Source organism: Triticum aestivum, chromosome 1A (assembly GCF_018294505.1).
Source record: "Triticum aestivum cultivar Chinese Spring chromosome 1A, IWGSC CS RefSeq v2.1, whole genome shotgun sequence".
Lineage (NCBI taxonomy): Eukaryota > Viridiplantae > Streptophyta > Magnoliopsida > Poales > Poaceae > Triticum > Triticum aestivum.
This window is the reverse complement of record NC_057794.1, coordinates 517,176,799-517,248,887: the sequence shown is the minus strand read 5'-3', so window position 1 is coordinate 517,248,887 and position 72,089 is coordinate 517,176,799. Positions and strand designations below refer to the sequence as shown.

General features: G+C 45.8%; 1 protein-coding gene across 1 annotated transcript; it reads right to left on the bottom strand.

Annotated features, from left to right (window-relative positions):
• Nucleotides 1-35,651: 35,651 nt before the first annotated feature.
• Nucleotides 35,652-47,776, bottom strand: LOC123061843 (protein RNA-directed DNA methylation 3). The gene is made up of 22 exons (XM_044485128.1): nt 47,471-47,776; nt 45,691-45,929; nt 45,454-45,609; nt 44,872-45,030; nt 44,716-44,799; nt 43,956-44,023; nt 43,453-43,848; nt 43,043-43,091; nt 42,813-42,965; nt 42,368-42,508; nt 42,231-42,291; nt 41,975-42,133; nt 41,866-41,902; nt 41,671-41,729; nt 41,334-41,379; nt 40,778-40,827; nt 38,029-39,297; nt 37,611-37,652; nt 37,399-37,524; nt 37,264-37,317; nt 36,262-37,146; nt 35,652-36,058 (listed from the first exon to the last, which is right to left on the bottom strand). Exons 1-22 carry the CDS (start codon nt 47,724-47,726, stop codon nt 35,904-35,906), a joined length of 4,644 nt encoding a protein of 1,547 aa, XP_044341063.1. The 5' UTR covers nt 47,727-47,776; the 3' UTR covers nt 35,652-35,903.
• Between the last annotated feature and the right edge of the window lie 24,313 nt (nt 47,777-72,089).

Below are 72,089 nucleotides of genomic sequence, written 5' to 3'. Positions count from 1 at the left end.
GCAGCGCTAATGTATCAGCCCTGCTGTTCCTTCATATTTTCAGTACTCCCTCCGATCCATATTAATTGTTGCAGATTTAGTACACTAAAATCAGTGACGATTAATATGGATCGGAGGGATGTACGAAATCAGCGACGATGGGTAGCATTTATTATGTCTATGGTTTACAGAATTTGCAAGCTTTGTAGTTCTTTCTCCTATTTGCTGGTTTCAGTTCCAACATGTTTTTTTCTACCTGCATGATGAACTGATAGCCTCTTCTTATTGCCCTCAGAGCCAGCTATGAAAAATTCAGACAAGTATATGCAAGAAATCAGAGAGTATTGGAAGAAGATCGATGAGCTAAATGCAACCCTTCCTGAGAAGGATCAGTTCTTCACTGTTTCTATTCAACCTCGATGTCCAGAACCAGCTTCCTTTTTCACGTACTACAGACTCTATGCATTGGACGACACCAATCCAAGTGAAATTTCTACCATTATCATCTTCAATTAACCATCTATATACACTGCTGTAATGCTGAATTTTATTTTCTGTACTTCTTTCAGCTCCCCTTACAAGCAAACGATTCACAGAGCCGAGAAAAGACTACCCGGTATTGACTATGCTCCAAATATTCTCATTCAGATATGTTGGCGACTTGAGGGCAGGCCTGGCGCAGTGGTGAAGTCCTCCCTACTTGTGCCAAGAGGTCCTGGGTTCGAACCAGCCTCTCTGCATTGCACTTTGCAGGGGTAAGACTAGGTTCCTATAATCCCTCCCCAGACCCCACCTTGTGTGGGAGCTTCTATGCACTGGGTCTGTCCTTTAGATATGTTGGCGACTTCCTAGATGGTCAGAGCATGCTAGTATATGGGTTCATTGCTATCCGGGACGAGTTGGATTGTCTGCGGAATTACATCTTCAACTGTCCTAGAGAGCAGGCGCACGAGATAACACCGGTCAGTTAATGTGATTTGAGTAAAATATGATCATCTGTTTAAGTTTTCTCTTCAAATGGCAACATGATTTTGTTAGTATATCTGGAACAGAGTGTCACTCTGTAAACTGTGCGAGTGCACACGCAGCCCAAACGTGTTCGAGTCTCAGACTCCGTGGGGCGCTCAGGTCATTTCTTCTATAAAAAGCCAAGGGCTAGTCCTAGTTGGTCTCATTTTTTTCTTCTATAATGCAGCTTAGAAGAGCCTGCCTAGAATTAAAACTGGTGTATGTAATAAAGAATTGTACAACCAATGCAGTCAGGGTATCTTGATTTGTTATGTGCATATTAAGAGCATTGGATGGTAATGAAACTAAGATGTGATATTATTAAATTATGTGCATATCGTTCAAGTTATTCTATAATTTCTTATCATGTGCATTACATACTTATATACTTCACATGATACTCTGCTATCCTGTAATCTACGAGGATGCATTATGTACTTATATACATCAGACTTTATATATGTGCAAGAAGCAGGAAATGTGTTGGCCGGCAACACCTCAACGCAACATGTCATTATAAAGTAATGAGTTGGGTGTAACAGTAGTGCTAGTTATACTTGAAATTTAAGATCCCTGATTCCTACTGGCATTCTCTTTCTGTCATTCAAAACATTACCGTTGATAGAGCATTTCTTTTGTACTTGAAATAGGATTCCCGGACGTTGCCGCTCATATCTCCTGTTCGTGGGAACTCTATTCTCGATGGTGTTCTTCTTGAGTACAGCCTGAAGGTCAAGTCTAATGGCAGTGACAACGCTGAGATGGATTATGTATTAGCTGATGGTTGCATTGAATATACAGATCACATGATTCTGCGTGGCACTACACTAAGTCGAGGCTTTTTGGCAAGCTTGGCCTAGTGGACTTCCATTATGCTTTCCTTAGGCAGGGCATCGAAGCAACAGTTGACATTGAGATTCCAATGGCTAGTCCAGCTTGGGGCCTGAAGGCAGTGACTGCATTTACAAGTGGACTTTCAGATGCAATTGTTCTGTATGATGGGTCTACTTCTTCTCCTGCACAATCAGTGTTCCCTATATCATCAGTTGTTACTGTTCAACTGGGTCATGAGCTAAAGCTTAAATTTGACATCACGTCTAAGGATACGGTGCACAAGGGGTGTGCGAGGAAAGCAGCGTCGGCGCAGTACCAAAGGCCGGATGTTGTGATCGATGGAGAGCCGGAACCAAAGACATATTCCCGTTTCCTCACTTTCATTTCAGAGAAATGTTCATTTGACAGTGGTAAAGTTTCGATCGGTGACGAGTTCAAAGCTGAGGTTACAGTGACCTGGTCCACCATGGGGCCGTATTAATCGGTGGTATGTTTTCTTCCTGCACCAGTGGTTATGTTGTCTTATGAAATTAGTTTTAACCTTCTGTGTCTTGATTTTCCTTCTTTCGTGTTAATTCAGTTGTCTGACTGAGGTGAAAACTCCAGCGCGAATCAATGAATGGATGATGTGTTGAGTGGAAACGGCAAATATCCTTGTTCCAGATCAAATTGTAGCATCGTTCTTCTTCTTGTTAGTCATCACTTGGCAGACGGATCACACTTTAATTGAATGTACCTTTCGCCGTTTGGAGTACTCTGATCCGGCTTTACCTTTGTGTGTATATGTTGTTCCGATGACTCCTGGTTTGTTACTCCGTACGTAGAATTGTCTCCTTGCTTTGATTGGTTCTCTCTTGTTGACGTTCAAATCAAATATCGAAGGGTTGATTTTCCTTTTTTGAGTTGGAGAATGTTTGAATTTAAGGGTGTTAGTGTCTGCTTTTAGGCGATGGAATTAGCAGCTTCATATAGAAGTTGACGACGATCCCTTTCGTATCTATTCTGGCTTGCCGCAAATAAGAGGTGTTGTCTGGAGATTGATAGATCATGGATCACTAGCAAGAATCATGTCCATGTCGCCCTTTCGCATGGAGGTTGAACTGTGATATAGTTGATCTTGATTTGGATGGACTAGAGAGGCCAATACCGCCTCCGGGACCATTGCTCTTCTCAATTTTTCCCTTCATTTTTCTTTAGAAAAGAGACGCTTTGCTTGGCTTTAATTAACTGAAGCCCTTAAGGTTTACAGGTTCAGCAGTAATAGAAAATGTAAGTGCTACTACAAACCCTCAAAATGGCAGGTGGTTCAACAGCTCACACACCGATACAAACCCAAAGGGCCCTATGCTCAACGGCGAAACAAAATGGAGGTGATGATCGATCAGTGGACATGACCACGGTCCCCTTCCTGAGAGCCGAAGAATGCATGCGAAGACGGCGAGTGAAGGCTTCAATGATCGACAAGTCCTGGGTCCTGCCAAACTGCTTCCATAGCTGTAGAAAGATAATCATTTTGTAAAGGCCCTCAGCATGGTGTTTGGTGAACATCCTTTCAATACGAGCTTTGTTACGGATTCGCTATGCAACCCAAGCTATAGCCGCGAAACCAAGCCACGTAACACTATGAGCGGAGCCAGACAGTCTACTACTGAGGGTGTTGATATGCACAAACTAAGCCAGAGTCCAACTACACCTCTCTAATGCATCCCCATAGGAATTGGGCCATGATGCAAGAGAAAAAGATATGATTACTATGCTCCATTGTACCACATAAAGTGCAAAGGACGTCCTCGGAGCCATTCTGGGCTTCAACTCCACTAGGAAGCCGATCACACACATATTACCATAGAAATACTTTGATCTTGGTGGGGAGCTTGACCTTCCATATATCCATGACCTAGAATATGGCTGCCCCATCATGCAACGCTCTATACAGGGAGCTAGTCGAGAACTGGCCTGAAAGCTCTAACGTCCAGTGAAATGCATGTTCGATGGTGATACAACATTTAACAAGGTTACTAATCGCCTTTTTCATCCCTCTCATCAGGTCGCAAGGATCGGTGGAACAGAGGCTCCAAATGTCACTAACCAAGGCGTTTGGGGTCGCGGGCGATGGAGAACAGTCCATGGAACTCGCTTGCGAGAGGGATGTGACAAATTTGCTTAAAGCTCACCTTGAAACTTGATACAAATGATAAGAGAAAATCGTAAGTTTCAGATGCAAAGTCTTCATTTTCAAATATTAAAACTTAAAATTTACTGTGCACTTGTGCTGAATCGCAAGGAAAACAAGCGGCCAGGCAGGGCTAGGCAGGTGCATGCTCCCTCACCTGCTTACCCCTGCGAATTTCCGGTCAATTTCCCAACTGCTAGCCAGTCATCGTATTTGATATGTTAACTGCTTTTATTTTCCTTTGTGATTATTTTTCTAATAGAAGACATTTTTATTGATTCATAATATAGTACCGAGGGCTACGATAGTAATGAACCACACCGGGCTCTACATAACTAGGATACACACAACCAACAACACAAACACACATACCCATAAGATACGCCAACAAAGAGCTAAGTCATGCAAGACCAAATCTATACACCTCCAAACAGTTTCGCTCGTGCTGCCTCCAGGGGACAGCTCAGCCGAACCCTAGCCGTCGCTGCCTCCGATCTCCCTTCCTCTTTCTTTCCTTGTCGCCGCCGGAGGAAGCCGGCGAGCGAAGCTCGTCCGGGGGATGGCGGACGGCGATGGCGGGCACGTGTCCTTCCTCCACGAGGAGGCCTCCAGCTGATGCGTGACGATGCCCCTAGGCACCATGCATGGAGGAAGAGTCTGGGTGTTGGGGCGGTGGCCACGCCACCACGGCTATGAGGGTGGGGAGACCATGGCGACTGGTGGCGGTGCATCAGGGGTTCCACTGCCAAGATTCGATATGTTGCTGGTGGTATCAGCTCGAGCACTGGCCGGCGGCCCGGGGCGGTGGCTTCACGTCTGGGGTGGCTATCTCCGCCGGCGAAGTTGGGGACCGAAGGTGCGTTGGGCGTGGAGGGTTTGGGCAAGGCCCGGATGTGATGCTGATGGTGTCTGGGGTCAACTCAATCCGGCAATCGGCGTGCACGGTGTTGGGAACCTGGTAGGTTTATCCTGGATCACGGAGCGGCGGCTCTGGGCGGCGGTCCAATGGGTCTTTGCTTCGGTGTGGCGAGGACGGTCGGACGTAGTCGTTGTTGGTGGTGAAGAGGTCTACGGCGTTCGGTGTCACCTTTTCATCGTCGATGAACGTGGCTCTCCTTCCTGCAGTGGTGGACTCAGGCGACAACCTGCTCCCCCATCTCGGCTCCGGTGGTTTGGAACCCGGTCACGAGCCAGAGCGAAATCTCCGCTCGGCTTGACGATGCTGGCAGCAACGACGCCTGCGGGTGTCATATCCTGCTTGGGGGCGTCGTCATGGTCCTGATCATGTGCCCCCTCGAGCATTTGGGGAAACCCTTGTTCCGGTTCACTGGAACAAATGGGGACAACATCACGATGCCATTCCCTTCATGAAGGCGCTTTGGTTGTTCACAGAGTCCTCGGTGCTGGATATTGGGGCGCCTCGGTTCTTGATTGGGTTTCCTCTCAAGACATGGACTCCGGGGCGCAATGTATGCCATCGTCGGCGCCTCATGTGCATCTTCTTCTTTAGGCCCGGCAAGGTCCTACAACCTACTTGTTGATCCTCTAGGCACTATGTGTGGGGAGGTACCTTGATCCTCGTGGCCTTGTTGATCCTCTAGTCGTTGCTGTGATTGGGATGTGGCTTGCAACAGTAGTGATGCGGCCTGTTTGCTTTATACCATGTTTTCCTTGCCTTCTTGGCTGGAGATATGGCCAGGCGAGTTCTCTTACTCTCGATTGTAGTAGGTATGTGGGTTTTTTTTTTTGTGATGTTGTTAGACATAGTAGTGTTCATGTATACCGGTGATATCCACATGAGTGGGTTGTTGTGATTTTGTTACATGTAGTAATGTTCATGTATACTGATGATGTTCACATGAGTTCTACACAAACACCATGATTACCTGCAAGTAGGTCCATAACCTCTCAAGCAATGAAGCACACTCTTACAAAGGGGCCCCGCAAACTACCCCCGAGGCCACCACAATTCCTAGGGAGCTTATTAACTTAGTAGATTACTGCTAGTATGAGGGAACATTTTGCCCATCCAGGCCATGTTCTAAAGGTTCATGTAACATGACAAACGGAACAAACCAACAGAAAGTGTTTAGCCGCTTAGATGTGCATAGCGCCAACCCTCATGTACACGCCAAAATCAGGCACAGCTGACTCTGGGACAATGCTGAAAACCCATACATCAAGTAACTTAAATTCAAATCCTCGATGCATCTCATTTTCAGGAGATCTCGCCATGCAAAAATCCATGGCCAGTCTACTTCTCTGACTAGAAGCGGCATGTCAAGTGACAGGCTTACATTTCCTAGACTAAATACAATACTGCTAGGTCAATTTGGAATTGCTTGCCAGATATTTATAAACAAGCAGTAGGCACATGAGGTGACTCGGTATCTAGGTATTCGGCATATTTTATATGTACAATATTAAAAGGAAATCGTTGGGATTCTGGCATTCCGTATTTATGAAGCCAATGCTCTCACGTGCATTGTCAATCTCTTGTCATCACAACTGCAACTTTTTTTTATTAAATGTTGGTTGTACTCACAACCTAACTAACAATTCACATGCAAAGGCCGGGGGTGATCTTTCTTTTCCAAACTAAAAAGGACCTAAATAACAATACATGTGGCTACTGAGGCGTTAGTAAAGTTCGTGCCCCTCCATCCATGTACACCCAATACATAAATACATTGCATGCTTCCATGCTCGATGGCTCACAAGAAAACTTCAGCTGAGAGGATAACAATGGGAAAGGATCTAGTCGTCGGTCAGGAGGTAGAAGAACAGAACCAGCGCCCAACAAGATCATTAGGGAATAGGAAGCGTCGAGAATTTGAGTGGTACAGTACCCCCAAGGAGTGCTGATGTGCGGTACCAGCATACACATCTATCTGTCTTACTCATCTACTGACTCAAAGTGCTGTTCCACCAAGTCATGTTGGTGATACATGAATAGCTTGGGAGAGTTCAACGGTATGCATGCTGGTTACGATGCCTTTCCACCAAGTCGTGTTGCCGATGTAGCTACTCCGGCTTGCCGCAGATATTGATAGGTCACCGACCTGCTCTAAGTGCAATCCGAACCACACCGCCTGGGCGCCCTGCTGCGTTTTCTAGGAGATTTTGCCGTGGTTTAACCTCGTCGGCTCAAACTCAGACTCAAAAGGCTTTGCTCCAACACCTTGTAAACTTCTTGGTTAACTCCTCCAAGACTATTTTTCCAATTTGTACAGTACAAGTCCAGCTTATACACCTAAAAAAAGTCCACACTACACAGGTCCCGCAAAAATGAACAATCACAACTGAAGACTTCATTTAGCTGGGAATTATTTATGCCCAATTTCAGCAGAGTGCAAATAATTTTCTGGTCTCGCTCTCTCACAATCCAGTTTCAGATATGTATTACGAAATTCAAGTAATACAGTTTTGCATGTTTTGCAAATAGAGGTCATTTTTTTTAAATGGCATGGTTGATTGGATTTTATTGAGGGGGATGCCTTGCGGTGCACTTTATTCATTTGAGGTAATGGTTACATCCTGAACAAAAAGGATAATGGGATCTCCATCCCAAAATAAAACAGAGTTTGTATCATAAGCATTGCCTAGCTAATCTATATTGAATTGGATTTAGTGTTCTACAAATATGTGTTATATATTAACCATCTTCAACCCGCCCAAAATAAAACAAAATAAGCCCATAGAACAGAGTTTGGGCGTTTAGTTCGGAGATTCCATGGAGGAGTTTTTATAAAAATAACAAAGAAATTACAAAGCTAGAAGCCCAAAAAAAATGAAAAAAAATCCATCATGTGTTTAGATGCCCTATTTATATCCACAAAATTTGACCAAAATAATTCTCATTTGTAGGCTACACAAAAGAGACGCACATGTGAGAAAGAAAACAGAGCAGGATTTTAATTTTTGCAATGTGTTTTCAAATGGGCCTATTTTTGAAAACCTTAAAAGTCATCATAAACAGTAGAGCACGCACCCAAATCTAACTAAGCCAATGGAAATGATAACACTCATAAAAAACTAAGAGCTACTTGCGAAAAATACACTTGCATCCAGCCTAGGGCGTCGCCATCACATAGCAATAGCAACCAGGCAAAGACCACATGGAAATCTCAGACACGATAGGATTTAAGGTACTTATAAGTTACTGCAGGTACCACGAAACGTTCTGCTGGCACTACTAGTATATTACTGCCAGCATGAGGGGACGTTTTGCCCAGCTAGGCCATGTTCTTCTAAAGGTTCAGGTCGCACGGCCAATGGAACCAACCAGCACAAAGTGCTAGAGCGCTGAGACCTGCATAGCGCTAACCCTTATGTACACGCCAAAATCAGGCACAGCTGATTTTGGAACAAGCTTACCACCCACTGCCACCACCATTGCCGGCATCCCCGCCCTTGTTGCTGTCCCATCCGCCACTGGCCACCTTGTCCCAAGAACTGCCGCCACCTCCGCCTTGGCTCCCGCTCCCTTCAGCCTTGTCCCAGGATCCTTCCTTCTTCGAACCACCTTCTGAAATGGCACGGGAGAGAGATTTAGCGCTTCGAATTGGATTGTAAGATTAGCATAAGAAATGTCAATAGACAGGGGCATTGAACAGACTGAGGTGGGAGAAAATTGATGGAGGCTAGGGCCAGGGGGGGAAATGGTGAAACCACTTAGAAGCTAAAACAAATTTGAGTGTTTTCTCACTCTTTGCAGTGAAGGATCCTCGGTGGTCATACCTGAGCCCTGGTTCCTTTTGGCGAATTCCAGCTATCTTCATTGCTCTTTCCCCATGACCCTCCTCCGATACCAGCGGTAGTGTGGGCAGGAGGAGCACCCCTCTGACCCGGGATAGAGGATTTATTGCCGTAAGCTGCTCTATCAGTTGTAATACCGCCAGCAGGAGGACCCCACTAAGGCTAGTCATAGTGAAAGTAACTTAGATAGTAACATAGCGCATTTCAAAAAAAAAATTGCTTATATGGCTTATACTTAATGAGGAAAAAGGTGTTTACAGTAACATAATATGTTACTGTAACATAGCGTTTCCCGAGAAAGGATGAGTCTACAAGCTAATTAATGAAGCTATATATAACACTAATACTATGTTAATTTGCACTATGGAGATAGTAACTTAAACTAGTGTCATATGCATGACATTAGTCTAAGTTACTGCTAGCCTAACCCCGGATAAAGGATCCATCGCCAAAAGTGGCTCGTTTTGACAAACATCAGGCCCCATCACCAAGGCACGGGGCAGCACACACGAGGCGAGGGAAGCAGCGGCAAACGTGGTTGCCCTGGTGGGGTGGCCTCGGTACACGTGTCAGGGACGGCCGAGTGGCCAGCTCCACGGCTTACTCAGTTGTTTGGCCAACTCCACCGCGCGACCCTATCCCGTCCGCCCCCGTCCATTTGGGGTAAAAGGGACAAACGAGACGGCCCAGCGCGCGGGCGCAAACGGACAAATGTCCGGATTCCATCCGCTTTCGACCCATCCCTAGCCCAAACTTGCGCTCGGTTTGGGGTGAAACGGACGCGCGCGGACGGCCTCGACGCACGCCCTTGTCCCCCCCATGGCCCGCCTGTCGGGGACACTAGCAGTCCCTCCACTCCCAACGCTTCATCCTCTCTCCCCGCCCCGCCCCGCCGCCGGCGCCGCCGCTATTCTCCGGCCGCCTCCTCACCGCGCAGCCCCCCCGCCGTCCGTACCAAACCACGTCTCGACATGGCCGCCACCACGCCCGCGCTTCCGCTGTAGTTTTGGTCGTCGACCGGAGGAAGTTTGTCCCTCGCCGTCCTTGCCGGTGGCAGAGGGGACACGACTGCCGGCGACGTACCACGGCGGCCGAGGCAGATTCCCACGAGAGCTCCAGAGCGGCCTGTAGCCGGCCGGCAACCACCCTGCTGCGTCGAGGTGATCATCGCGGCCTCTTCGCCACCACAAGCGCAAGGTGTTCGACCTTTTGCCAACAGAGGTATGGACAGTGGAGATGAGTTTTTCTACCATCACTTCCTTTGTTCATCGGACGATTCGTCGTCGGATGATGACGATCTTGTGGTGGCTGCACTGGTCGTTCACGACCATATTCAACGGCAGCTTCCTCGGTATAGGGGGTCAGTCCCTGGCCGTGCTCCCAACCTGAATCGCAACAGGGAGAGAGGCCACGCCCTGCTCTATGCAGATTACTTTGCCAACACCCCGCTCTTCAGGCCGGATAAATTTCGTCGCCGTTTTCGTATGGCCAGGCATGTGTTCAATCGTATCCGAGAGGGAGTGGTTGCTCATGACCCATACTTCAAGTGCAAGACGGATGCCCTTGGCAAGCTTGGATTCTCCTCCTACTAGAAATGCACCGTGGCCATCCGCATGCTTGCATATGGAATTCCAGGCGATCTAGTGGATGAGTATGTGCGTATGAGTGAGACAACATGTCTGATGTCAATGTACAAGTTTTGCCAGGCTGTGATCGAGGTCTTTGGCCCAGAGTACTTGAGGCAGCCAACTGCCGCTGATACAGAGAGATTGTTGGTGACCAACGCAGCTAGAGGCTTTCCAGGTATGCTTGGCAGCATAGATTGTATGCACTGGGAGTGGAAGAACTGTCCATTTGCTTGGCAGGGCCAGTACAAGGGGCATGTTAATGGGTGCACTGTCATATTAGAAGCGGTGGCATCACAAGATTTTTGGATATGGCATTCTTTCTTCGGCATGGCAGGTTCTCACAATGATATCAACGTGCTGCAGCGTTCTCCAGTCTTCGCGAGGCTTGCAGAAGGCCACTCCCCACCTGTCAACTTTGAGATCAATAGCCACCATTACAACAAGGGATACTATCTAGCAGATGGTATATATCCTCAGTGGTCAACTTTTGTGAAGACAATCTCGAAACCTCAAGGTGAGAAGAGAAAGAGATTTGCCCAAATGCAAGAGAGTGTTAGAAAGGATGTGGAACGTGCTTTTGGTGTGATTCAATCCCGGTGGGGTATCGTCCGAAACCCTGCACTGTCATGGGATGAAAGGAAGCTTTGGGAGGTGATGACTGCTTGTGTGATCATGCACAACATGATCGTCGAGGACGAGCGTGATGAGAGTATCTTCGACCAAGGATTTGATTATCAAGGTGAAAATATTGAGCCCCTGCACCAAGACCCGGCCACATTTGAACAGTTTGCCCAATTCCACCGTGAGATGCGTGATTGGCACACTCATGTGAATCTTCAAAATGACTTGGTTGAGCACGTGTGGGATCACGTTGGCAACCAATAGATGTATTTGTCCATTTTATGTTCAGTCAAGACAATTTCGATTTGGTTGTAAAACTATTTTATTAAAGACAATTTCAATTGGGTTGTAAAACTATTTTAATTTTTAGACAAATATTTGGGTTCGAAACTAGTTTTAATGCAAATTTGGGCAATTCTTGGCCCTGACGGACAGGATGGGGCAAAAGGATGCGGCCGTGCGCTGGGCGCACGGCCACCGCATCCCAGGACAGGCTCGGACACGACCCCAAATCCCTACCCAAAGGGACAAAAACAAGACAAAACGGACGTCCGTTTGGAGTCGCGCGGTGGAGTTGGCCTTAGCGTGCGCCAGGTTGCCTTACGTCGAACACCTCTCCTGCTCTGTTGCTGGGCCAGTGGACGGTCCTTGCTTTACAGTTCCGACCACTTTTGGTGTGTTGTTTTTTTTTTTTTTTGAGTGGTAGCCTGCTAGCAGGTCGTTGGGGAGTCTACTTCTCAGTTTGTTCGGGTTTGAGTCAGTACTACTCGGTTTGTCCGATTGGGTTACCTTGATCGGTATGCATTCATTTGATGCTCCTTAATGTGCTACGACAACAAAGGATGAATGTAAAATAACACAACATGAAGATAGTCATTGACATCATAGTTAGCAGATAATTATAGGGAAAAATCCTTCAAATAGTTCAAGTGGCCTTTTGGTTGCATTCTTGTCTGCAATTAGACTTTGCGCCAAGAAGACGACGGGTCATCTAGTTTTATAAATAGCGATGGAATTTTAAAAGGAAATAACATATTGGGTTGGATTTAATGCTCTCCAAATATGTACTATTACATATTAACCGGGGTATCCCATCTTCAACCCATCCATCCTTGCCACGGATTCCATGGAGCCCAACTAAAAAACGAATTTAGAAGCTTTAAAGTGGAAAAAAATTATGACTAAAAATATTTCATTTGTTGGCTACAAAAAAAGAGACAAATACATCCCCATAAATATGTGCATTTTCAATCTCTTGGCATACAACTGCGAGCTTTTATAAATGTCTGTTGTACTCACGGACGTGAACACTCAAGTCCTGGATAACAAATTAACAACGCGTGTGGCTACTGAGGTAGTACAACCTGTATCCATCCGGCCATCTACACCCATTACATAAATACATGGGCGCTCCCATGCTCAATGGCTTACACAGCAACTTTGGTTTTGAGGATAACAATGGGAAAGGATCTAGATGTTGAGGAGGTACAACAGAACCGGTGATCTAATGCCCAATAAGATCATTAGAGAATATGATGCATCGAGGATTTGAGTGGTACAAGTGTACAACATCTCTGTAAGATCTCTGTGGGATGCATTTGACGCCCCTGACGTGTGTAATGTTTGCTCGGCCGAAGCTTGGTCGCTAGAGAAGGGACTGTGTTTAGCTGAATCTATTGGTTACCACTGAGTTCTGCACTTCTGATCATCTTTCATCTCAGATAATGTGGAGGTGGTCTATATCATGAAAGAGGAAGTGCAGGCTGCAGGATTTATTTATTTTTGAGGAAACAGCAGGTATTCTGCCGACGCATTATAGAAGCGATTTTAAACGGTTGTTATTACCTCGCCCGGGAGTTATCAAAGGTGGTATATGAGCATGAAAACTGGGAGGCCAACTCGTCGCTCATGAGTCTACTGTACTCATCTAGTGAACCGTGTAATCTGGATAACAAATGAATAAAAAGGTGTTTTACGAGTTTAAAATATACTATCTGCATATTGCAAGTTAATAAAAAAATATGCTCCCTTGTGCATTCTGTGGGTTAAAATAATTAATAAAAAATAAGTGTGTAAAATGGTACCAGTACATTGACCCTGAAGAAATTTGAGGAATACATTTGATTGCTTCAGTTTTGGTAAATCCATGGCTTGCGTTTTTTGAACGTTTTTTATTTTCTCCATTTCCACATTTTTCAGTTTTTCACATACGTATATCAAATGTTATAGAACAACTTACACATTCTTTTTGTTTTTCACACTAATGTATGGTGGTGGAATCTTGAAAGAAATTAACATGTTGGATCGGATTTTTTTTCGCGAATACGCAAAGCTTGCATATCACTTCATTGATAGAAGGAAGCAGAATGAGTACAGAGAATGATACAACACATGACACGAAAGCAAGAAGACGTGAACATGACACCCAGAGCAGAGGCAAGGGATGCTCGGCCTAAAGAGAGAGAAAAACACTGCCTAACCCATGAAGCCCGGAAGAGGCAAGCCAAACCAGTACGCATCAAACATCTCAAAAGCCAAACATTGAGGACGCCTCGAGCAAACATGATGGCTCCTTCAAGAAGGGGAGCGACGTCGTGACGTCATCACCATCCGATCCGAAGAACCGGACCTGAGGTTTCCCTCATTGCTCGAATAGGGGCTCAGATAAAGGCCATGGCAGTGCCTCCAAAAAGGGACACGACATCCACGAGTGCCACCACTGCCAGCATCGGCAAATCGAGCAGAGATTTCACCCTGGCCTAAGTCCGAGCAACCTCATGCGTCACCAGAGTAGGATCCGGAGATGATGAATTCAGGCCACTAGTCAAGGCCTCTAACCCAGAGAAGTGGGGATGCATCTGCCGTCGAAGTGTGGCGCAGGTAATTGACAAAAACGCGAGCTTTGGATCTGACTCAAGGACGAGGCGCCAAAGTGAACGGGGTCGGGGGCTCGGGGCGCCGGAGCGGAGAGCCGATGTGGAGGAGGGGCGGCTACCGGCGACGCCGACAAGCTGGGAACCGAAGAATGCAACTCCGAGCTGACGGGGACGGAGGCGCCTACAAACAACCACTTTACAAGTTAACCATCAACTCGCAACTAGGAGGGACATATGTTATTAGGGACCGAATTGCAAGTCAACCATCGACTCGCAACTAGGATGTGTCATAATTTTTTGTAATTGCCCCAATTGAAAGTCAAAATCCACTCAGAACTAGGGGTGTATGTTTCTACCAGCCCCAGTTGCAAGTCAGCCATCGACTCGCAACTAGGATGCGTCGTACTTTTCTGTAGTTGCCCCAGTTGCAAGTCAACCATCGACTCGCAACTAGGGGAAAGTATGTTTGTAGGGGCCCAGTTGCGATTCAACCATCGACTCGCAACAAGGGGGCACATGTTTGTAGGGGACAGTTGCAAGTCAACCATTGACTTGCAACAAGGACGCGACGTACTTTTTTATAGTCGCCCTAGTTGCATGCCAACCATCGACTTGCAACTAGGGGGCGTATGTTTGTAGGGGGGCAGTTGCAAGTCAACCATCATCTCGCAACTATGGGGCATATGTTTGAAGGGCCCCCAATTGCATGTCAACCATCGGCTGGCAACTAGGGGGGACATATGTTTGTAGAAGCCCAATTGCAAGTCAACCATCAACTCGCAATTAGGAGGGACATATGTTTGTAGGGGCCCAATTGCAAGTCAACCATCGACTCGCAATTAGGATGCGTCATACTTTTTTGTACTTGCCCCAGTTGCAAATCAAACGTCCACTCATAACTAGGAAGTGTATGTTTGTGCCGACCCCAATTGCAAGTCAGCCATCGACTCACAAATAGGACGCGTCGTACTTTTTTGTAGTTACCCAATTGCAAGTCAACCATCGACTCGCAACTAGGGGGAAGTATATTTTTAGGGGCCGAGTTGCAAGTCAACCATCGACTCGCAACAAGGGGGCGTATGTTTGTAGGGGGCTAGTTACAAGTGAACCAAGTCTCAACTAGCATGTGTTGTAATTTTTTGTAGTGGCCCCAGTTGCATGTCAACCATCGACTTGCAACTAGAGGGCGTATGTTTGTAGGGGGGCAGTTGCAAGTCAACCATCGACTCGCAACTAGGAGGCTTATGTTTGTAAGGGCCCAATTGCAAGTCAATCATCGACTCGCAACTAGGACTCATCGTACATTTTTTTAGTTGCCGCAGTTGCAAGTGAACCATCGGCTCGCAACTAGGGGAAACATATGTTGTAGCGGCCCCAGTTACAAGCTAGCCATCACCTTGCATGAGTTTTAGCAATGTCTCATTTAAGTTTCAGTCCGTTTGATCCATCCCTATAAATTCCGTGCAATCTTTGATCAGGGTTGTTTTGTCCCGCGCGTTTGATGTCACTCGTTTGTTGTCCATTCTGCAACCCATCGCACAGTGCGTCTTTGTTTGTTAGGCATTTTTGTCCTTTTTCTGTGTCATAATTGAAGAGATGAGTTGCTTGTATAAGTCGAAAAGATGAGTTGACCGCTGGCTCATCAGTTTCGTTCTTCGCTCTCTCTCTCTCTCTATCTCTCTCTCTCTCCCTCCCTCCCTCCCTCTCTATCTCTCTATCACATTCCTCTTTGTCTTTGGAGCAGAGGCGGCATGAGGATGGATCTCCTTCTAAATACTACAATGCCACGCAACGACCCATTTTTTTTATTTGCAAGTCTAAGCCTTTTTTTCTCTTGTCCTAGTTGCAAGTTGATCACCGACATGCAACTGGGTCCAACCCATTTTGGTCTCTGGTGCAAGTGTACTCCCAATATTGAACTGGGTCGCCTCTTTATTTTCTTTTCCTAGTTGCAAGTCGACCATCGACATGCAAACCGGAGCTCGTCTCTTCTATTTTTCTTGTCGCAGTTGCAAGTCAATCACCGACATGTAACTGGGCCTGACACATTTTTATATTATTGCAAGTGCACTCTTGTCATGCAACTGGGCACGCCTCTTTTATTTTTCTTGTCCCAGTTGCAAGTCAACTGCCGACATGCAACTAGGGTCCAACCAATTTTTGTCCTATAGTTGCACATTGACAACCGACATGCAACTGGATATCCGACCTTTTTTTTGTCATGGTTGCAAATTCACCCTCAACATGCAACTAGGTGGCCCAACCAATTTTCCCTAGCTGCAAGTCCACCATTGATATGTAAATGGGTATCACCCTTTTTTGCCCCTGTTGAAAGTCCACCCTCGACATGCAATTGGGTTTGACCCATTTTTGTCTCAATTGCAAGTACACCCTCGACACGTTACTGGAGGACCTCACGCTTGACTCGCAACTAGGGATTTTTTTTGTAGTTTTAATTTGCAAGTACACCACCGACTCACAACTAGGGGGCTTGCAGTAGTTGTAGTTGCCTCAGTTGCAAGATCACCATCAACTCGTAATTGGGCTTCTAGTAGTGTAGTTTCCCCAGTTGCAAGTCCATCCTCGCTCACAACTGGGGGCCTGTGGTAGTTGTAGTTGTCCTAGTTGCCATTCCATCATGGACTCGCAACTAGGTGCTTTTTTGTAGTTGTAGTTGACCAGTTGCAAGTCCACCATCGACTTGTAACTAGGGGCTTTTTGTAGTTTTAGTTGTCCCGGTTGCAAGTGTACCATCGACTTGCAAGTTGGGGCTTGTAGTTGTGTGGTTGCCCCAATTGCAAGTCCAACTCGACTTGCAATTACAGGCTTTATATTAGTGCAGTTGCCCTAGTTGCAAGTCCAACCTCGACTCGTAACTAGGGACTTTGTATGTAGTAGTGTAGTTGCCCAGTTGCAAGTGGACGCGGATTCCCTGACATGCCGTTGGCACACTGGCATGTAGACCTGGGCCCACTCGTCAGTGGCCCCACGTTAGGGGGCAGTATGTCAAATGCTCCCGCTCCATTGCAAGTACAACCTCGACTCACAACTAGGGGCTTTTGTAGTCGTGTTTTTTCTCTAGTTGCAAGTCCACTTGCAACTAGGGATTTTTGTAGTTGTAATTTCCTTAGTTGCAAGTCCACCATCAACTCGCAATTGGGGGGGCTTTGTAGTTGTGTAGTTGCCTAAGTTGCAAGTCCATCCCCGACTCGCAACTGGGACTTGTAATTGTAGTTGCCCCTGTTGCAAGTTCACCCTTGTGTGTTTGTCATCCCAGTTACAACTCCAACCTCGCCACGCAAGCAGGCCATCATTTTTTCTCATCCCAGTTACAAGCCTACCCATGACTTGCAACTAGGACTATAGTTGTTGTTGCCTCAGTTGCAAGCCTACCCTTGACTCGCAATATGGCCCGACCTTTTTTACTTTGTGCCTAGTCACATGTTCATCCTCGATTCGCAACATGGCCCGACCTTATTTTTGTTCACACCCAGCCGCAAGTACCCCTACTTGCAAGTAAGCTGAAATTTGGTTGTTGCCCAAGTTGCAAGTCCATGGACTTGCAACTAGACTTTAATGTTTTTTGTTGCCACCTGAAGTACAAGTCCACCTCAATTGCAAGTCGATCATACGTGACTCGCAACTGGGCTCTAAGTTTTCGTTGTCGTGATTACAAATTCACATCAACTTGCAACCCGAGGAGCGACCAATTTTGTATCCCAGTTACATTTTCTATCTTCAATAGACAAATGTGAGCGACCCCAACCCTAGCAGTTACTAGTCCACCTTTCTTTTTTGCCTTTAGATGCTCAACATTGTTTGTTATGTATTTTTTGGGCCCAACCAATTTTTTTTCCAAATGTCCCATGTGCAAGCCCCATCTTCTACCCATTTTTTATACTTTTTGAAAAAATGCAACAGAGTCGCAGGGTCCCATTTTTTCATATGTTATGTTTTCCTTTCAAGCAATCCACCATTTATATGTTTTTTAGTCCCGGCCGATTGATTTAATTCTTGACCTTTTTTGGAAATGTCATTGTTGTATACAAAACGAGAAACACCGTTTCATTCATATCCTTTTGTGTAATCGTTATTTTCAAAACAACTTAACATTTTTTAGGAACATATAAGGCCAATTTGTATTAATTCAACTGCCCACCTTTTTTACTTTCAGGTTTTTTGTTGCAATATTTGCTAAACAGTATTGAACCCTTTCAGTTTCTCCACTTTTACCACCTCTTTATCCCTTCAAAATTTGTGTGTTTTATTTTTTCAAATCCTCAAACTTTTCTCAAATTCATGAATGTTTTTTTCAAAACCAATGAATTTTTTAAACTCATCAACTTTTTTCCAATTTTGTGCTTATTTTTTAAATTCATGAACTTATTTTGAATTTTGTAAAAAAATCAAATCCATGAACTTTTTTGAATTTACAAACTTTTTCCTTTTTTGCAATTTATTTGCTTTTCTGGAATTTTTGCATTTTTTTAAAAGTCAATAGTTGACATGTCAGGTGGTCAACCATTGACAAAAAGCAAACGATGTCACGTCTGCCAAGCGATCGTGTCGGCCGCTGATTGGCTGGCCCATATGTGCACTTGTGTGGGCGCCCGAAACCCTAATCAGCGCAGAAGGCGCCGATTAAGAGGTCTCATTTTTTGTTGCCTCAGCTGCAAGTACAACCTCGACTCAACTAGGTCCGAAATTTATTTCGTCTCAATTGAAAAGTCCACCATCGACTCTCAATTGGGCTTGATCCTTTGTTTTTTCCTTAGTTGCATAGTCACTCTTAATTTGCAACTCACATGTATGTGGAAGGTGAACAAGGGCAGCAAGCAGAACAAGCCTACCATATGTTTGTACTTCTATATATGTTATCCATAGATGACCCAAATAATTCTATATGAGTTGTCAAACACGAAACTACTTGCATGGGTATTTTATCCTGAGTTTTTAGTTTAATTTGTGCCTTATAAATGACCAAGAAAAAGGTGTTGCAAAAAAGAATGATGAAACGTCTGAGTGGCATCCATTTAGAGCTAGCTACTGTAGCTTGAGATGAAGTGGACCCACACAATGGCTCCCGGTGCACCATGATTGCTTTAGCACGTCGAGCTATTTAGTGATCCGCTGTAGTGATTGGTGTATGTACTCGGTATGCTCTAGTTTGTGTATATAACTGACGGAGTACTGTGCTTCTGCTGTTCTGCATGTTGCGACTCGTATCACAGGAAACAGACACCGGAAGAGTAAGACGATCAGTCGAACAGGCAGGCCGGAAGAAACGAAGAAAAAAAGACAATCAAACAACCATGAGGTGGGATGTGCTAATTTCTAGGATGAGGATGATGTCATATTTAGATGTGAGATAATTATGTCACATCTAGATGTGTCCTAGACACATCCTTGTTGATAACTGCAAATTCCGTGTGTCCGAGTTTCATATTTTTCTTTCTATCCCTGTCAACGTACTAATCCGTTGTTCTTTGATGTGCAGTTGGTACTGCCGGCGGATGCATCCATGTGCTAATCTCCTGGCACCGCGTAGACGGAGCCAAACGAGTTGGGGCCTCCAGCCGGCTGGTAGTGGACAACAACACCGGGTTTGTTGATTAATCAACAAGTCACAGATTGTCCTCTTTTTTGATTGGTCTGGTGTGGATTATCAGGCCTGCCGCGCAATCATAGATTTATCTTTTGATTTATGTGGGTGGACAGAAACACCCTTTCTAAAGTTTTCTAGGGATTGTAATGAAGCACAGTAACACACTCCAGCATTCATTCTTTGCTTGATATTAGCAAACAATGTAAAATAACCAAGCTCACAACATTCTAAAGCGGTCTATTAGCTACTTCAGCAGACAACAGACAGAAAGAAGTAAGTAGTATTTGATTTGCTCATACACGTGGAGGGATGGAATTCTGCCCAAAGTTTGTCGCAGCACTTGTGGTCAGCGGCGAGGATGAGCACCCACACCCGCTCCTTGTTGCTGGCCTCTGCATCCTCCTCCCTTGAAGCGGGTCTATGCGGGGAGTTGATCTAGAATATCCTATTGTTAGATATAACAAATAGGTGACAAGAAATAAACAAGAACTATGTAGTACAATATATGTGTCACACAGTATACTTTGAAAATGTGTAATTTGAGATTCTGATATAGATGTAGGCCTGTAACACACCTTGAACATGCACTGAAAATTGTTGTTTACAGTCTGATTTCTAAACCTGATGAAAACCCCTATTTAAAAAAGATTTAATAGAATTTGTAGTGATTCTTTTGTCAGATTGATAATATATTGCAAATTATGCTTGATGGTTAATTTCTTGGCATAAAAGGTGCTTATTTGAAATTTGGTTACTACTGAAATTTTGTCAAGATACTTGGACTTGTTCATTGTTCAGTCAGGTTCCAATCAAGAGTTAACCTGAGACAATAGAAAGTACTGTCTCTGTAATTATTGATGGTTATGGAATAAGGATTAAACCAAATCAACGAAACAAATCCTCGAGGATGCCTTTTTTGGTAGCTAGCCAGGTTAAACTTTTCAATCCGTGCTCAGCCCTGTACTCATAGGTCCATTGTTTCAATATTTATGAAGCACCACATTTCCAAATACATTTATTAAGCACCCTACCAATGTCAAGTTTTCACATCTTGCGTACTTTCTTGTGGTACATGCCTACAAATTTTTGTACAGTCTATAAAAAACGACGACTGTCCGGTCTGGTCATAAACGTAGCCTAATCATAAAAAATGAAGTACACAAAAAACTTCATAAACATAGTTGTCACAATTTTTTATTAACCTTGTTTTTACAATCTTTTAGATTATTCAGAAAACGAGTTACACAATTTTTTATTTAGAGAAAGAGTTACCACCATTTTTTTTAGAAACAACTTTCATGTTTTTCTTTAGAAACATTTTTTACCACTATTATGAAAATATGTTCACATTAAAGATTACAGCTGCAAAAAATATAACAGCTGCATGATGGTTAATCAAATCAAGGATGGTCGAGAACTTGCAGATGCTACGTTTTTTATTTTGAAGTTAAGACTCAACTTGGAGCATTGGAGCATTTGAGAAATCTCACCACCAAGTCGACATCCAGCAATGGCATCTAGAGCACAAAGGTCTAAAATTGAAAAGTACACAATCTGTCAAAATGCTCTCACCATCTCATGAAATTGATGTGCTCGGTGAGGCAGAGGACGATGGTGTAGTGCTGCCGAAGCTCGGTACTTCCTTCGCTGCACTGTGCTTGCTCTTCTAGGTGTCATCCAACGTTGCCCTTGCGCGCATCCGCATCAGTTTCCAACCTTGTTACAATTAATATATTAACGCCCATTGCTTCAAAGGGATATATATGAAAAGACAACAGAATAGAAAACCATAGAAACATGGTGGACATGACTAAACAGAGTTACTATATGCACATCTTTGTAGAGAAGGTAAGAACAAAAGAAATTTCTTCCTCTGCTCCAAGTGTGACACCTCTGAATCTTTCAGTTGTAGAAGAAGACAGAATGGAGATTAGACTAATCTGCCTTCTCGTTTTGAAGATCACAACAACATTTACTACATCACAATGCACAAGAACCTAACGGTTACGTCAAACGGAGTTTGGAAATCAACAATCATGAGTTGTGAGATAACAAAATAATCACATCTGACTTGGTCACTCAAAAGAACTTATGCAGGTGAGAACCCTTACTGTGCTACTGCTAACGCCATAATTTATTTGATTCAAGTGGAGAGCTTTTTTATTCCTCCAAAGCCCAAGATATATGGCATTTTTCAGAGAAAGGTAACAGCCTCAACAGATTCTAGATAAGAAAAGGTCACGGAAGTGCATGAAGCTGGATTTGAGAGTGAGACTGAGAAGAAAAGACTACGGGGTAATCAAAGTAGAATAGGTGATTCAAATAGAATGTTTAGGATACATATGTTTACAGTTGATTTTCAGTTCGTAGAAATATAATGTTTGGTACATCTGGACTGAAACAAAACTCAAAAAAATTGTACCTTCGCTGTGTGATTTCCCTGTCAAATACCGAGCATACTATCAGTAGGCTGTGTAGCAGGCCAACAGGCAGCAAGCCAGCAACTCAGCCTGGGTTGGCCAGATCGACGGCGCGGCTCAGCTTGAGGTAGAAATCTTCAAGTCGCCCTCGGCTCCGGAAATCGCCCTGGGATGACTAGATCCATGGCGCGGCTCGCCGACGGCCGGATCCGGCTGCTCACCGCGACACCTGGTCTCACCACTGCTCACTGGACCCGGCCGAAACAGATAACTGTGGCGGGGACCGAGGAGTGGAGGGGATGGGAGGAGGCAGGGACGCGCCAAGGTGGGGAGTTGTGGCGGCTGGGACGGCGTGGCGGAGAGGGTTGGCGGCGGCGACGATGTGGCGGAGAGAACGAGCAAGAGGGGTGAGAGAGTATGGTCTTGCAGAGGGGTGCCATGGGGTGAGAGAGTGAGAGGGTGGCTGCCGTGAGGATAAGTCAGGATAGGTGGAAAAACTAATTTGGTTTGTCTCTTTTGTTTTACATGTTTACGTGATTAGCAACTTGGTTCTTTCTTAGACCACATTACACAGTACACGTGGAGCCTGGCACTACATCCAGCACCCAACATGTAACAAAGCAGGATCTAGATAGTGAGTTCAGTTTAAATTAGCATAAATTAACAAGCAAGCATGACATTATTTATACGACAGATCCACAGCAATGTTAAACTCCTAGGAGTTTGTAGTTTTAGAGAAAAACAGTACTAGCAGTTTTCACATGAGACAATGATGGATTTGGGATAGGAGGAGAAGCTTGAGGGGAAGCTAGACTATGCTCGGCGCGGCTTGGCGGGGAGAGGAGGATGTGGGTGGCGTGAGAGGTTGTCGGGAAGAGGAGGAGGTCAGCAACGACGTGGCGGAGAGAGGATGATGTACGTGACACCATCGAGGGATTAGAGGGAAAGGAGACATGACAGCTGGCATGGAGAGGAGGTGTCGAACGATGCCATGGAAGGAAGAGGATGATGTGCGGCAATGACAAAAGCGGATGGGCTTCGACAGTGGCGTGAAGAGGAGGACCATCGAAGTTGTGGAGGAAGGAGGAGGGGGCGACTGACATCGTGGAAGGGATAGGAGAGGTCGGGAGACAGCATGGAGCGAAGAAGAGGCGCCACTCCTGCAAAAAGCTGACGACCACATTCCTGATATTGTGCATGAATATCATAAGCGCATCAAGCTAATCTTAATTTGTAATAGGTGTTGGGAAACGTTGCAGAAAACAAAAAATTTCCTACGGTTTCACCAAGATCCATCTATGAGTTCATCTAGCAATGAGTGATTGGATTGCATCTACATACCTTTGTAGATCACGCGCGGAAGCGTTCAAAGAACGGGGATGAGGAAGACGTACTCGACGTGATCCAAATCACCGGAGATCCTAGCGCCGAACGGACGGCACCTCCGTGTTCAACACACGTACGGTCAGCGCGACGTCTCCTCCTTCTTGATCCAGCAAGGGGGGAGGATAGGTTGATGAAGATCCAGCAGCACGACGGCGTGGTGGTGGATGCAGGGCGTCACAGTAGCAGGGCTTCGCCGTATACTGCGAGAGAGAGAGAGAGGTGTAGCAGGGGAGAGGGAGGCGCCAAGACTCAAGGTGTGTCTGCCCCCTCCCTCCCCTCCCCCCCTTTATATAGGCTCCCCTAGGGGGGGCGGCCCTAGGGGATGGGATCTCCTAGGGGGGCGGCGGCCAAGGGTGGAGTAGCCACCAAGGCAAGTTGGGGCGCCCCCCCACCCCTAAGGTTTCAACCCTAGGCGCATGGGGTGGGCCTAGGGGGCGCACCAGCCCACTATGGGCTGGTTCCCCTCCCCACTTTGGCCCATGGGGCCCTCCGGGATGGGTGGCCCCACCCGGTGGACCCCCGGGACCCTTCCGGTGGTCCCGGTACAATACCGGTGACCCCGAAACTCTCCCGATGGCCGAAACTGCACTTCCTATATATAATTCTTTACCTCTGGACCATTCCGGAACTCCTCGTGACGTCCAGGATCTCATCCGGGACTCTGAACAACTTTCGGGTTACTGCATATTCATATCTCTACAACCCTAGCGTCACCGAATCTTAAGTGTGTAGACCCTATGGGTTCGGGAGACATGTAGACATGACCGAGACGGCTCTCCGGTCAATAACCAACAGCGGGATCTGAATACCCATGTTGGCTCCCACATGCTCCTCGATGATCTCATCAGATGAACCACGATGTCGAGGATTCAAGCAACCCCGTATACAATTCCCTTCGTCAATCGGTACGTTACTTGCCCGAGATTCAATCGTCGGTATCCCAATACCTCGTTCAATCTCGTTACCGGCAAGTCACTTTACTCGTACCATAATGCATGATCCCGTGACCAGATACTTGGTCACTTTGAGCTCATTATGATGATGCATTACCGAGTGGGCCCAGAGATACCTCTCCGTCATACGGAGTGACAAATCCCAGTCTTGATCCGTGTCAACCCAACAGACACTTTCGGAGATACCCGTAGTATACCTTTATAGTCACCCAGTTACGTTGTGACGTTTGGTATGCCCAGAGCACTCCTACGGTATCCGGAAGTTATACGATCTCATGGTCTAAGGAAAAGATACTTGACATTGGAAAAACTCTAGCAAACAAACTATACGATCTTGTGCTATGTTTAGGATTGGGTCTTGTCCATCACATCATTCTCCTAATGATGTGATCCCGTTATCAATGACATCCCCATGTCCATAGTCAGGAAACCATGACTATCTGTTGATCAACGAGCTAGTCAACTAGAGGCTTACTAGGGACATGTTGGTGTCTGTGTATTCACACATGTATTACGATTTCCGGATAACACAATTATAGCATGAATAAAAGACAATTATCATGAACAAGGAAATATAATAATAATCCTTTTATTATTGCCTCTAGGGCATATTTCCAACAGTCTCCCACTTGCACTAGAGTCAATAATCTAGTTATATTGTGATGAATCGAACACCCATGGAATGCTGGTGTTGATCATGTTTTGCTCTAGGGAGAGGTTTAGTCAATGGATCTGCTACATTCAGGTCCGTATGCACTTTACAAATATCTATGTCTCCATCTTGAACATTTTCACAAATGGAGTTGAAGCGACGCTTGATGTGCCTGGTCTTCTTGTGAAACCTGGGCTCCTTGGCAAGTGCAATAGCTCCAATGTTGTCACAGAAGAGTTTGATCGGCCCCGACGCATTGGGTATGACTCCTAGGTCGGTGATGAACTCCTTCACCCAAATTTCTTCATGCGCTGCCTCCGAGGCTACCATGTACTCCGCTTCACATGTAGATCCCGCCATGACGCTCTGCTTGCAACTGCACCAGCTTACTGCCCCACCATTCAAAATATACACGTATCCGGTTTGTGACTTAGAGTCATCCAGATCTGTGTCGAAGCTAGCGTCGACGTAACCCTTTACGACAAGCTCTTCGTCACCTCCATAAACGAGAAACATTTCCTTAGTCCTTTTCAGGTACTTCAGGATATTCTTGACCGTTGTCCAGTGTTCCTTGCCGGGATTACTTTGGTACCTTCCTACCAAACTTACGGCAAGGTTTACATCAGGTCTAGTACACAGCATGGCATACATAATAGAACCTATGGATGAGGCATAGGGGATGACACTCATCTCTTCTATATCTTCTGCCGTGGTCGGACATTGAGCTGAGCTCAATTTCACACCTTGCAACACAGGCAAGAACCCCTTCTTAGACTGATCCATATTGAACTTCTTCAATATCTTATCAAGGTATGTGCTTTGTGAAAGACCTATGAGGCGTCTTGATCTATCTCTATAGATCTTGATGCCTGATATATAAGCAGCTTCTCCAAGGTCCTTCATTGAAAAACTCTTATTCAAGTAGGCCTTAATGCTGTCCAAAAGCTCTATATCATTTCCCATCAAAAGTATGTCATCTACATATAATATGAGAAATGCTACAGAGCTCCCACTCACTTTGTTGTAAACGCAGGCTTCTCCATAAGTCTGCATAAACCCAAACGCTTTGATCATCTCATCAAAGCGAATGTTCCAACTCCGAGATGCTTGCACCAGCCCATAAATCGAGCGTTGGAGCTTGCACACCTTGTCAGCATTCTTAGGATCGACAAAACCTTCCAGCTGCATCATATACAGTTCTTCCTTAAGATAACCGTTAAGGAATGCCGTTTTGACGTCCATTTGCCATATCTCATAATCATAGTATGCGGCAATTGCTAACATGATTCGAACGGACTTCAACTTTGCTATGGGAGAGAATGTCTCATCGTAGTCAACCCCTTGAACTTATCGATAACCCTTAGCGACAAGCCTAGCTTTATAGATGGTCACATTACCATCCGCGTCCGTCTTCTTCTTAAAGATCCAGTTATTTTCTATGGCTCGCCGATCATCGGGCAAGTCAGTCAAAGTCCATACTTCGTTTTCATACATGGATCCTATCTCGGATTTCATGGCTTCCAGCCATTTGTCGAAATCCGGGCCCGCCATCGCTTCTTCATAGTTCGAAGGTTCACTGTTGTCTAACAACATGATTTCCAAGACAGGGTTGCCGTACCACTCTGGTGCAGAACGTGTCCTTGTGGACCTTCGAAGTTCAGTAGGAGCTTGATCGGAGGTATCTTGATCATCATCATTAACTTCCTCTCTAATTGGTGCAGGCACCACTGGAACATTTTCCTGAGTTGCACCACTTTCCGGTTCAAGAGGCAATGCTTCATCAAGTTCTACTTTCCTCCCACTTACTTCTTTCGAGAGAAACTCCTTCTCTAGAAAGGATCCATTCTTGGCAACAAAGATCTTGCCTTCGGATCTAAGGTAGAAGGTATACCCAATAGTTTTTTTAGGGTATCCTATGAAGACGCATTTTTCCGACTTGGGTTCGAGCTTTTCAGGTTGAAGTTTCTTGACATAAGCATCGCATCCCCAAACTTTTAGAAACGACAGCTTAGGCTTCTTCCCAAACCATAATTCATACGGTGTCGTCTCAACGGATTTCGACGGAGCCCTATTTAAAGTGAATGCGGCAGTCTCTAAAGCATAGCCCCAAAATGACAGTGGTAAATCAGTAAGAGACATCATAGATCGCACCATATCTAATAGAGTGCGATTACGACGTTCGGACACACCATTGCGCTGAGGTGTTCCAGGCGGCGTGAGTTGTGAAACTATTCCACATTTTCTTAAGTGTGTACCAAATTCGTGACTCAAGTATTCTCCTCCACGATCTGATCGCAAAAACTTGATTTTTCTGTCACGTTGATTCTCAACCTCACTCTGAAATTCCTTGAACTTTTCAAAGGTTTCAGACTTGTGTTTCATTAAGTAGATATACCCATATCTACTCAAGTCATCAGTGAGGGTGAGAACATAACGATAGCCACCACGAGCCTCAACACTCATTGGACCGCACACATCAGTATGTATGATTTCCAATAGGTTGGTTGCTCGCTTCATTGTTCCTGAGAACGGAGTCTTGGTCATCTTACCCATGAGGCATGGTTCGCACGTGTCAAATGATTCGTAATCAAGAGACTCTAAAAGTCCATCTGTATGGAGCTTCTTCATGCGTTTGACACCTATGTGACCAAGGCGGCAGTGCAACAAGTATGCGGGACTATCATTATCAACCTTACATCTTTTGGCATTCACACTATGAATATGTGTAGCATTACGCTTGAGATTCATTAAGAATAAACCATTCACCATAGGAGCATGACCATAAAACATATCTCTCATATAAATAGAACAACCATTATTCTCGGATTTAAATGAGTAGCCATCTCGTATTAAACGAGATCCTGATACAATGTGCGTGCTCAAACTTGGCACTAAATAACAATTATTGAGGTTCAAAACTAATCCCGTAGGTAAATGTAGAGGTAGCGTGCCGACGGCGATCACATCGACCTTGGAACCATTCCCGGCGCGCATCGTCACCTCGTCCTTCGCCAATCTCCGCTTATTCCGCAGCTCCTGCTTTGAGTTACAAATGTGAGCAACTGCACCGGTATCAAATACCCAGGAGCTACTACGAGTATTGGTAAGGTACACATCAATTACATGTATATCACATATACCTTTCATTTTGCCGGCCTTCTTGTCCGCTAAGTATTTGGGGCAGTTCCGCTTCCAGTGACCACTTCCCTTGCAATAAAAACACTCAGTCTCGGGCTTGGGTCCATTCTTTGGTTTCTTCCCGGCAGCTTGCTTACCGGGCGCGGCAACTCCCTTGCCGTCCTTCTTGAAGTTCTTCTTACCCTTGCCTTTCTTGAACTTAGTGGTTTTATTCACCATCAACACTTGATGGTCCTTTTTGACTTCTACCTCCGCTGATTTCAGCATTGCAAATACTTCAGGAATGGTCGTTTCCATCCCCTGCATATTGAAGTTTATCACGAAGCTCTTGTAGCTTGGTGGAAGCGACTGGAGGATTCTGTCAATGACCGCATCATCCGGGAGATTAACTCCTAGCTGAGTCAAGCGGTTATGTAACCCAGACATAGTGAGTATGTGCTCACTGACAGAACTATTTTCCTCCATCTTACAGCTGAAGAACTTATCGGAGACTTCATATCTCTCGACCCGGGCATGAGCTTGGAAAACCATTTTCAGCTCTTCGAACATCTCATATGCTCCGTGTCGCTCAAAACACTTTTGGAGCCCCGGTTCTAAGTTGTAAAGCATGCAGCACTGAACAAGGGAGTAATCATCAGCACGTGTCTGCCAAGCATTCATAACGTCTTGGTTCTGTGGGACGGGTGCGTCACCTAGCGATGCTTCTAGGACATAATCTTTCTTGGCAGCTATGAGGATGATCCTCAGGTTCCGGACCCAGTCCGTATAGTTGCTGCCATCGTCTTTCAGCTTGGTTTTCTTTAGGAACGCGTTGAAGTTGAGGACAACATTGGCCATTTGATCTACAAGACATATTGTAAAGATTTTAGACTAAGTTCATGATAATTAAGTTCATCTAATCAAATTATACAATGAACTTCCACTTAGATAGACATCCCTCCAGTCATCTAAGTATAACATGATCCGAGTTGACTAGGCCGTGTCCGATCATCACGTGAGACGGACTAGTCAACATCGGTGAACATCTTCATGTTGATCGTATCTTCTATACGACTCATGCTCGACCTTTCGGTCTTCTGTGTTCCGAGGCCATGTCTGTACATGCTAGGCTCGTTAAGTCAACCTAAGTGTATTGCGTGTGTAAATATGTCTTACACCCGTTGTATGTGAACGTTGGAATCTACCACACCCGATCATCACGTGGTGCTTCGAAACAACGAACTATCGCAACGGTGCACAGTTAGGGGGAACACTTTCTTGAAATTATTATGAGGGATCATCTTATTTACTACCGCCATTCTAAGTAAACAAGATGCAAAAACATGATAAATATCACATGCAATCAAATAATAATAGTGACATGATATGGCCAATATCACATAGCTCCTTTGATCTCCATCTTGGGGTCCATGATCATCTTGTCACCGGCATGACACCATGATCTCCATCATCGTGTCTCCATGAAGTTGCTCGCCAACTATTACTTCTACTATTATGGCTAACACGTTTAGCAATAAAGTAAAGTAATTTACATGGAATTTCTCAATGACACGCAGGTCATACAAAAATAAAGACAACTCCTATGGCTCCTGCCGGTTGTCATACTCATCGACATGCAAGTCGTGATTCCTATTATAAGAACATGATCTCATACATCACATATATATCATTCATCATTCATCACAACTTTGGCCATATCACATCACAAATCACTTGCTGCAAAAACAAGTTAGACGTCCTCTAATTGTTGTTGCAAGTTTTACGTGGCTGCAAAAGGTTTCTAGCAAGAACGTTTCTTACCTATGTAATAGCCACAACGTGATTTGTCAACTTCTATTTACCCTTCATAAGGACCCTTTTCATCGAATCCACTCCAACTAAAGTGGGAGAGACAGACACCCGCTAGCCACCTTATGCATCTAGTGCATGTCAGTCGGTGGAACCAGTCTCACGTAAGCGTACGTGTAAGGTCGGTCCGGGCCGCTTCATCCCACAATACCGCTGAAGCAAGATAAGACTAGTAGCGGCAAGAAAGTTGACAACATCTACGCCCACAACAAATTGTGTTCTACTCGTGCAAGGAGAACTACGCATAGACCTAGCTCATGATGCCACTGATGGGGAACGTTGCAGAAAACAAAAAAAATTCCTACGGTTTCACCAAGATCCATCTATGAGTTCATCTAGCAACGAGTGATTGGATTGCATCTACATACCTTTGTAGATCACGCGCGGAAGCGTTCAAAGAACGGGGATGAGGAAGACGTACTCGACGTGATCCAAATCACCGGAGATCCTAGCGCCAAACGGACGGCACCTCCGTGTTCAACACACGTACGGTCAGCGTGACGTCTCCTTCTTCTTGATCCAGCAAGGGGGGAGGAGAGGTTGATGAAGATCCAGCGGCACTACGGCGTGGTGGTGGATGCAGGGCGTCACAGTAGCAGGGCTTCGCCGTATACTGCAAGAGAGAGAGGTGTAGCAGGGGAGAGGGAGGCGCCAAGACTCAAGGTGTGTCTGCCCCCTCCCTCCCCCCCCCTTTATATAGGCTCCCCTAGGGGGGGCGCCGGCCCTAGGAGATGGGATCTCCTAGGGGGGCGGCGGCCAAGGGTGGAGTAGCCACCAAGGCAAGGTGGGGCGCCCCCCCACCCCTAGGATTTCAACCCTAGGCGCATGGGGTGGGCCTAGGGGGGCGCACCAGCCCACTATGGGCTGGTTCCCCTCCCCACTTTGGCCCATGGGGCCCTCTGGGATGGGTGGCCCCACCCGATGGACCCCCAGGACCCTTCCGGTGGTCCCGGTACAATACCGGTGACCCCAAAACTCTCCCGTTGGTCGAAACTGCACTTCATATATATAATTCTTTACCTTCAGACCATTCCGGAACTCCTCGTGACGTCCAGGATCTCATCCGGGACTCCGAACAACTTTCAGGTTACTGCATATTCATATCTCTACAACCCTAGCGTCACTGAACCTTAAGTGTGTAGACCCTACGGGTTCGGGAGACATGTAGACATGACCGAGACGGCTCTCCGGTCAATAACCAACAGCGGGATCTGGATACCCATGTTGGCTCCCACATGCTCCTCGATGATCTCATCGGATGAACCACGATGTCGAGGATTCAAGCAACCCCGTATACAATTCCCTTTGTCAATCGGTACGTTACTTACCCGAGATTCGATCGTCGGTATCCCAATACCTCGTTCAATCTCGTTACCGGCAAGTCACTTTACTCGTACCGTAATGCATGATCCCGTGACCAGACACTTGGTCACTTTGAGCTCATTATGATGATGCATTACCGAGTGGGCCCAGAGATACCTCTCCATCATACGGAGTGACAAATCCCAGTCTTGATCCGTGTCAACCCAACAGACACTTTCGGAGATACCCGTAGTATACCTTTATAGTCACCCAGTTACGTTGTGATGTTTGGTATGCCCAGAGCAATCCTACGGTATCCGGGAGTTACACGATCTCATGGTCTAAGGAAAAGATACTTGACATTGGAAAAACTCTAGCGAACAAACTATACGATCTTGTGCTATGTTTAGGATTGGGTCTTGTTCATCACATCATTCTCCTAATGATGTGATCCCGTTATCAATGACATCCCCATGTCCATAGTCAGGAAACCATGACTATCTGTTGATCAACGAGCTAGTCGACTAGAGGCTTACTAGGGACATATTGGTGTCTGTGTATTCACACATGTATTACGATTTCCGGATAACACAATTATAGCATGAATAAAAGACAATTATCATGAACAAGAAAATATAATAATAATCCTTTTATTATTGCCTCTAGGGCATATTTCCAACAATAGGTTATTAGTGGAATCATCGCGCTCTATGTATACATCGTCAAATTACCTTTTTTACCATCTTACATTGCAAGTGAAGTGGATTTTAATTATTACTCGATTGCACTCGTGCTATCTTTTCTATACATGTGAAATTTAACATGCATTATGTTTATATATAACTTTAACAAAATATTCCAAAAGTCTGTGGCAACGCACAGCCATTCTACCTCTCTTATGATAAAAATAAAAATAAATGGCAATAAAATTCTAACAATAAATGTTATCAAGGTTTGATATATCTACCTATCACAAGAGAGGTAGGAGTAGTATGTTCTAGAAGATGTGTTTTTCTGTAGTGTTTCTAAATGATAAATTGTATGGTTTCAAGCACCTAAGAAAAACGTCCTACACTGATTTGATCTGTTCGCTCGCTCGCCCCTCCCCCCTCGTGGGCGACATGCGAATCCCCGACCCCCCCCCCTCTCCTCCAACCCCTCCCCGTCTTTCCCCCCTGCCGCCGCCGGCGTTGTCCGCCAGGTCATTCCCACGCGGTGCTGGCAGAGGCAGGCCGTTCTTTCCCCGCTCGCGCATTGGGGGTGGGGTGGGGGGCTGATGGTGGTGGCGCTCCTCGGGCGAAGGCAGGCCGTTCTTTCCCCGCTTGCGCGTTGCGGGCCGTGGGTGCCCCTGATGCGGCGGCGCGGCCGTTGGCTGCAAGGCGCGTGGTGGTGCGGCTGGCTGGCGGCGTCCACTCCGCCCAGATCTAGGCCATTTTGGGCCCCATCTGGGTTGGGGCGGGCCGGCGGTCCGATGTGCGGCGGTGTGGCTCCTTGGTGGTGGTGGCGAGGCATTGGGGGGTGCGGGTGGTGGCGGCTTTGTCCGCCGACGTGTTGCAGTGTGGCACCAGGGGCTGCCCTAACCCATTTGGGCCTGGTCGGGCCAGTAGGGGCCTGGTAGGCCCCTGTCATCACGTCTGGTCGGCTTCGCGGCAGCGGCGAAGGTTGTCCCCTCTCGTCGGCTGAGTTGTGGATGCCCCCGAGCCCCTTGGCTCCTCTTCCCTCCTCCAGATCTCGTGTCGGTGGCCTCAGGAGACGACGAAGTTGGTTCAGTGAACGTGGTGGGAAAGGCTGGTGGGCGGCAGGTTGGTTGGTACACTTCAGATCGTCGGGGGTGGTGGTGGTTGTGTTTGGGTTCGTGAAATCCCTGGCGGCTCGTCCGGCATCGACGTGGTGCCGCCTGCAGGCGCCGCCGGACCTCCCTAAAGGTCCTCGGGTATACGCCTTCCCCACTGTCCTCTGCGTACCGAGGGAAACCCTAGGACTTGTCCGGGCAGCAGTGGCGTCGTCGTCGCATTCCTTCTTGAAGGTGGTTCTCTGTACGCGACGGTTCGGGTGCTAGGAGCGCGGTGGTACTTCACCGGACGGTGCAGCGGTTACTGGTCATCTTTGTTTCATTGATCTACCGATGTCGACATTTGTTGCCAATTATTATCTTTCGTTTGACATGTAACAAATACAAATTTTTAAAATCCCGTTGCAACGCACGGGCAGTCTACTAGTCTGAGATAGTATGGAGGTGGTCAGCACTATGAAAGAGGAAATGCAGGTTGTTGGATTTATTTATTTATTACTACCTTTGTAATCTTTTGTAAGACCTTTTAGGTCACTACTTTAGTGATCTAGAAGGTAGGTAGTGACCTAAAGGTCTTTAAAAGGTTTACAAAGGGAGTAGAAGCAACAGGTATTCTTCCGATCCATTATAGAAGCGGATTTTAACGGTTCGCATTACCTCGCCAGGAGTTTGCAAAGGTGGTATATGAGCATGAATACTGGACAGCCAACTCTGTTGCTCATGATCTCAATTGTACTCATTTATTGAACGGTGTAACGTTGATAACAAATGAATAAAAAGGTGTTTTACGAGTTTAAAAAATACTATATGCATTTTGCAAGTTGATAAAAAGAATTATGCTCCCTCTTGTGCATTTTGCAGGTTAATATAACTAAGATAAATAAATGAATGTTTAAAATGGTACCAATACATTGACCCTCAAGAAATTTGAGGAATACATTCTTGCTTCAGTTTGGGTAAATGTCATGGCTTGCGAATTTTTTACGTTTATCATTTTCTCCATTTCCACACATATCAAAAGTTATAGGACAACTTAAAATGATTTTTTAGAGGTGTATGGGTTGATGACTAATGTATTGTGGAATACATTCAATTAATATAGCAATGCATGTGTTGTAAATAGATGTGGAATCTTGAAAGAAATTAACATGCCGGATCAGATTTAATGCTCTACAAATATGTATTATATATTTACCGGGGTTCACATCCCTGTCGCGCCATCGAGGTCCCCGCAGTCGCCACATGCCGCCGTCGCAACTCCTCGCAGCGCCCCTTCCTCTGTCCTCGCTCGCTTTTGCAGGAGAACGGCACGAATAGGGAAGACGCCCGTGCGAAGGAAGAATTGGCTCGAGGGGGGGTCAGCCATCTCCGGCGAGATGCTGTCGGGCCTGGTCAAGGAGGTTGCACCGAGAAAAAAGATGCAGCGCAGCACGAGGTGGTCTCGGGCAAGATGAGGGAGAAAACAGGACAAGGGGTGGGACCCCGCACCTTATGTGTCGCGCTTCAATTTGTTGGGGGATGCGCGGGTGGGACGCGACCGGCGGACGCACCGTCCCCAAATGTTTTTCAAGAGATTTTGTGATTCACCCCGTCAGCTCAAACTCAAAGGTTTGCTCCAACCCTTTGTAAAAGTGCTTTTTTAACTTTTCCAAGACTATTTTTTCGAATTTGCACAGTATCATGTCCAGCTTAAACAACTCAAAAATAAGAAGTCGAAAGTACATAGGTACCGCAAAAATGGATAATCACAACCGAAGACATCATTTAGCTAGGAATTATTTAAGCCCAACTTCAACAGAGTGCAAGTAAATTTCTGGTCTCGCTCTCTCACAATCTAGTCTCAGATATGTATTGCATAATTCAAGAAATACAGATTTGCATGTTTTGCAAATAGTAGTCAAATTTTAAAAGAAAGTGGCATTGTTAATTGGATTTTATTGAGGGAAATGCCTTGTGGTGCACTTTATTCATTTGAGATAATGGTTACATCCCGAACAAGAAAGGTAATGGGATCTCCATCCCAAAATAAAACAGAGTTTGAATCATAAGCATTGCCTAGCTAATCTAGCTTGGATTGGATTTAGTGTTCTACAAATATGTGTTATACATTAACCGAGTTATCTCATCTTCAACCCGCCCAAAATAGAATAAAATAGCCCATATAACAGAGTTTGGACGTTTAGTTCGCAGGTCCCACAGAGCGAGTTTTTAAAATAACAATAGAATTACATAGTAAGAAGCCTCCAAAAATATTGAAAAAATGATAATCCATCATGCACTTAGATGCCCTCTTTATATCCACAAATTTTGACCAAAGTAATTTTCATTTGTAGGATACACTAAAGAGATGAACATGTAGGGGGAAAACAGATCAGGATTCTAGTTTTCAAATGTGTTTTTCATATGAATTTATTTTTAAAAACCACATAGTCACCGTAGACAGTAGAGAATCTAACTAAGCCAATGGAAATGATAACACTCACAAAAAGCTCAGAGCTACTCCCTCCGTTCCGAATTACTCGTCGCAGAAATGGACGTATTTAGATGTAGTTTAGTTTAGATACATCCATTGCTGCAACAGTAATTTGGAACGGAGGGAGTACTTGCGAAAAATACACTTGCATCCAGCCTAGGGCGTCGCCATCACATAGCAATAGCAACCAGGCAAAGACCACATGGAAATCTCAGACACGATAGGATTTAAGGTACTTATAAGTTACTGCAGGTACCACGAAACGTTCTGCTGGCACTACTAGTATATTACTGCCAGCATGAGGGGACGTTTTGCCCAGCTAGGCCATGTTCTTCTAAAGGTTCAGGTCGCACGGCCAATGGAACCAACCAGCACAAAGTGCTAGAGCGCTGAGACCTGCATAGCGCTAACCCTTATGTACACGCCAAAATCAGGCACAGCTGATTTTGGAACAAGCTTACCACCCACTGCCACCACCATTGCCGGCATCCCCGCCCTTGTTGCTGTCCCATCCGCCACTGGCCACCTTGTCCCAAGAACTGCCGCCACCTCCGCCTTGGCTCCCGCTCCCTTCAGCCTTGTCCCAGGATCCTTCCTTCTTCAAACCACCTTCTGAAATGGCACGGGAGAGAGATTTAGCGCTTCGAATTGGATTGTAAGATTAGCATAAGAAATGTCAATAGACAGGGGCATTGAACAGACTGAGGTGGGAGAAAATTGATGAACTCCAGGGGGCAAAAAAAGGCAAAAGCACTTAAGCTAAAACAAAATTGATTCTTTCACTCTTTGCGGTGAAGGATCCTTAGTGGTCATACCTGAGCCTCCAGTTCCTTTTGAAGAATTCCAGCTATCTTCATTGCTCTTTCCCCATGATCCTCCTCCGCCTGCAGATCCTGCAGTACCAGCGGTGGCGCCGCCAGCAGGAGCCCACTGGCCCAGGATAGAGGATCCATCGCCAGAAAATGGCTTGTTTTGACTCCAGGTGTTGTTTCCATCCTTCTTTCCTGCCTGATCATCACCACCAGATGGTTTTGGAGCTCCCCAGCTACCGTTGTTGTCACTCCCCCAGCTGGACTTGCCCTTTGAGAAAGATTGATCGTCTTCAGCGCTTCCCTTTTTATCAGCATTCCAAGCAGAAGAGTGAGACCAGCCACCACCGCGGTCTTGACTGGAGGCCCTTCCCTCATTGTTGTCATTTCCATTGTTTCTGTAACCACCACCACGGCCTCTGTTTCCCCTGCCAGAGCCCCAACTGCCACCATCCCCGTCTCCTGACCCAAAGTTGTTACCTTGATAGCGATCACCTCGACCAAAGCGACCTCTGCCCCTTCCTCTGCCACCATCGGAATCCCTACTGTTCCACTGATCTTCAGACCTTCCTCCACCTGATCCATCATTTGTGTTGCCTCCTCCATTCCATGAAGATCCACTGTCCCCAAACCTTCCCCTGCCTCTGCCACGATTCCCACGTCCAAATCCACCCCTACCATATCCAGCATTATCATCACCATATTTTGGCTCGTTCCAAGCAGGTTCTTGATCTCCACTTGAGGAACTTGGTTTGCCCCAAGAAGACGAGCCAGCATTGTTCCAACCCCCATCATTCCCATTGCCCCCTTTAGTACTCCAGGGGTCAGCTTTTTCCTCTGCTGCAGTAGAAGACACCTTGCTTGCCCACGGATCAGTTTCTTGCTCTTTGCCTACCGAGAGGATCAAATACAAGCACCGCAAGGTGCCACAAGGAAAATATAATCAGGAGTTTAGCCCAAATGTCAAGCAGGGTATCAAATATGATCAATTGAATTAGTCCTAAGCACCTTTAGTAGTAGAACTGATCTTGTTTGACCACGGATCATCTTGTTGTTTTTCACCTAAACATGAGAACAAAAGATAAGCTTGTGGTACATACATCAAATATAGAGCAAAAAAGAATAACTTTGCTTCAGAACTACCTGATGCAGCATCCTCCCATTTTGCCCCAGTGTTACAGGAAGACTCTTTCGCCTTCGTATTCCAGCAATCATTGTTCTCAGCACCTGCAGCCTTGCTTGACCAAGCATCAGTTTGTTGTTCTTGGCCTACAAGATACAGAAGTCAGCACATAACTATAGCTCAAAGCATCAAACCAAATACAAAATGGTTATTCCAATTATATCTTCATCACCTTTAGCAGTCACCTTGCTCGCCCAAGGATCACCTTGCTCGCCTACACAAGAGCATATAAGAGTGAGACTTGCAGCATATCGAGTACTTGTGCCACGATTTTAAATACCATCAATACTCAGCACATGCAATAGAAGCCATCTTGCTAAAGCCAAGGATCAATGTGTGCTTTACCAACACTCACAGTCAACTAGTCAATCAAGAGTAATAAAAGAGGCACAATTCTAAGCAGCATGAGATATTTACTAGTGTATTCCTGTTGAATATCATTAAAGTAGCACGAGATTAATATATGTATGGCATTGACGGAATTTTTGATGGAAAATATCAGATTTGATATATGTGATCCAGAACATAGAAGTACACATTTACCAACAATGATCATTAATAAAGCTACAACTCTGAATGAGGCTGCTCACCTCCAGACAGTTTTTTATCCTCTGAGGAATTCCAAGCGGGAGTCTGATTTTCATCACATGGCTTGGTGCCTTCATTGGCACTCCAAGGCTGACTGTTTCCCCAGTTTGGTGTATCACTACTGCTCCTTTCCTTTCCAAACTCAGAACTACCTCGATCTCCATTTCTCCAACCATTGTCTCTTCCTCCCCCTCGTCCTCCATATTGGCCCCTCCCTCTTCCCCTCCCCCGGTATCCACCAGAATCTCCACCTTCATTACCTACCTGTGTATCAGACCCCCAAGAGGGCTTTGCAGAACTGTCATTACGCCATGAGCCCTTCCAGCTTTCTTGGTCATTTCTGTCACCAGAATCCCAAGATTCCCGGCCCCGGCCTCTCCCACGTCCTCGCCCGAACCCACGGCCACCTTCAAAGTTTCCAGCAGGTCTGCTCCAGGTGCTATTCTGATTATCCCCCTCAGCTGCCTCTCCCTTGTTCCAGCTTGATGAACCAGCACCGCCAGAAATTTTCGGTTTACCCCAATCACTGCCACCAACTTGGTCTGATGAGCCAGCTTTGTTCCAGTTCCCACTTCCATTATTTGTTTCTTCAGACTTGGCACCTGAATCTTTTGGATTGCCCCATGCTTCATCTTGTCCTTGGCCCACAGCAACAGTATCCCAGCCTCCAGAGCCGCTGTTTTGGCCTGACTCTTTTGACTTCCCCCAGGCATCATCTTGAGCAACAGGCAAAGTAGCAGATTTAGCCCAGGCATCATTATCATCTGAACCGACACAAATAGCAACAGTGGTATCCCAAGACCCACCCTTGTCTGCGTCCTTCGGAACTGTGCCTTTTTCTTGATCTTGGTTTGACTTGCCAAAAGGTTGGCCCCATCCTTGATCATCACCCTCCAACTTCTTCTCTGGTGACCATGATGACTTCTCCCAGCTATCTGCTTCTTTCATAACTACTTCTTTGACCTTACTGCCCCAAGGATCTGTATCACCACCAGTTGCCGTGTCCACCTGCTTGCATGCCTCACCCCAGTTGCCACTCTTTTCACTATCCTTGTTGACTGCTCCTCCACCCCAAGAGCTGCCACCAGCATCAAATCCACCACCTCCGGCTTCTTTACCCCAGGCATTGTCGGTGGAGCTTTCCTTTTGTGCAGTGCTGTTGTTCCATATATCAACAGCTGCAGATGTTGTTTTGTTACCCCATGGATCAGAATCACCATCAGCAGAAGATGTTGGTTTCTTAGACCAGGGATCAGCTTCTGTTTCTCCATCTGAAAAAGATGTAGAAATTACTGAATCAGCAAAATTATAAAAACCTCAAGATAAAAAAGGGCAGCCCGGTGCATGTAGCTCCCGCTTGCGCAGGGTCCGGGGAAGGGTCCGACCACTTTGGGTCTATAGTACGCAGCCTTTCCCTACATTTCTGTAAGAGGCTGTTTCCAGGACTTGAACCCGTGACCTCATGGTCACAAGGCAGCAGCTTTACCACTGCGCCAAGGCTCCGTGCATGTAGCTCCCGCTTGCGCAGGGTCCGGGGAAGGGTCCGACCACTTTGGGTCTATAGTACGCAGCCTTTCCCTACATTTCTGTAAGAGGCTGTTTCCAGGACTTGAACCCGTGACCTCATGGTCACAAGGCAGCAGCTTTACCACTGCGCCAAGGCTCCCCTTCTATAAAAACCTCAAGATGCAAAAAAAAAAAAGTTACCAGTTACACCCATTAGAAACCAATATGCAAGACATTATTTGCTACACTACAGGCACAGTATTAATGTATCACAGATTTTACGACATATATATCTACCCTCAGTCCACAGTTATCTGGACTCTACTGATAACACAACCAACACACAGAGGAGGGGTGATACCAACTGCTTTTTTATAAACAGAAACTGAACCACCCACCCTAGCTGAGCAAATCAGACAATGGAAATAACCTTGATATTCTGGACTAAACTTATTTCTATAGCTAATATCATGACTTGGAATTTGAAGCCATACTTGCGTTGCTGGTTTTGTTTTATACCACATGATGCAGCTCAACAGTGACATAAAGAGAGGGCAAAATTGTCTGTTAACTGTGTGGGCATGTGCACAGCAAAATCACGTAGTTATGCACAAAGCAAAGATTGAGAAGGCTAGTTGGTAACAAATAGGATGTCAGGCATCCAAATCTAGAAAAATCCAGTGCCAACCAGTTTTAAAGCCCGAGTTTTCCTTTCCTCGGAAGCAAGTCCCCTATGGCCTAACCCATGCAGTTTTTTATCCACTTGCAGCTTTACCATAAATGATACTACTACACCGTTTGAGCGACAAATAATTCCAGACGGAGGGAGTACTCTGTAGCCTTATGATCAGATGAATCAGGGGACAAACAAGCTCTTGACATGAGTAGAGCATGGTGTTACACGTGCAACATCCAGTAAACCCTAGTAGATAGCATAGCTGATGGAGTGTGGTTGACAGAAGATAAGAGGTGTAAAGATTAATCTAGAGGGTATAAGAACATCAAATAAGAACTTGCCTTTGAATATTGGACAATTATTGTATGCATTACTACTTTATACATGTATCAACTACACATAATATATCCCCAACCCCCTAGTGCAAAGGCGTAAAATGTAGGTTCCCAACCATCATTGTGATCAAACAACACAAAAATCAATGAAGCTCCAAATTATACGAAAAAGGGAGGCTCCCAACCATGCTACCAAATAGGATGGCGAAGGGCAGGCCTAAAACTAGATATTACCTGCATTCTGGGCTGGTAACGCAGAACTTGAAAAAGGTTGCCAAGAATCACTGCAGCAGATAATAAAACTATTATGTGACTGGTAATTAGTACTGATGCAAATAATAGGTACACAGGCCATTTATTCCTCCAAGCGATATTGTACAGATTCTGTAAGTTGACTAGGTTTATAGAAAAAATATCAACATTCAGCAATAAATAAATATGAAATATATTTCATAATGAACATAATGATCTGAATTGGCATTGTAGATATCGATATTTTTCTCTATAAACTTGCTCAAAACATAGAGAAGATTGACTTCTCAAAAAAAAATATACACCTTATATTTTGGAACGTAACTACATGAAAATATAATTGCATATAAATGATAGCATTACACAAAAACGACAAAGTAAGTTCAACGAAAGGTTAAGGTTGCTACCCTTAGCAACCTTTTTCTCATGGTTGGTAACAATTACATTAGCAAGTCAACCTCACAACACCATTAGCAAGTCAACCCAGTTTGGCTTGTTTAAAAGAAACCAGCAAGGAACTGAAAAATATGAAACAAACCTGCCAAGAGATGCAAATCCATTGTCCCATGAGGTTTTAGCAGCTTCTGAACATAAATTTAGAATCAATGTAAGTAACAAAAAGAATGTATTACAAGACCAAACTTATGAGGTGCTATAATTAAAAAAAGTCTTCTACACCTTATAAACAATTCTACATTCAGTTTTCAATTCTCACATCTTAAAAACTCAATCAGACTGGGCAGATGGTCTCATTATAGGCAGTAGGTCCGCCGCAAATAGTTTTGGAGAAGATCGGCAACACTTTCCCTTGTACACGCAATAGAAACTAATCTAGCAAGTAGAAATAACTGGTATACATATGAACAAAAACTTACCGGTGAATGGTGTATCCTGAGTTCCAAAATTACCAGATGGAGCACTGGACGAGTTATCCCTGGTGTGACATATAACACAATGAGAAGCAAATGTGGAAATGAAATTATACATCAATGACTACTCATGCAGTCACAATGTCACTAAAACAAGCAACAATAAGTAAGAGAAGCTTGAAACACGATTTGTCTGCTTACCCTCTTTTAGTTGGGACTGAGAGAAACTCTGCTTGCACTGCAACATAATACAAAAGAGTAAGGCATTGTCCATAGAATGGCTCCAGTACAAGCATACTTACGAACTAACCTGTAACAATCTTCAGTAGAGAATCTAGCTTAACAGTTACATCATTTCTAAATATCCGAACTACACGGCAGAGATAACCCTTCAAAGGACCCCTTCGAAAACGCAGCACCTCTCCGACTTGGAAGAGTTGTTCTCTGGGTGCCCTGTAAGGCCTTTCATCTGTATGATCAAGGAAATCAGAACAGAACTTAACTTCTGCTGACAAACATCAAACTTCAAATGACAATACATAGAAAAAAAATCATGGAACACTTACTATTTCGTTGTTCATTTTGCTCAGATGATATGAAAGCTGACTCCGAGAACATAGGGTTGTCCTGATACATCAAAAACAAAGTGACCAAAAGAACCTTTCTGATTCATTGACAAGTGGACATAGTGCATCAAACATACCGAATTTGTCACGTCCCTCCTTTTCTTTACATTTTCACATGACCCACACTGAGCACAGAAAAATCCACTGTTCTCACTTTCGCTTTCATCATATATAAAAAGTATTCCCATATACAAGTGTTTAACAACTCCTTGCTTGCCCTGCAAGATAACATCAAACAGATCAAAAAGGTGCCAGACGGAAGGAATTGGTTTACTAAATAATTATAGGAACTGCAAAATCATAATTTGCAGCTATGGAGCATGTTAGTAGAACAAAAACTCATCTTACAAACTGCAAGGTTGGAACAATTAGCAGATACTTGACAAAAGTACATTCAATACACCAATTATTTTAGTCAAATGTTATCAATAGAAGAAGAACATGCATAGTTCCACATACTGCCCAGAAAATAAGACACTTCATCATAGCAAACTCCTGATTGAATGGAAATAAAAATTTCACCTGAACTGGTCCTTCCAGAACTTTAACAGTGTCATTCATGGATATTGACTTGTTCTGATGGTCAACAGCTGTAAACATTTTGTCTACAATTCCTTTCTTAATATCTTGCTTTCTAACTGTCACAGCAGATCCTTCAGGGCCACCTTTTAAAATCTACGACACAACCAATCATTCTTAGAATGGTACTACCCAAAAATGCGGAACTCGAGAGTGCATGAGAAGAATACTACCTTAAAACCATCTTTCTCAACAGCAATAATCACTCCAAAATCTTTTCGGCTGCTCATTAAGAAATAGAAATAATTATTGCATCCTGTAGCAAGTACTTACTCCTTCCGTTCAAAATTATTTGAAGTTCAAGCTTTGTCCCAAGTCAAAACTTAAAAGAAATTTGACCAAGTCTATAGGAAAATGTGCTAATAACTACAACATCAAATATATATATATATATATATATATTACGAAAGTACATTTTTATGGTGAAGCTGATTTTGCGCTGTGGCTGTTGATACATTATTCTCTAGACTTGGCCAAACTTAAAGAAGTTTGACTTAGGACAAAGCCAGAACTTCAAATAATTTGGAACAGAGGGAATAGTTGATAGTGACTAGTGAATAAAGACCAGAAAACAGAGACTCACCCAAAGGTTACAAGATCGTGGAGGTTGAATTGAGCATCATCATCATCATCATCACAGTTTTCAGTAGAAGTGGAACCTTTAAGATTTGATGCCTTGGAGCTTTTGTCTTTAGAAGATGCTGATTTCTTCATATCCGGTTCTCTGGGCACATTTCTTTTCTTATTATGACCATAGATGCCGGAGACCCAATCCATGTCATCGGCAGAACTTTTAATGCTTGGACTAGAAGAGAACTTGAGAATCTCGGTATCCGTTGGTTGTATCCCCCAGTAAATCAAAGAACTAAGTGCAACTCGCTTATACAGGAAACCATCTTTGAACATCAGACCATCAAGCACTTCAAAAACATCACCAGTCTGACGATCACGCTTACTTTCGATATGAGGTCCAAAGAACCTAGAATCAACAAGATCATGGAAACAATGGCAGAGCCTGATTAGAAACAAATGGTAGCAGAAGGCTACTGGGTGTGGGACAAAGAAACATTGGACAGAAGCACTTACTCTAGCTCCTGCGAGCTGATTAGTCGCGGCGCAGGAACTGCCGCACCTTTTAGGGGAATAGCACCACCCTGCAAAAGCCAACGCAGATAACATGAGTCCCGTAGTGGTAATTCCAACTGTCAACCATACAAGATGCAAAGGGGAAGTGAAAAGAAATACTCCTTCCGTTCATAAATATAAGATGTTTTGGGTATTTCAATATGGACTACATACGGACTGAAATGAGTGAACAAACACACTAAAAATGTGTCTACAGAAATCCGATTCAGAAAAAAGTTATAACACCTTATATTCGTGATTGGAGGAAGTAGTTGTTAACAAGCACATGAATAGAATTAAACATTCAGGTCACATGGTATCACAGACAATACACATCACAAGGGCTCACGTGTCATAATTTCTCCTGTGCTATAAAATAATATGAAAATCAAGTTTCTAGGACAAAGGTCTGAGCTTGATGCTAAAGCCCCCGATAAATACAAACTTAAATGCAGTACATAGCTCATCACTGCTGGCAAATGGCGACGCAAGAGTTACAGGAAGTAGAGACCAATACATAGTAAAAATCTGCAGACATAATCTCATGATTGACAGGCAACACATTCAACAAAACAAGTTTGCAGCTACAGGAAGTATTATCAAACTACAAAATCAGATGGCATAAGCAGGCATAAATTGAACTCAAGCCAATAAAAAAGTTCCAGAGCTTTTACTGCAATAATGAAAATATAGGATGCAGACACAGGTGTAAGAGCATTACGAATTTTTTTGAAATAGCATGGAGATCAACTCTTGGTATAAGCTTTATCAACACTTTTTTCCGCCCATCATCCGCACTGACAACCTAAAAGAAATGGCATTGATGAACAAAGAATTTGAGAATATATTAAGATATCCCACACCCCTATTATGATACCTGTGCTAGATCTCCTTTATAGTTTCCACTTTTCATGCGCACCCATGTACCTGGAGAAACTTCAAATGGTTTTGCACGAGTTGATAGCAAGCTACGAACTTCAGCTACTGGGACAGTACTAGTTCGGTTTACATAAACATCGCAAAATCCTTTGCATGCCTGTAGCAAGAGGTGCACATATGGTCAGTGGGTCATTTTGCAACCAAAAAATTCTGTACAGCATATAAATGGGCAAATCTTACAGGGGAAGAAAACTTTATCGACTGTCAAAGACAAATTTTGTTTTTCGAATATCCAATGAGAAGCATTTATTCTCCATTCTGACCTTCCAATTTTATTAATTTATATGAAAGAGAAAATTGAATTGGAGTGTGTGAGAAGTAGAAGGAAAAATGAATTGCAATGCACAGAGAAAACAAGACATTTTAAACCTTTAACAAATCTGATGTTGAAGTATCACCCAATATCATCTGATACCACATAGTGTAATGCATAGCTGGATATACATCATCTCATGTTGTTTAAATTGTTCTTAGGAGCATGGATATGTTTATTCTTTAATGGAAGGATCAAACTACGTACCTCAGTAACGTCACAAGCCTTCTCAGCTTCAACAAAAACAGATCCTCTCACATGATCAAGTGAGAATGCTGAGATAATTGGCACTTTGGTACCGAACTTTTGCAGATGAAGAAACTTCTGCATGAAGCAGAAAGCCATTTGGCGCTCCCGCCCAACCTGAAATGCAGCTACATAAATAAGTGTCCGGCTATTAAATGCTAGGACATCATAAAGTCAAAACATCTAGCAATCACAAACCATGCATTTGACCCTCCAGATGATAGGATCTTTTACACCATCCATGGTAGACTCATCATCATCATATTGTTCGGTAGAGCCACCATAACCGGCATATCTCACACGATTAGAGTAACGGTCATTGATAAATTGCTCAAGTTCATCACCGCTCAGCTCCTCTTCCTTTACATTTCCAAGAAATGGAAGAGGGTGTGACCTTTCAACTCTTACACCTTTTGTCCTCCCCGCAGTAAAGAAACCTGCAATGTTCATCAGTGGGATGACATCAGCAGAAGTTGCAAAAGAATTGTTTGGATGGTGAAGGTAAACTGATGGTTGGTGCCTAGAAAGGACAAGAACCTACAACTCCCTGGTAATTGTTCAAAAGAAAACGTCAACTTTATAACCGGTCTATGGACCCTGTACATCAAAACCAGTTATTTACAATCACCCCACATGCCCCCCGCCTCCTCTCCTCTTTTTCACCCTCTCCCTTCGCCTCCCACCATCTATCCCTCTCTCTTCCCTTGCCATTTTATTTTTCCCACTCTCCCCTTTTTATCTTTACTACAGCGAGCAAGGCGGGGCAGCAACCCGGGCACCTTGATACCTGATCGACCACAAGGTGACAACTTATAAAGTTATAAACAGAGTCCTCACTATGCACCACAAAAGCCAGCAGATGAAACTAACTATAAATATTATTCACTCCTTGGTTACTGAAAAAAGTATGAACGAAAAACATGTCACCCTTATAATCTGATATTATTTCATATTTTTATGAAAAAATCACCTTACAGACAAACAAGGGCAAGTGCCCAAACATGAATTTAATAATTTTGCCCCTTGTGTGCTTGTAAAAAGTTGCAAATCTGCAGAATTTGATATGAGCCCCTAAATGTGTGCCATCATTGTAAAAGGAAAAGGCCCCGATGACCTCTAACATGTCCGACTTAGTAACTCACAACAAACTTCATGCATGAAAACAACTCAATTAGGACCCACTTCCAATGAAGTGCAAAAGCTAACATAGTTATGTATCTTAAAACCATTATTACAATGGTTCATGTAAAATCCAAACTGCTGTGGCAACCATCAACGACGCATAATACAATATATACAAGACATGCTCTATCCCTGATGGCTAATGCAACGGTTACCAACTCAATGCCACGTACTCCCTCCGTCCCATAATGTAAGACATTTTTTGACACTACACCAGTACATTATGGTACGCAAGCAAACTTGTGTATCATTAAACTGTATTGTAAGTGAGCTTTCCTAACAGGTGGTTCAGGCAAAAGGAGAAGCAACAAATCGTAACCCCCCCCCCCCTTTGTAGTCATGCCGCGCCAGTAAACATATCATCACTTCACTTCCCAAAATTGCTAGAAACCTTCCACTCCCAGAAGAAAAAGAAAATTCGATACCGCGAATCAATTGGCCCTGCATCATAACACCTTAAAAACGAAAACTTCTGGACATCTATTGGTTGGGATCCCATGACCGGACTCTACGGCTTCTAAAATGCAACCCTGGGGGTAGGATGAATTTTGACGCGGTTATCTAGAGATTGCCGCTGTTAAAGGATGGGGAAACAAAAAAACCCCAACCAACGAAATCCCAACCAAAGACAAACTAAAAAACCCCAATCAGCAGATAGACCTAACAAGGACATCGAAGCACAACGAAGAATGCATTGCTCCGAACCCTAGACCCCAGCCGAACCAACTAATCGATGCCACCGAACCAACGCGGGCAGGGTTCGCCGCCTCGGGAAAGCCGATCCGTGGTCCCGTACCGTCGTCGAGGTCGTCCTGCAGCTCCTCCGCCTCCTCCTCCTCCTCTTCCTCCTCCTCGTCCTCCTCGTACTCGTCGTCGACGCCGGCGGCGTCGTCGACGAACTGGAGGACGCCGGAGCGGCCGCGGCGGCGCTTGGCGGAGGAGGACGAGGGGCCCGCGCCGCCGCGGCCGGCGCCGGCGCCGCGCCGCTTGGAGCCGGAGGAGGAGCCCGGGTCGTCGGTGGCGATCTGCTTGCCCTTCCCCTTCACCGCCATTGTGGGGCGGAGCGGAGGGGAGCAGAGCGAGTGTGGGGGTGGGCCCGGTGGGGGGAGGGGAGGGAGTGGGGAATGGGGGTGGGGTGGGGAGGAGGAACGGCAGGTGTCGCGGTGCGGTGGAGGAGGGCAGGGTTTTAACCAGGAGACCCCCCCGGCGCCATCTCCGAGGTGTGGCCTCTTTCAGATGCCCCCCTCGCTTTGTTTGTAATTGTGCTTTATGGGGAGGGAACAAGCGATGGTGGTAGGTGGTGCGGGCCCCGGGGTTCTCTCGCAATCCCAAAAGTTAAGAGGCGGGTAAAAGCAAACCCTAAAAATCACCGCACCTCCTGAGCCGTCAGATCCGGTTTACAACATGATCCTCGTAGGCTCGATGCACCTCTGTCGTCGGATTTTTACCCGTGTGTTATGAGCTGTCGATTGGAAATGGTGTGCCCTGATATCCGAGCCCCTGTCGGGGCATTTTCAGCATTTCACCAGGAGGTATATAAAAGGCCCGAACGTTCGCAATGGAAAACCTAGCTGCCTCTTCTCCCTCTCTCCCAAACCCTAAACCAGCCGCCGCCGCCAGCCTTCCTCTCCTCATGATTCCTTCTCTCTCCCATCCCAAACCAGCCGTCGCCCCCAGCCTGCACCGCCGATCTCCTCTCACCCAACCCCGGCACCGCCCCCACCCTCTCTCCCATCGGCGCTTGCACCCACCGCTGCTCTCTCACCCTTCTCGAAACGGGTGAGGCGGAGGCTAGATCCACCATGTCGAGAGCACTACTACCATCGTATCGTGGTCATGCAACTATGTTCTACGACAGGAGTAAGGAAGGCAGATCCCACCTCACAGGAGGATTCACATCATGGACTTTACGAACATGGTGGTCGGACCCCTCACAGGTCCATTTCGGCTGGCGAGTGAGGGGGCATGGAGCTCCGACCCAGCCGCCATGGAGCACGTCATGGTGGGGGGCTTCTTCCTCGTATGACCCTATGAGGGACCTCCCAGCATCCTCCTCCCCCCCCCCTTCATTTGGATGCAAATTATGGTGCAAGTTAGCTTCTTTTCTTTGTCGCTGCTCAGGGTTCATTCCTGATTTCACGAAATTAGCTTTGTTTTCAAGGTAGCACAATATTTAGTTTCCCACGCTAGATACATTTTGGCGAGAAAATTTCTTCTCCTGTTGGGCGGGATCCATAGCTGTCCTCCCAATTAAATGGTATGTGTATAAAACAGTTGTTGTGATCTGTAGTTACCATATTATGTACTGCCATAATCTATGCCCCATCCCTGTGTGTTATGTTAGAATCTAAAACTGGTAGCACTATTTTTTGGAGCATGTTTACAAAGCTGCTTAACTTCTTCTCATGTAGGGGTGCACCATGCAAACAGGGAAGGGGATTAACAAAGTAAAGAGTTCATGAATATGATTTTTTTTCTCATGATTTTTGGAAGCATCCGATTGGATGTGTGTTTTGAATATGTACATCCTAGGGTGTCAATTCACCCTTTTGTATTCTCTAAATCAATGTGAATGTTGATTAGCTTTCAAACTTGGGTGTGTGCTTTGAATATATGTACGCCTAAGGTGTCCATTAATCCTTTTGTATTTTTCTAAATTAGTGTGAACATTGATTAGCTTTCAAATCCTGAATCGTACAATAAATTGGTGTGGTTCATGGGCTTTATTTCAAGTGATAAGAGTTGTGATTGACTCACTAGGGTAGCCATGTCTTAGTGATAAGAATGTTAGCAAGTTGGGCATGAAAGTGTCATATTGACAGACAATTGCTATTGCATGGTTTCTTCATTTATTGATCGTTGTAGCTATATTCTTGGCTATGACTGAGGTGTGCTGTTGTCTTAGGGATTTAATAGGTCTAGGGTTGTGACTTCTGCCACAATGTGCACCGACACCCGAACCACCTTCCCTGTGATGATATTGAAGGAAATATGCCCTAGAGGCAATAATAAAGTTGTTATTTATATTTCCTTATATCATGATAAATGTTTATTATTCATGCTAGAATTGTATTAACCGGAAACTTAGTACATGTGTGAATACATAGACAAACAGAGTGTCCCTAGTATGCCTCTACTTGACTAGCTTGTTAATCAAAGATGGTTAAGTTTCCTAGCCATAGACATGTGTTGTCATTTGATGAACGGGGTCACATCATTAGAGAATGATGTGATGGACTAGACCCATCTGTTAGCCTAGCACTATGATCGTTTAGTTTATTGCTATTGCTTTCTTCATGACTTATACATGTTCCTATGACTATGAGATTATGCAACTCCCGAATACCGGAGGAACACCTTGTGTGCTATCAAACATCACAACATAACTGGGTGATTATAAAGATGCTCTACAGGTGTCTCCGATGGTGTTTGTTGAGTTGGCATAGATCGAGATTAGGATTTGTCACTTCATGTATCGTAGAGGTATCTCTGGGCTCTCTCGGTAATACACATCACTATGAGTCTTGCAAGCAATGTGACTAATGAGTTAGTCATGGGATGATGCATTACAGAACGAGTAAAGAGACTTTCCGGTAACGAGATTGAACTAGGTATGATGATACCGACGATCGAATCTCGGGCAAGTAACATACCGATGATAAAGGGAACAACGTATGTTGTTGTGCGGTTTGACCGATAAAGATCTTCGTAGAATATGTAGGAACCAATATGAGCATCCAGGTTCTGCTATTGGTTATTGACCTGAGATGTGTCTCGGTCATGTCTACATAGTTCTCGAACCCGTAGGGTCCACATGCTTAACGTTCGATGACAATATGTATTATGAGTTATGTGATTTGATGTACCGAAGGTTATTCGGAGTCCCGGATGAGATCACGGACATGACGAGGAGTCTCGAAATGGTCGAGACATAAAGGTTGATATATTGGAAGGTTATATTCGGACACCGAAATGGTCCCGAAGTGTATCGGGTATTTTCCAGAGTACCGGGAGGTTACCGGACCCCCCCCCCCGGGGGGGGGGGGTTAATGGGCCACAATGGGCCTTAGTGGAGAAGAGAGAGGGCCGGCCAGAGGTGGCGCACGCCCCTCCCCCTTGCCCAGTCCGAATTGGACAAGGGGAAGGGCCCCCCTCCTTCTTTCTCTTCTCTCCACTTTCCCTTCTTCTCCTTCTTGGACTAGGAAAGGGGGGAAACCTACTCCTACTACGAGTAGGATTCCTTCCCCCTTAGCGCGCCCCTTGTGGCCAGCTGGCCTCCTCCTCCCCTCCTTTATATATGAGGGAGGGGGCACCCCATAGACACATAAGTTGATCTTTAGCTGTGTGCGGTGCCCCCCTCCACAGTTTTCCACCTCGGTCATATTGTCGTAGTGCTTAGGCGAAGCCCTGCGTCGATAACTTCATCATCACCGTCAACACGTCGTCGTGATGACGCAACTCACCCTCGGCCTCAACTGGATCAAGAGTATGAGGGACATCACCGAGCTGAACATGTGCAGATCGCGGAGCTGTCGTGCGTTTGGTACTTGATTGGTTGGATCATGAAGAAGTTTGACTACATCAACCGCGTTACTATACGCTTCCGCTTTCATTATACGAGGGTATGTAGACACACTCTCCCCTCTCGTTGCTATGCATCTCCTAGATAGATCTTGCGTGATCATAGGAATTTTTTTGAAATACTGCGTTTCCCAACAGATATGGTACTTTGGTTATGTATGTAGGAGTAGGACTTTGGTTTAGATTTTAGTTTCTCTATGGGGCTTTCCATATGTCTATTCAGACTTCAGATTGTTTTATTCTTTTCATAATAATTAATTAATAAAATACCAAATGGAATTCCTTTTCATGTTGTGCCCTACAAGGAACTTGTGTGATGGTCGTCAACAATTTGAAGAGCTCCGTGTAATAATTCGAATGTAAGTAGTCCCTCTATGCATGTGTGCTTCTGTGTATTTCCAACTTATTCTCTGTCTATGAAATGATTATATTAGCTTTGTAGTCTACCTTCATTTTTCATTTGTATCATGATGCATCAATAATAATAGCACTTGGCCAATAAGTCTTTCCATGATACATGATCATTAATTTTGTTGTTACTAATGTGGCTTCTATAGTTACTCAGAGAATAACTTCCATAATGTTTTGTAACACAGTTATCTGCAACTGGCAGGAGCCATATGGTTGTCGCTTTATTGTATAAAATGCAATCGCCATGTAATTGCTTTACTTTATCACTAAGCGGTAGCGATAGTCATAGAAGCAATAGTTGGCGAGACGACAACGATGCTACGATGGAGATCAAGGTGTCAAGCCGGCGACGATGGTGATCATGACGGTGCTTTGGAGATGGAGATCAAAGGCACAAGATGATGATGGCCATATCATATCACTTATATTGATTGCATGTGATGTTCATCTTTTATGCATCTTATTTTGCTTAGTACGATGGTAGCATTATAAGATGACCTCTCACTAAATTTCAAGGTATAAATGTTCTCCCTGAGTATGCACCGTTGCTACAGTTCGTCGTACTGAGACACCACGTGATGATCGGGTGTGATAAGCTCTACGTTCACATACAACGGGTGCAAGCCAGTTTTGCACAAGTAGAATACTTGGGTTAAACTTGACGAGCCTAGCATATGCAGATATGGCCTCGAAACACTGAGACCGAAAGGTCGAGCATGAATCATATAGTAGATATGATCAACATAGTGATGTTCACCATTGAAAACTACTCCATCTCACGTGATGATTGGACATGGTTTAGTTGATATGGATCACGTGATCATTTAGATGACTAAAAGGATGTCTATCTAAGTGGGAGTTCTTAAGTAATATGATTAATTGAACTTTAATTTATCATGAACTTAGTACCTGATAGTATTTTGCATGTCTATGTTGTTGTAGATAAATGGCCCGTGCTGTTGTTCCGTTGAATTTTAATGCGTTCCTAGAGAAAGCTAATTTGAAAGATGATGGTAGCAACTATACAGACTGGGTTCGTAACTTGAGGATTATCCTCATTGCTGCACAGAAGAATTACGTCCTAGAAGCACCGCTAGGTGCAAAGCCCGCTGCAGGAGCAACACCAGATGTTATGAACGTCTGGCAGAGCAAAGCTGATGACTACTCGATAGTTCAGTGTGCCATGCTTTACGGCTTAGAATCGGTACCTCAACGACGTTTTGGAAGTCATGGAGCATATGAGATGTTCCAGGAGTTGAAGTTAATATTTCAAGCAAATGCCTAGATTGAGAGATATGAAGTCTCCAATGAGTTCTATATATAGCTGCAAGATGGAGGAGAATAGTTCTGTCAGTGAACATATACTCACAATGTCTGGGTACCACAACCACTTGACTCAACTGGGAGTTAATCTTCCTGATGATAGTGTCATTGACAGAGTTCTTCAATCACTGCCACCAAGCTACAAAAGCTTCGTGATGAACTATAATATGCAAGGGATGGATAAGACAATTCCCGAGCTTCGATGCTAAAAGTTACAAAGGTAGAAATCAAGAAGGAGCATCAAGTGTTGATGGTTAAAAAGACCACTAGTTTCAAGAAAAAGAGCAAAGGGAAGAAGGGGAACTTCAAGAAGAACGACAAGCAAGTTGCTGCTCAAGTGAAGAAGCCCAAGTCTGGACCTAAGCCTGAGACTGAGTGCTTCTACTACAAAGGGACTGGTCACTGGAAGCAGAACTACCCCAAGTATTTGGCGGATAAGAAGGATGGCAAAGTGAAAGGTATATTTGATATACATGTTATTGATGTGTACCTTACTAATGCTCGCAGTAGCGCCTGGGTATTTGATACTGGTTCTGTTGCTAATATTTGCAACTCGAAACAGGGGCTACGGATTAAGCGAAGATTGGCTAAGGATGAGGTGACGATGCGTGTGGGAAATGGTTCCAAAGTCGTTGTCGGTGTCAAAACCGGCGGATCTCGGGTAGTGGGTCCCGAACTGTGCGTCTAGGCCGGATGGTAACAGGAGGCAGGGAACACGATGTTTTACCCAGGTTCGGGCCCTCTTGATGGAGGTAAAACCCTACGCCCTGCTTGATTAATATTGATGATATGGGTAGTACAAGAGTAGATCTACCACGAGATCAAGGAGGCTAAACCCTAGAAGCTAGCCTATGGTATGATTGTTGTATATGGAGTTGATTGCCTACGGAGTACAACCCTCCGGTTTATATAGACACCGGATAGGGTTAGGGTTACATAGAGTCGGTTACAATGGTAGGAGATCTTCAATATCCGCATTGCCAAGCTTGCCTTCCACGCCAAGGAGAGTCCCATCCGGACACGGGATGAAGTCTTCAATATTGTATCTTCATAGTCCAGGAGTCCGGCTGAAGGTATAGTCCGGCTACCCGAACACCCCCTAATCCAGGACTCCTCAGTAGCCCCTGAACCAGGCTTCAATGACGACGAGTCCGGCGCGCAAATTGTCTTCGGCATTGCAAGGCGGGTTCCTCCTCCAAGTCCTTCATAGAAGATTGTAAACACCAAGAGTAGTGTCCGACTCTGCAAAATGAGCTTCCACATATTGCCATAGAGAGAATAATATTAACACAAATCAAATCTGCTGAGGTATTCCGCAGTGCGTCATCACACTACAGCCAAGTCCTTCACTCGAATCGTTTTCACTTTTCCACCTTAGCGTGTTTTGCGAGGCGGTTTCCTTGGCACGTCTTGTCAAAGCAGAGATCGTGTACCCCCCTTTTACGGGATTCTCATCAATACGGACGTGGGTAACCCAACCGCGCCACTTATCATGGCGCTTGGGAGGCAAGCGAGTTTTACTAGGCAGGTGGGGACGCACAACCGCATCCGCCCATATAAGGGGACAAGGATCCACCTTTTTACCTACGCCTTCTTCCTCCCTTGCCTATCCATCTCCTGCATACCCGAGCTCCAGCGCCCAAGCCCGCACTTCCCACCTCAACCTTCTCCAGCAATGTCCGGAGCGGGAGGCAAGTGGATGGTCTCCTCCGCCACGGAGGGCAAAGTCAAGAAGCTAAGGAAGGCCGGATACCTGTCCAAGGACATCGCGCACCGGCTTCCCGAAGAGGGGCAGCTTCTTCCCACCCCAAGGCCCCATGAGAGGGTAGTATTTCTCCCCCACTTCCTCCGCGGACTGGGTTTTCCACTCCACCCATTTGTCCGGGGGCTCATGTTCTACTACGGCCTGGATTTCCACGATCTGGCTCCGAACTTCATCCTCAACATCTCGGCGTTTATCGTCGTGTGCGAGGCTTTTCTCCGCGTCCGCCCCCATTTCGGCCTCTGGCTCAAGACCTTCAACGTCAAGCCCAAGGTGGTGCACGGCAGCCAGGCGGAGTGCGGAGGCGCCATGGCGGGCAAGATGGCCAACGTCCTATGGTTCGAGGGCTCTTTCGTGGAGACCCTAAAGGGATGGCAATCCGGGTGGTTTTATATCACCGAGCCGCGCGATCCGAAATGGACCGCAGCCCCCGAGTTCTGACCCGGACCCCCCACGCGGCTTATGTCCTGGAAAGAGACGGGCCTGTCGTGGGGTGACGAAAAAGAGGTGACCGGATTGCAAACATGCATCCAGTCCCTGGTGAACAAGCCAGTCCGGCTTGTTAATGTAATCCAGGTTATGCTCGTCCGCCGGATCCTCCCGTGCCAACAACGGGATTTTAATCTGTGGGAGTTCGACCCGGCGCAGCATCAAACCCTCAGCAGGCTCTTCGACACAACGTACGAAGACGCCTGGAAGATGCTATTCAAAGGCGCCGAGGCTCCCGCATCCGCTTCCGAGGACCGCGGATACAGCTCGCAGCGTCACGCTAGCGAGGTATGCCATCTACACCATTTACAGGATGTTAAGCTTTTTTCATAGTTTGACTCTATGCGGGATCTAAAAAACTCCCTTACCTTTGACAGGCTTGGCGGGCGATATCCGGACCGATTAATTGTCCGGCTCCGCTGCCCGAAGACCCAGCCCCAGCTCTACTAGAGAAGCTGCTGGTTCCGGCGCCTTATGTGGTGCCGGAGAAGAAGGCCAAGAAGAAGAAGACCACGGGGACTCGAAAGAGTGCCCGCAACGTGGTGGTGTTGGACTCGTCATCTGACGAGTCCGAGACGCCCTCCTCCCGCGAAAATGAGGAGGAGGAAGAAGAAAACTCTCCCTCCCCCCCCGCGGAGGGAGGAGAGAAGAGGAAGGTCGCCCCAACGGGGGAGGCCGAGGGGTCTAGGAAAAGGAAGACCCCTCCGCCGGACTACGCCCCCAACACCGAAGAGGACAAAGAGGAGTGGCCAAATAGGGCCAAGCGTTCGGCGAAATCGTAAGTTCGGATATCAGAGTAACTCATGATGTTCCTTTGTTGCCGAGCTTTCCCTAATATCGAATGTAATTATGCAGTCCGCCCCGGGACGAATTCGACGAATCGTCGGGCGGCTTCCTGGACTCATCGGACGTGAACTCAGTTCCGCCCGCTGTCTCCCCCCGCACTGCAGACGACGCCGAAGTGGCGTCGCGACAAGCTCTGGGGCAGGAGGAGGTGGTCCCGGAGGAGCCACAAGGCAACCTTCCGGACTCCAGGAGTGAAGGGGATAAGGCTCCCCAGGGCTCTCAGTCCGTCTTGGTGCCGGACGCCGCACCAGAATCTTCCACAGTTCCGGACCGCGGTAGGTGAACTCCTTCCAAGAGGAGCAAGCCTTCTGAGCCGGCGGCCTCCGTCCAACCGGAGGTGCCAGACAATCTGCTGGAGGTGCTTGACGATGCCTCCATTGACGAGGGGCACCGTACTATTATGAGTACGGTGATTCAGATGGTTCAGTCCGCCAAGAGCGGACTGACTGAAGCTTGCGCTAGCCTTCTAACAGGTTTCGAGGTAAGTAAAAATATTACCGCATAGACAGTAGCCCCTGATGCTCTGTTTGGCGTTCGGAAAGAAAAGCCGAATAGAGGATCTATTAAACATCGCAGGAGTCTAACAAAAAAGAGTCAATATGTGTATGCAGGCTTCGCTGCTATCCACCGCCGCACTAACTGCGGAGGTGGGTGTCCTGAAGCAGGACCTCGAGCGGGCCGAGCAAGAGCTCGGCCTTGCCAAGCGGCGGCTCGAGGAGGAAGAAGGTAAGAAATACCTTACAGAAAAAGTGCCTATAAAAAGGCTTGATTGCAAAAAGAGTAACAGGATTGTACTGCTTATTGTAGGGGCCACGACTGAGGTGGCGACCCTTAAGCAGGCGCTGTCTGAGGCCGAAAAGAAAACAGCCGCGGAGCACACCGAGCGAGACAAACTTGGGGCTCAGGTCGGCGAGGTGCAGCAAGAGCTTCAGGCTCTCATGAAAAAAGATGAGAGTTTGGAGCTGGAGTTGAAGGCGCAAGCATCCGAGCTTGCAACGGCCCTAGAGGCTGCCAAGGCCGAAGCCCAAAAGGCCCTCCAAGAGTTGGAGGAGATGAGGAAGATAGCAGCGAGTAAGGCATTCTTTATGCAAAGCAGAAATATAAAAGTGAACTACCTGTTACTTACCCGAATCCGGAGCTCTCCAGGGGCATTCGCAGATCTTCCCTGCAGCGTATCCACCGCCGCCGCATTCTATCAAGCTGAAGAGGGTAGCTCGACGGAGAAGGTGTTCTGGTCTCAGTATTTTGAGGCCGGACACCCTGTGCCCTTGAGCGACCAGCTGAAACAGCTGGTCGAGCTCCACAAGGCGGCCGAGCAGGCCATGAAGGGCTTCATAGTTCGGCTATGGTCCGGAGAGGCCCTGCCTAGGAGCTATTTCGGGCTGGTGCAGCGGCTGGTGGAGGCCTGTCTGAGGCTTGAGGTCATCAAGCGCTCCGTCTGCATCGAAGGTGCCCATCGGGCCCTTGCCCGTGCAAAGGTGCACTGGGGTAAGCTGGACGGTGAGAAGCTTGTGAAGGATGGGCCGCCGCTGGGGAAGGAGCATCGCAAGCCCGAGAACTACTACAAGGATGTTCTTGCAGGTGCCCGCCTTGTGGCGGATGAATGTACCAAGGATGTGATATTTGAATGAACTCGCTCGTGTTTATCCTGTGCGCTGAAAACTTGTTCATATGCGCTAAGCAATGCTTATTGAATTTAAAATATTACTTTCTGTGCGGCCGTTTATCAAAAATTGAGAGATGGCCAGTCGTCGGCTTTTGCCCCCGTGCCACTAGTGCTGGGGTGTTCGGGATAAACCTGAGCGCTTTTTTCCCATAGTTGGGTCCTTCAAGGGAGGCGCTCAGCACAACGAACCAGGCAATCGGACTATAATGCTTGAACACTCTCACTTAGCCATAGAACTCTATAATTTTAAATTTCGGCGAAGCCCCTAGTTCGGAAGACCGAGTTCGGGGCGCTATCCACGCCTTGGCCGGACAAAGCCAGCTCCTCGCTCGAAGCGGCATAAGCCTTTAGGGACTCGAAAAACCTCTCGAACAGCGACCGGTCTCTCGCCACATCATGACAGTCAGTTTTAGCTTTCTCCACTGAGGTGCTTAACCCAGCTGAACCGGGGCACAATCGCAGTGGTTCTCCTAGTGCTACCTTAGCCGATAGAGCGGAACGTAAGGCACCACAACATAGGAGCCGGGCAAACCCAACTATTGACTCAAATCATGATTCGGAGCCGATGCATATAGTGCTATAAGTTCGGGGTGCCGCACTTGTGAAAGTGAAAGGATCGATATGGTTGACTAGAGGGGGGGTGAATAGGCAACTAACAATTTTTAGCTTTTCTTTAACAAATTAAACTTTGCATCAAAATAGGTTGTCTAGAAATGCAACTAGGTGAGCAACCTATATGATGCAACGAGGATAGGTACACAAGCAAGCAAGAGGAATGAAATAAGTAAGCTTGCTTAAATAAAGGCACGAGATAACCAAGAGTGGAGATGGTGGAGACGAGGATGTGTTGCCGAAGTTCCTTCCCTTTGAGAGGAAGTACGTCTCCGTTGGAGCGGTGTGGAGGCACAATGCTCCCCAAGAAGCCACTAGGGCCACCGTATTCTCCTCACGCCCTCACACAATGCGAGATGCCGTGATTCACTATTGGTGCCCTTGAAGGCGGCTACCGAACCTTTACAAACAAGGTTGGGGCTCTCTCCACAACTTAATTGGAGGCTCCCAACAAAACCATGAAGCTTCACCATAATGGAATATGGCTCCGAGGTGACCTCAACCGTCTAGGGTGCTCAAACACCCAAGAGTAACAAAATCCACACAAGAAAGTATGGGGGAACCAAATATCCTTTGGTGGAAGTGTAGATCTAGGTCTCCTCCTTCAATCCCTAGCAAATCAACAAGTTTGAGTGGCTAGAGAGAGAGATCGGGCAAAAGAGCTTGAAGGGCATCAATGGTGGAGTGAGAGAGGTCAAAGGTGGGAGTGGTAGGTGGGAGAAGCTCCCTTATATAGTCACCCTCAATTTCCAACCGTTACTGCATTTTTGCACAGCAGTGGTACAACCGGTCCTCGTCCCGGTACAACCAGGACTCACGGTGTAACAGCAGAACCCTACCAAGCGGTACAACCGGACAGGCGGGCGGTAGTACCGACTAAGAAAGATAACCGGACTAACCGCCTGGCTACCGCACAACCACCGCATCAAAACAGGAGCTTGACCGGTACTTGGGCGGTGCCTGGTCGGAACAACCGCATGGCCTTAAGCTCTTGGGCAGCTAAGTTCTGAGCGGAAGAACCGCTCGGACCACCGGTGGTACCGGTCATCGTGGAACGACCGGACCAACCGGGCCACTACCGCCCAAGAATAGCATCAAACCAGAGGCGAGAGCGGTACTTGAGCGGTATATGGACGGAACCACCGCCCTAGCTGTTGCAGAGCATGGTGGCGGTACCATCGCCCGGAGGCAGCGGTACAACCGCTCGAGCAAGAGCTGGTGAGCGACAAGACCCAGCGGTACAACCGCTCCAGAGAGCGGTACAACCGCTGGGCAGAAACAATGAGCAGGAAAGAGGGGAAGAGGCAAGGAAAACTCTCTCTCTCACACATACCTGAGGAAGGCAAAGAGAGGGTGAAAAAAGTGTACGTGAACTGATTCCCCCAGAGCTTCCTAATGAGGATTCCCTCTTGATAGTACGGGTACTCTACGACCAAAGAAAATAGAAACGTAGAGGACACGTCTTTGATCTTTTCCTTCGAGAGGTAATAGCAATCCGATGTAAGCCTAAGCATCGAGAACCTGAAACATATAGCACACGTTTAGACCACAAATGGTTGTCATCATCATCCAAAACATAAAGTAGGGAAATGCCCTTTCAATCTCCCCCTTTTTGGTGGATGATGACAACAACATGATTTGCAAGAGATAAGTCAATGAAATCTAGACGAAACTCCCCCTGAATGTGTGCCCCAACAAGTACTAGCTGTTAGAAAGCATGGGCACACTTTCAGGACTAGACTCCCCCTAGATTTTATAGACTCATCACTCTGAGCTCAAAAGGATAGACAATATAATACTTAGAGGCAATAAAAATGATAAAGACCTACGAATAAACGGAGTAGCAAGTCTAGCAAGTCTCACACACAGCACGGAACGAAACAAGTCCACAAACAAACACAAAAACACGAGAAAAAAACCCAAGCAGATCCCCGAGACCTATAGAACCCTCTCTCCCCCTTTGGCATCAAGACACCAAAAAGGAAAAGAGCGAAGCTAGCGACCCAAAGCTCAGGCGTCCTCCTCTGACTCCTCAGTCGCATCTGGATCTTCATCATCAGAGTCGTCATCATCGTCGTGATCAGATTCTTCCATGGCATTGTCAGCTGCTGCAAACGAGGATGATGGCTGGGGAGGGGCTTCATCATCAGTCCAGGTGCTATGGGTAGAGATCCAATGCTCCTCTGGGGTGGTGCTCTTCTCAGAGCCATTCTGAACCTGCATGTTGAGGTGCTTCATCATTGCAATATGGCGACGCCGTGCGAGCTTCTCATTGACATGTGCCTCATACATCTTCTTCTGAATGTCAGCCTGGAGACAAAAGGTCTTCTTTACCTTGGTAGTAAGTTTGGCCACCCACGAAGGCTTGACCCCTGGCTCCAGCTCAAAGTCCTCATCGTCAGAAGTAGCATAGACATCCTCAGGAGCATGTTCAGGGAAGCGAGGCTCGGCATGCTTCTTCTTCTTAAGGAGCTTGACCTCATGAACAGTGAGGTTGTCTGGAGAAGTGAGGAGCTCTCCAGGACGACGAACAGCCCACACAGAGTTCAGAAAGCACATGACAAACGGAGCGTAGATTGGGACTTTACGGTAGATGACCATGTTGTACATCTCATGCCACAGCCAATTTGACACATCAAACGTTGCCCCAGTCCCCACCATGGTCTTCATAGCAACCATCAAATCAACTAGATATCCATGAATTTCATCTTGATTGCCCACTTTGGGCAAGAGCACATTGCGGAACACTCGGTGCATGATGTCATAGACCTTCTCCAAATCCTTGGATTCTCCAATAATCCCACGGCCCCAAATGTACAGAGGGGCAAGCTTCTCCTTAGGCATGGACTCAGGAAAATCATGAGGGCGAATGCCACCCCTTCCTTGCAGACCGGTATCCTCATACCCAATAGCATTGCAGAAAGCCCTCCAGGGAACGTGAAACAATTCATCGCGACACATGAAGGTGAGAGTGCGCGCATCGTCTTCCCCAAAATGAACCGTGGCATAGAACTGATGGATGAGTTGAACATCAAAGTCACAGTTGACTGACATGATCTTGACAAGATCAAACTCCTCGCAGAGAGGTAACGCCTCACCAAAATACTCCATGTTGTTCCTCCAATGATCAAAATCAATCGTCCACTGCTTGGCATATCTATTCTTATTGTGCTCAAAGAGTTCATGAACAATCCGCACTTGCATCTCATTCCGGAACTGAACAGTGGTCCAACGGGGAGCAATGGGAACCTCATATGGATTCTTTGAGCGGTAGGCTTCCCAATCCTTGGCTTTCCAACGATGCAACTGCATGACCACACGTTGCTTAGCAGCTGCAGACTTTTCACGGCGAGTGGGCTTGGTGGGAATCACAACTTCTTCATCATCTGACATAATCGGGCGCAAGGTCCTTCGTGCCCTCTTCTTGGTCTTGCGAGGAGCAGAGCGAGAACTAGAGCCACCTGAGCACACACACGAAAAGAACACACAAAAACCCAACAAGGATGAGAGGATTGTTGGGGAACGTAGCATAAATTCAAAATTTTCCTACGTGTCACCAAGATCTATCTATGGAGTCATCTAGCAACGAGGGAGGAGTGGATCTACATACCCTTGTAGATCGCGCGCGGAAGCGTTCAAGAGAACGGGGTTGATGGAGTCGTACTCGTCGTGATCCAAATCACCGATGATCCTAGCGCCGAACGGACGGCACCTCCGCGTTCAACACACGTACGGAGCAGCAACGTCTCCTCCTTCTTGATCCAGCAAGGGGGGAGGAGAGGTTGAGGAAGATGGCTCCAACAGCAGCACGACGGCGTGGTGATGGTGGAGCTGCAGTACTCCGGCAGGGCTACGCCAAGCACTATGGAGGAGGAGGAGGTGTTGGAGAGGGAGAGGGAGGCACCAAAGGCAAAGGTGAGAGGTCCTCCCTTCCCCCCACTATATATAGGGGGCCTAAGGGGGGGCGCCGGCCCTAGGAGATCCAATCTCCTAGGGGGGCGGCGGCCAAGGGAGGAATCCCTCCTCCCCAAGGCACCTAGGAGGTGCCTTCCCCTTCTAGGACTCTTCCTTTAGGGTTTCCCCCACCCTAGGCGCATGGGCCCTAGGGGAAAGTGGCGCCCCAGCCCACTTTGGGCTGGATCCCTTCCCACGTCAGCCCATGGGGCCCTCCGGGATAGGTGGCCCCACCCGGTGGACCCCCGGGACCCTTCCGGTGGTCCCGGTACAATACCGGTGACCCCAAAACTTGTCTCGATGACCGAAATAGCACTTCCTATATATAATTCTTTACCTCCGGACCATTCCGGAACTCCTCGTGACGTCCGGGATCTCATGCAGGACTCCGAACAACATTCGGGTTACTGCATATACATATCCCTACAACCCTAGCGTCACCGAACCTTAAGTGTGTAGACCCTACGGGTTCGGGAACCATGTAGACATGACCGAGACGTTCTCCGGTCAATAACCAACAGCGGGATCTGGATACCCATGTTGGCTCCCACATGTTCCATGATGATCTCATCGGATGAACCACGATGTCAAGGACTTAATCAATCCCGTATGCAATTCCCTTTGTCTATCGGTACGATACTTGCCCGAGATTCGATCGTTGGTATCCCGATACCTTGTTCAATCTCGTTACGGCAAGTCTCTTTTACTCGTTTCGTAACACATCATCCCGTGATCAACTCCTTGATCACATTGTGCACATTATGATGATGTCCTACCGAGTGGGCCCAGAGATACCTCTCCTTTTACACGGAGTGACAAATCCCAGTCTCGATTCGTGCCAACCCAACAAACACTTTCGGATATACCTGTAGTGTACCTTTATATCCACCCAGTTACGTTGTGACGTTTGGCACACCCAAAGCACTCCTACGGTATCCGGGAGTTGCACAATCTCATGGTCTAAGGAAATGATACTTGACATTAGAAAAGCTTTAGCATACGAACTACATGATCTTGTGCTAGGCTTAGGATTGGGTCTTTGTCCATCACATCATTCTCCTAATGATGTGATCCCGTTATCAATGACATCCAATGTCCATGGTCAGGAAACCGTAACCATCTATTGATCAACGAGCTAGTCAACTAGAGGCTTACTAGGGACATGGTGTTGTCTATGTATCCACACATGTATCTGAGTTTCCTATCAATACAATTCTAGCATGGACAATAAATGATTATCATGAACAAGGAAATATAATAACAACTAATTTATTATTGCCTCTAGGGCATATTTCCAACAGTCTCCCACTTGCACTAGAGTCAATAATCCAGTTCGCATCGATATGTGATTAACACTCAAGGTCACATCCCTATGTGACTAACACCCAAAGAGTTTACTAGAGTCAATAATCTAGTTCACATTACCATGTGATTAACACTCGATGAGTTCTGGGTTTGATCATGTTATGCTTGTGAGAGATGTTATAGTCAACGGGTCTGAATCTTTCAGATCCGTATGTACTTCGCAAATCTCTATGTCATCTTGTAGATGTAGCTACTACGCTATATTTGGAGCCATTTCAAATAACTGTTCTACTTGGAGCTATTCTAAATTGTTGCTCCATTATACGTATCCGGTATCTCTACTCAGAGCTATCCGGATAGGTGTTAAGCTTGCATCGACGTAATTCTTTACGTCGAACTCTTTATCACCTCCATAACCGAGAAACATATCCTTATTCCTCTAAGGATAATTTAGACCGCTATCTGGTGATCTACTCCTAGATTACCTTTGTACCCTCTTGCCAGATATGTGGCAAGGCACACATCAGGTGCGGTACACAGCGTAGCATACTGTAGGGCCTATGTCTTAAGCATAGGGGACGACCTTCGTCCTTTCTCTCTATTCTGCCGTGGTCGAGCTTTAAGTCTTAACTTCATACCTTACAACTCAGGCAAGAACTCCTTCTTTGACTGACCCATCTTGAACACCTTCAAGATCATGTCAAGGTATGTGCTCATTTGAAAGTACCATTAAGCATTTTGATCTATCCTTATAGATCTTGATGCTCATTGTTCAAGTAGCTTAATCCAGGCTTTCATTGAAAAACACCTTTCAAATAACCCTATATGCTTTCCAGAAATTCTACGTCATTTCTGATCCACAATATGTCAACAACATATACTCATCAGAAATTCTATAGTGCTCCCACTCACTTCTTTGGAAATACAAGTTTCTCATAAACTTTGTATACACCCAAAACTTTGATCATATTATCAAAGCATACACTCCAACTCCGAGATGCGTACTCCAGTCCTTAGAAGGATTGTTGGAGCTTTGCATACTTATTAGCATCTTTCAGGATTGACAAAACCTTCCGGTTGTATCACATGCAACCTTTCCTCAAGAAAATCGTCGAGGAAACAATGTTTTGACATCCTATCTGCAAGATTTCATAAATAATGCAGTAATCGCTAATATAATTCCAACAGACTCTTAACATCGCTACGAGTGAGAAAGTCTCATCGTAGTCAACTCCTTGAACTTGTCGGAAAAGATTTTAACGACAAGTCGAGCTTTCTTGATGGTGATACTTACCATCATTGTCCATCTTCCTTTTAAAATCCATCTGTACTCAACAGCCTTACGACCATCGAGCCGTTCTGCCAAAGTCTACACTTTGTTTTCATACATGGATCCTCTCTCGGATTTTATGGCCTTGAGCCATTTATCGGAATCCGGGCCCACCATCGCTTCTCCATAGCTCGTAGGTTCATTGTTATCTAGCAACATGACTTCCAAGACAGGATCACGTACCATTCTGAAGTAGTACGCATCCTTGTCATCCCACGAGGTTTGGTAGTGACTTGATCTGAAGTTTCATGATCATTATCATAAGCTTCCACTTCAATTGATGTAGGTGCCACAGGAACAACTTCCTGTGCCCTGCCACACACTAGTTGAAGAGACGGTTCAATAACCTCATCAAGTCTCCACCATCCTCCCACTCAATTCTTTCGAGAGAAACTTTTCCTCGAGAAAGGACCTGATTCTAGAAACAATCCCTTATTGCTTTCGGATCTGAGACAGGAGGTATACCCAACTGTTTTGGGTGTCCTATGAAGATGCATTTATCCGCTTTGGGTTCGAGCTTATCAGCCTGAAACTTTTTCGCATAAGCGTCGCAGCCCCAAACTTTTAAGAAATGACAGCTTAGGTTTCTCTAAACCATAGTTCATACGGTGTCATCTCATCGGAATTACATGGTGCCCTATTTAAAGTGAATGTGGTTGTCTCTAATGCCTAACCCATAAACTATCGTGGTAATTCGATAAGAGACATCATGGTATGCATGATATCCAATAGGGTGTAGTTATGATGTTCGGACACACCATCACACTATGGTGTTCCAGGCTGTATTAGTTGTGAAACAATTTCCACAATGTCTTAATTCTATGCCAAACTCGTAATTCAGATATTCATCTCTATGATCAAATCATAGATATTTTATCCTCTTGTCACGACGATCTTTCAACTTCACCCTGAAATTACTTGAACCTTTCAATAATTTAGACTCGTGATTCATCAAGTAAATATACTCAACATCTACTCAAATCATCTATGAAGTAAGAACATAACGATATCCACTACATGCCTCAGCACTCATTGGACTGCACACATCAAAATGTATTACTTCCAACAAGTTGCTTTCTAGTTCCATTTTACTGAAAAGAAGGCTTTCAGTCATCTTGCCCATGTGGTATGATTTGCATGTCTCAAGTGATTCAAAATCAAGTGAGTCCAAACGATCCATCTGTATAGAGTTTCTTCATGCATATCTACCAACAAACATGGTTCACATGTCTCAATCCTTTCAAAAATGAGTGAGTCCAAAGATCCATCAACATGGAGCTTCTTCATGTGTTTTATACCGATATGACTTAAGTGGCAGTGCCACAAGTAGGTGGTACTATCATTACTATCTTATATCTTTTGGCATGAACATGTGTATCACTATGATCGAGATTCAATGAACCATTCATTTTAGGTGCAAGACCATTGAAGGTATTATTCAAATAAACAGAGTAACCGTTATTCTCCTTAAATGAATAACCGTATCACGATAGACATAATCCAATCATGTCTATGCTCAACGCAAACACCAATCTCGATGGTAGAGGGAGCGTGCGATGCTTGATCATATCAACATTGGAAACACTTCCAACACATATCGTCAGCTCACCTTTAGCTAGTCTCCGTTTATTCCGTAGCTTTTATTTCAAGTTACTAACACTTAGCAACCGAACCGGTATCTAATACCCTGGTGCTACTAGGAGTACTAGTAAAGTACACATCAACACAATGTATATCCAATATACTTCTATCGACCTTGCCAGCCTTCTCATCTACCAAGTATCTAGGGTAATTCTGCTCCAGTGGCTGTTCCCCTTATTACAGAAGCACTTAGTCTCGGGTTTGGGTTCAACCTTGGGTTTCTTCACTAGAGCAGCAGCTGATTTGCCGTTTCATGAAGCATCCCTTTTTCCCTTGCCCTCCTTGAAACTAGTGGTTTCACAAACCATCAACAATTGATGCTCCTTCTTGATTTCTACTTTTGTGGTGTCAAACATCGCGAATATCTCAAGGATCATCATATATGTCCCCGATACATTATAGTTCATCACGAAGCTCTAGCAGCTTGGTGGTAATGACTTCGGAGAAACATCACTATCTCATTTGGAAGATCAACTCCCACTTGATTCAAATGATTATTGTACTCAGACAATCTGAGCACAAGCTCAACAATTGAGCTTTTCTCCCTTAGTTTGCAGGCTAAGAAAATCGTCGGAGGTCTTATACCTCTTGACGTGGGCACGAGCCTAAAATCCCAATTTCAGCCCTCGAAACATCTCATATGTCTCGCGACGTTTTAAAATGTCTTCGGTGCCTCAACTCTAAACCGTTTAACTGAACTATCACGTAGTTATCAAAATGTGTATGTCAGATGTTCGCAACATCCACAGACAATGTCCAAGGTGCAGCACACTGAGCGGTGCATTAAGGACACAAGCCTTTTACTATCTGCATAATTGCTACTATCAACTTTCAACTAATTTTTCTCTAGGAACATATCTAAACAGTAGAACTGAAGCACGAGCTACGACATAATTTGTGAAGACCTTTTGACTATGCTCAGGATAATTAAGTTCATCTTATGAACTCCCACTCAGATAGACATCCCTCTAGTCATCTAAGTGATTACATGATCCGAGTCAACTAGGCCGTGTCCGATCATCACGTGAGACGGACTAGTCAACATCGGTGAACATCTTCATGTTGATCGTATCTACCATACGACTCATGCTCGACCTTTCGGTCTCTTGTGTTCCGAGGCCATGTCTGTACATGCTAGGCTCGTCAAGTCAACCTAAGTGTTTTGCGTGTGCAAATCTGTCTTACACCCGTTGTATGTGAACGTTAGAATCTATCACACCCGATCATCACGTGGTGCTTCGAAACAACGAACTGTCGCAACAGTGCACAGTTAGGGGGAACACTTTCTTGAAATTATTATGAGGGATCATCTTATTTACTACCGTCGTTCTAAGTAAACAAGATGCATAAACATGATAAACATCACATGCAATCAAATAGTGACATGATATGGCCATCATCACTTTGCTCCTCTTGATCTCCATCTTCGGGGCTCCATGATCATCATCGTCACCGGCATGACACCATGATCTCCATCATCGTGTATTCATGAAGTTGTCTCACCAACTATTACTTCTACTTCTACAGCTAACGGTTAGCAATAAAGTAAAGTAATTACATGACGTTTATGTTGACACGCAGGTCATAAATAAATTAGGACAACTCCTATGGCTCCTGCCGGTTGTCATACTCATCGACATGCAAGTCGTGATTCCTATTACAAGAACATGATCATCTCATACATCACATATATCATTCATCACATTCTTTGGCCATATCACATCACATAGCATACCCTGCAAAAACAAGTTAGACTTCCTCTAATTGTTGTTTGCATGTTTTACGTGGCTGCTATGGGTTTCTAGCAAGAACGTTTCTTACCTACGCAAAGACCACAACATGATATGTCAATTGCTATTTACCCTTCATAATGACCCTTTTCATCGAATCCGATCCGACTAAAGTGGGAGAGACAGACACCCGCTAGCCACCTTATGCAACTAGTGCATGTCAGTCGGTGGAACCAGTCTCACGTAAGAGTACGTGTAAGGTCGGTCCGGGCCGCTTCATCCCACAATGCCGCCGAATCAAGATTGGACTAGTAACGGTAAGCATATTGAACAAAATCAACGCCACAACTACTTTGTGTTCTACTCGTGCATAGAAACTACGCATAGACCTAGCTCATGATGCCACTGTTGGGGAACGTAGCATAAATTCAAAATTTTCCTACGTGTCACCAAGATCTATCTATGGAGTCATCTAGCAATGAGGGAGGAGTGGATCTACATACCCTTGTAGATCACGCGCGGAAGCGTTTAAGAGAACGGGGTTGATGGAGTCGTACTCGTCGTGATCCAAATCACCGATGATCCTAGCGCCAAACGGACGACACCTCCGCGTTCAACACACGTACGGAGCAGCGACGTCTCCTCCTTCTTGATCCAGCAAGGGGGAAGGAGAGGTTGAGGAAGATGGCTCCAACAGCAGCACGACGGCGTGGTGATGGTGGAGCTGCAGTACTCCGGCAGGGCTACGCCAAGCACTATGGAGGAGGAGGAGGTGTTGGAGAGGGAGAGGGAGGCACCAAAGGCAAAGGTGAGAGGTCCTCCCTTCCCCCCACTATATATAGGGGGCCTAAGGGGGGGCGCCGGCCCTAGGAGATCCAATCTCCTAGGGGGGCGGCGGCCAAGGGAGGAATCCCTCCTCCCCAAGGCACCTAGGAGGTGCCTTCCCCTTCTAGGACTCTTCCTTTAGGGTTTCCCTCACCCTAGGCGCATGGGCCCTAGGGGAAAGTGGCGCCCCAACCCACTTTGGGCTGGATCCCTTCCCACTTCAGCCCATGGGGCCCTCCGGGATAGGTGGCCCCACCCGGTGGACCCCCGGGACCCTTCCGATGGTCCCGGTACAATACCGGTGACCCCGAAACTTGTCCCGATGGCCGAAATAGCACTTCCTATATATAATTCTTTACCTCCGGACCATTCCGGAACTCCTCGTGATGTCCGGGATCTCATCCAGGACTCCGAACAACATTCGAGTTACTGCATATACATATCCCTACAACCCTAGCGTCACCGAACCTTAAGTGTGTAGACCCTACGGGTTCGGGAACCATGTAGACATGACCGAGACGTTCTCCGGTCAATAACCAATAGCGGGATCTGGATACCCATGTTGTCTCCCACATGTTCCACGATGATCTCATTGGATGAACCACGATGTCAAGGACTTAATCAATCCCGTATGCAATTCCCTTTGTCTATCGGTACGATACTTGCCCGAGATTCGATCGTTGGTATCCCGATACCTTGTTCAATCTCGTTACCGGCAAGTCTCTTTTACTCGTTTCGTAACACATCATCCCGTGATCAACTCCTTGATCACATTGTGCACATTATGATGATGTCCTACCGAGTGGGCCCAGAGATACCTCTCCGTTTACACGGAGTGACAAATCCCAGTCTCGATTCGTGCCAACCCAACAGACACTTTCGGAGATACCTGTAGTGTACCTTTATAGCCACCCAATTACGTTGTGACGTTTGGCACACCCAAAGCACTCCTACGGTATCCGGGAGTTGCACAATCTCATGGTCTAAGGAAATGATACTTGACATTAGAAAAGCTTTAGCATATGAACTACATGATCTTGTGCTAGGCTTAGGATTGGGTCTTTGTCCATCACATCATTCTCCTAATGATGTGATCCCGTTATCAATGACATCCAATGTCCATGGTCAGGAAACCGTAACCATCTATTGATCAACGAGCTAGTCAACTAGAGGCTTACTAGGGACATGGTGTTGTCTATGTATCCACACATGTATCTGAGTTTCCTATCAATACAATTCTAGCATGGATAATAAACTATTATCATGAACAAGGAAATATAATAACAACTAATTTATTATTGCCTCTAGGGCATATTTCCAACAAGGATTGCACCCACTAGCAGAAAAGGAACAAGTTGCAACAACAGAGAAGATAGAACAATGCTTAGTGGTTGATATACTCCGGTTGTACCGGGTCTTCCGCCAGTAGTACCGCTCCAGCGGTTGTACCGCCTGTAGGGGCGGTAGAACCGCTGACAGTGGCACTACCAGGGAAGATAGATCTAACCGAGGAATACGAATCACACAAGTAATATTCCGAATTCTAAGTGCTGCAAACAAGACAGGAGGCTAACAAAGAACTCTTCTAAGCCATAGATCGAACACTAAACGCGGAAAGATGGGTAAATCCCTAGGCAAGGAATAACCCTAAACAAAAATCTAGAGGCAATGAACACGAGGCATTACCACCATACATGGGAAGAGTTCGGAAGGCCTCCATGGAGAGAATCCACGGAGAGCCAAGGATCCGAAGCGCGAGATGCACTCCGGGGCAGGGGTAGAGATGGCCGGCGGCTAGGGCAAGAAAAAGAGGAACGAGGACGAAGGGAAAAAGACAACCCTTCAGCCCCGTCGAGTATATATAGGCCCGTACGCACGCCCCGGTAGAACCGCTTAGGGGAGCAGTTGTACCGCTCATCTGGTATAGACCAGTGGATGGAGGCGATACTTCCGGTGCCTGGAAGGCAGTGGTAGTACCGCACGGCAACAACCGGTAGTACCGGACGTGGGTTACCGTGGGATTGTGCGGTGGAACTGCCCAGGCACCGAACGGAAACCCTTGGGACGGCACAACCCGGTACCAGCGGTAGAACCGCTCATGGTACCGGTTGTACCGCCCGACCACCTAAGCCCAAACCAAGATCAAATGAGTGCAATCTGAAGGGAGGAAGAAGGGGCACAAAACAGGAGAGAAACAACACCCTAGGAGAACCTAACACAAAGAGCAAAGAGAGAAAGAGAGAACACAACACGAGAACAGCAAGGCTAACTCCAACTCCCCGAAGAGAGGACGGTGGACGAGGCCACCTATGTTTGAGTCAATTGGTATGGCACCGCGAAGAATTATCCTTGGGTCCATGACCAAAACTCGTCTTTGAAGCACAAGTACCATCAAATATGGCTAATGTGAAAGACACAATCAATTTATGCATAATGGGGGGAGGGAGAGTTCATTGAGAGAATAACACCCCCCCTATGTCCATGCCTACACCTAAACTAGACAACAAGTTGAGCGTGGTAGAGTGTGCAAGGGTTCAAACCACATTGCTCGAATCAATGATATTTAGCTCATGCCTTAACTCGCGAAATCTTGCTTCATCCAAGGGCTTCGTGAAAATATCTGCAAGGTTGTCATGAGTGTTGACATAGTTGAGCTCGATCTCTCCTCGTCTAATGTGATCCCGGATGAAGTGATACCGGATCTCAATATGCTTCGTTGAATGTTGACGATGAGAGATCTTGATGGCACTTTCATTGTCGCACCAAAGAGGCACTTTGTCACAAGTGACACCGTAATCCTTTAAAGTTTGCCTCATCCATAGGAGTTGAGCACAACAACTACCGGCGGCAACATACTCCGCCTCAGTGGACGAGAGAGACACACAACTTTGCTTTTTGGAAGACCAACTTACCAAAGAGCAACCAAGGAATTGGCACCCT

Excerpts from the sequence above, each read along its gene's own strand:
- LOC123061843 (XM_044485128.1), bottom strand. The coding sequence starts at position 47,726 with ATGGCGGTGAAGGGGAAGGGCAAGCAGATCGCCACCGACGACCCGGGC. Across the intron at positions 45,610-45,690 it reads TCTGGAGGGTCAAATGCATG|GTTGGGCGGGAGCGCCAAAT; the intron begins GTTTGTGATTGC and ends GCTGCATTTCAG. Across the intron at positions 37,147-37,263 it reads GATCAGTTCTACTACTAAAG|GCAAAGAGCAAGAAACTGAT; the intron begins GTGCTTAGGACT and ends TCCTCTCGGTAG.